Raw genomic sequence first — 72089 nt, forward strand, 5'->3', positions numbered from 1 at the left:
GTCTAAGGTAACAATAAGGTGGGGGGGGGTTTGATTGAATTGGTCTATAGCTAATGAGCGGTAAAATAAAGTAAACTAAGCAAATAGATGAAATCAAATATAAAGGGAGGTACTAGGATGGTCGGTTCGTTATAGCTTCGGCGGCAGCATACTAAACAGGTCTAAATCGAACACAAGTGAGGCGGGAAACAAGAGGTCCTCTCGGTCCACTCTTAATAGATAGCATCTTTCGATCTCGCTATAGGTCCCTAATATCACTAATACTGACTCTCGTCCTGAAAAGTGACTAACGGTCTAAACTCTACTTATCTTTCGATCTCAGCATAGTTTAGTCATCTTAATTGGTGATCTAACAACTTCCCCTATCTTTCGATCTAATGGGTCAGTCATAAATTAAGCATCTAACTGGTCGCATGCATTCGATTCGTTAAATACATCATTAAAATCAATTAAAACGAAAGGTAACCTCACGTGGTCGGGCGATCGATCGGTAAGGCAACGATCGATCGACACGCGATTCACCCAATTTAATACTACGCCGCCTACGCCATAATTCCCCTACATCCTAGCACAAACTATTTAGCTACTCATGCTGAAGGTGATAACAACAATAATACTAGGGCATAAAAGTACTGAATTCATAATTAAAGCGGTAGGACAAACAATTAACATGCAACAATAATATAGTTCGGGAATCTAACTAGCAATTCTATACTAATAACGAAATTGAAGTAAATTGAAATAGGGCAGAAGAATACCGAGAATAGCAGAAGAACGATTAAGAACAAGAGTGAAAATTCCAATGCTAAACAATATTCCAAACCCTAATAAAACTTAATGTTACTGTAAAAGCTTGATAAAAATCGGATCCCTAAAATCGTGTTCTTAGTTACGTTATATAGCAAACATACGTAACTTTTATTTCCAAAACCTAAACTCAATGGGCTTGCGCTTCCTTGGTCTTTTAATTCTCGTCTGGGATAGCAGATTGGTCGATCGACCGAGCATGGCGGTCGATCGATCGATCTTCAAGAAATGAGCTTCGAACTCGCGCAGTTGGTCGATCGATCGATGGGAGTGGTCGATCGACCGCTTGAGCTGCTACTTGACTTCTATAATCTCGTGGATTTGTCTTTTGGGCCTTGAATTGCGCACCAAGCTCGTTCCTTAGCGAATACTTCACGTCAAATGCAATGCAGATACTCGGGGACGGATTTAGCTTGATTTCCGCTGGATTCTTCACATTTCTGCAATAATGTACAAAAATACGGAAGTATACGGAAATAGGGAGAAATGTAGCATAAACTACATGAATGAGCTCTGAAATGCGTGTAAAATGAGGTGTAAAACATCATATAAAAGACACGCATCAACACTCACGCATGACATGGTATGACCGGATAACGTGTTTAAGTCGGTTAAGTACACATCTTTAACACGTCTTCCTTCGAGAATAATTTCATGAGTTGTGGCATTAATTATTCGACACAAGTTAGCACTAAATTCCACAATATTACCTTTATCACATAGTCTAGAAATTCTAAGGAGATTATGTTTCAAACCTTTGACAAGCCGCACATTGTCGACACAAAATAACGATGACTTACCAATCTTCCCCATGCCTATTATTTCGCCTTTCTTGTCGTCGCCAAACGTTACCTTGCCACCATCATAAGCTTCTAGTGAGAGGAATTGGCTTCTATCTCCCATCATATGACGATAACATCCACTATCTAAGTACCAATTGCGGCCGCCTCTTACCAAGCCCTACACAAAATTAGATTTTGAGTTTAGGAACCCAAATAAATTTGGGTCCCTTCTTATCCTTCACATTTCTCAACATATCTTTTCTAATCCATATTTGCTTTACAACTTTAATGTTCTTGTTAATGTCATTATGTCTCTTCTTGCAAGCATTGAAGACATGACCGGTTTTACCACAATAGTTGCAAATGATGTACTCGGGAAGACCAAAATATTTCCTTCTTCGAAAGTCGGTTTGAGTTGGATCCGGTTTTTGAAAGCAACAGTCTGACTGACTGTTCCATTTAAAACCGAGACCGGCAACTTTATCACATCTCTCTGATTTATTGGTGAGGAAATTTAAGACATTTTGACTTCCTTCCCAATTATTTGAAACATTCTTAGCCTCAACAAGTTCCTTGTTTAGTTCCTCGACTTTAAAGGTGAGATACTTGTTCTTTTATTTAGAATTTTCTAACTCCTTCATTATGACATACTTAGATTTTAGCTCCATAAAAGTTTCAGATTTTTGTTGAACATTAAGCTTAAGACTCGAGATGCATCTATCTAAGTGAACAATCTTGGATCTAGAAGAACTACATTCGGGAGATTCATTTTGAAGTTTGACATACTTTTCGTGAAGCATTCTAATCTCCCTTTTGTAGGCATCTATGTTGACCTTAAGACACTCATTCTCCTTTGATAGGTTGGTGACTAGTTCATTGAAGCTTCTTTGGTACTGTCAGAAGCAATAGTCTGAGACACTGTTGTTTTAAGTTCTTCTACCTCATCAACTAAGTCATCAACACTAGTAGGAGAAAAGGCTATAGCGACGCTCTTTTTTTGCCTTTGGCGGCGCTATTTAGCGCCGCAAAGGGTTTTACTGACGCTATAAAAACCGCCGGCTTGCCTGTGCCGCTAACACTTTTAGTAGCGCTTATTAAGTGCGTCGGTAAAAAAGATAAAAGCGCCGCCTAATTTGACGCGCTATTTATAGTGAATCTGAGGCGCTTTTTAGCGCCGTTAGATGCTAGCAACAATTTTAGTTATGCTGAGACGTCTTATGATATGAAATATACTTCAAGCCTCACATGAGATATTTGAGCATTAACGAAACTTCATATAAAACAACAAAGATACCAATTTTGTGCTAAAATACACACATTTTCATAATTTCCTCTCGATATAAAAATATACATATATAGTGTCAAATACATATACCAATCTAGCTATACAGTATAAAATTAGAGTATATGTTGGAGCACAAACACAAAGAATGATAGCATATGAACTAAGAAGTTCTATACATTAAATCCCCCAAGATAACTCCAAATAAAGTGGTTAGTTGAATAACATGTTTCCTTCAATAACATCTTTTTCAATTTTGATATTGTCTTGCAAACTTCTATCTGCAAATATGCAGTACCAAGTAAAGAAAAAATTAGGACATTGAAACTTCACAAATCCGTTTTTTTTTTTCAAAAATACACAAAACATCAAAATCCGAGAAGTCGACAACATTTCTATTGTTCTCGTAACAAACTAAGACACTTCAAATTTGGTAAGGGTTCTTATATGAAACTTAATAAGAAGAGAAGTAACAGCTGTTAAAATGGCTTTATCAATGAAGGACGGAAATTTGAAGCAAATATCTCAAGATCATGATGTATGTTCCTGTTTGATCAGCTGCAATAGGAAAACCCCAACTTAGTTACTACTTGTCCTTTGCTAACGAAACTAACTAACAACATTTGCAAGCATGTCACCTAGCAAAAAAACGATGGCTTAATTTCTCATTCAATGATACAAAGTAACAATGGCTAGTAATCAGATGTTTACCAAACTTGATCAATGCAAACAAACCATTACAACATTTACGTATAATACTATAAGAGATACCATGCCAATACATCTTAATCCAATGGTATAATGTTTAACAAATCAAGACCTTACACATTACTTTATAAGCCATTAAAGTTGTCATGACTTTTATCTATTAGAAAAAGAGGAATGGCAGAACAAATATCAACTACATCAAGTACACCCTATGTCCCGGTCATTTGTTGTCATTTTCCATCTTGAGATGTCTCAGTCAATTGTTGTCATTTTTATATTAGGATTATATTTGATAAACAATTTGATCTATCACACTCAATTTGTTCAACTTGTCATCTAATAATTGGCCTCTTACTCTTTCCTTGGTCTTTGTGCCAAAACCAAATGATAACAATTGATCGGGACGGAGGGAGTAATATTATACATAACATATGTGATTCAAACAAGTTAAGAAGGAGCTAATTCATACAGAGTAAGAATAAATACAAAAGAGTAATAGTTTACCAGTCAATTGGAGCACACATAAAAAACTCTCTGTAAGTTTTTGTTCCATTAACTTTAGTTCCAAATGTAAGGGGACCTAAATCAAAACAAGGAAGGTTAAGGTGAACACAAACTTTACTCAAAATAGTTTCCTACATCAACTGTTGAAGAAATAAAACAAAGCAATTACCAAAGAAACAAAGAATTTAATTAAAGATAGAGAAATCATATGTACCAACTAGCAGACAAATCTTACATAGAAAATGAAGTAATCCTACACAAGCTTTGGATTCAATAATCAGATCTCTTTACGATTTGCACATCTAGGTTGCTATATGCCCTGAACCATAACTCCTTAATAAGAAAAATTAGCATCACTTAAGATTATTAGACAAGAGTATAATTTAGAATCAAAATCAAACTTGTCACCTGACAACAGACAGTATTCTTTTAATTGAAATGAAGGCCGTCCCAATTTCCCTGCAAATAGAAAGTCGTCACAATTTCCCCCTGCATGTTTAATTGTTCTTTACAAAAATTAGTGTCTATTTGAGATGCACAAATACATAAAAATTTATTTTTTTCAACCCCAATTACATTATGAACTTCAATCTAAGAAAATAAATGCACTTTGTCAAAAATCATCAAAAATAAAGAAACCCCTAATTTTAATTGAAATAATGATAATTAAAAAACAGAAATACTTGTTAAACTTCAAGTTCATTGATATACAAAGAGAAAAGAAAACGAATCATACCTTGCCTGGATATGGTTTTCGTATTAGGGTTGCGTCTTTAATTGTTGTTTTCTCTCTCTAATTAATGGAGAGGAATACTAGTGGAGTTTTTGGCGGTGAATAAAAGGAAGCGCCAGAGTTTTGGGTTCAATTTTTTCAATCCCGCGTTATATTCTCAAATGTGAAGCGCTATTTTGGAACGCTGATAAAGCGCCTCATTTTTAAGCGCTAATAGTCCAAACTCAGTAGTTTTTATAAGAGCGCCACAACTTAAGCGTCGCTAAAGGTCGTTTTTGTAGTAGTGTAAGATCACCTTTGGACATGGATTGTTCTTTTAAAAGCTCATCACGTTCTTTGGTTATCATGGACATTTGCATAATTAGAGTAGTATTGACATTCTCAAGATCAGAAACATCATTGGGGTTTGATTTAAGAAACTTTAGTTCCTTGGACAATTCTTTGTTCAACTTGTTTACTCTTTTTACCTCATTATATGCCTCGGAAGTAACAGTCACATTGTCTGTTGCTTTAAGTTCATTTTTAAGGTGAAAGTTTTCTTGAGCAATTTTTTCTATCTCGTCTTACATGACATCTAACTTTTCAGTTTGTGAACGACACTTATCAAAGAGTTTGTCAAGAAGCTTACATACTTTTTCTTTGGAGTAAGTCCTAACCTTGGCTTTTAGATGTTTTACCTCATTGTCAGAATCCGAGCCGGAATCATCGAGATGAGCCATAAGACATATAACATGTTCCGTTTTTGAGGGTTTGGAGACTTTGTCTTTGAGATGATGTGTAAGACACATTTTTGCCTCTAGTTCCTCCTCGATGATTTCATCGTCCTAGGAGTCGGACATTCCCCAAATGGCGGACATGACCTTGTGCTTGTATTACTTTTTAGCCTTATCTCGCTTATCCTTAGACTTAATCTCATCCCACTTTAGACATTCTTTAATTTGATGTGATTTGTCACCACACTTGAAAGCATCCAATGGTGGTAGTAGGTCTTTTCTTAGGAAAGGGTTTTTTCGTGTAATTGTTGTTGAACCTTTTATGTCCTTGGCCATTTACCATGCCTACTAAGTTCCTAGAGAACAAAGCAAAATCATCTTCCTCTTCATCCTTATCATCAATTGACGAGGATGTTAAAGCAAGACTCTTTCCCTTTGAAGATTCACTAGAATGCTTGTCGAGATTGAACTCGTGAGCCATTAGTGATCCCATTAGTTCAGGAAGAGATAGAGTGGATAAATCTTTGGCTCTTCTATGGCGGTTACCTTAGATTGTCATTTAGTGGTAAAACTACGAAGAATTTTTTGAATGATGTCCTCGGACTCGAAATTTCTCCCTAGACTTTTTAGTTCATTGATAATACACGAAAAACGAGATGAAAAGCTATTTATGGACTCGTCCTTTGACATATGAAACATCTCATATAGTTGCATGAGAAGGTCAATACGGTGTTTTCTAACTTAAGACGTCCCTTCATAGGCAAGAACAAGGGAGTCCCAAATTAGTTTGGCCGTAGGACATCCAGAAATCCGACTCACTTCCGCGTCACCTACACACCATTGAAGAATCGACATTGCTTTCGAGTTTTTCTCGGCCAATTTGAAATCATTTTCATTGTAATCTTTCTCGGTCTTGACCTTAGTAAAACCCGTAAGAATGTCGGTTTCCTCAATAGAAAGAGGTCCGTCCTCAATGATTTTCCAATATTGATAATCGATAATTTTGATATAGTGCTCCATTTTGAGCTTCCACCATCCAAAGTTCTCACCGGTAAAGACCGGGATCTTGGAGTGTTTTGAGGAATCCCTATCCCAAGAATCAAACTCTAAGGTGGTTAGCCTCGATCAAGAACACGAGGCTCTGATACCAATTGAAGAGTTTAGGATTCCAAGTACCTAAGAGGGGGAGGGGGTGAATTAGGTACTATTTACAAAATTTCAACTTAATCTTTTTTTGAATTAAAGCAAGTTGATTAATGATACGAGGAACAAATGGATACATCAAATAAATCGAGTAATTAGAAGTATATCACGTTTGTTGAAGAAGATTGCTGAAATGAAAAACAACGGTTGTTCTGACTATTGCTTGTTTGTCTTAACAAATAAGATTAAGGCTACAGACCAAAGCAACAGTATTCAGGACCGTTGTTAAAGAAAAACGCAAATGAAATACGAGTAAAATAAAAGCAGCGGAATTGAAAGTAACGAGAGATCAACACAATGTTTTTGAATTGGTTCGGCCAACGTTCTAAGGACCTACGTCCAATCTTCTTTTTTATTGATTAGTTAAGTGATCTACTCCGACTACTTAAAAACCTTACAATAAAAAGGACCAACAACCTACTCCGGTTGCGACAAGAGTTCAAAGACTACTCCGCCTAAGAACTCGACACTCTACCTTAAAATGTTTACACGATCAAGTTTCCTCAAACTGATTCAAGAAGAATTTATAAGGACAACTTATTGATCAAAAGATTCTAGGTAAGAGAATATGATACTTAAAATAACGGTAGTAAAGACTGTTGCACTTGAAGACTTAGAATATTTTGCAAACAAGATAAATGCTTTTAAGCTTTTAACACACTTTGCAAAACACTTTGAAATTCTCATAAAAAGTCTTAAGAAATGAATGAGAAGAGTGTTCCTTTTATAGAGAGGTCAACTAGGGTTTCAAGGTCAAGACAATTGATAGAAAACAAATATATTTGACCTTTCCAAGTTTGCACAAGAAAGAGTATTCTTCCAAAGGTGAAAGATGAAAAGAGGTTTTGTAACCATCCAAAAGGGTCCTTGTAAATCAGTCAAAACAAAGATGACAATCAAAACAAGACATTTCTAGAAAACCAGTTTTGGAAAGAAACAAGTTAAACTTTCTAAAAGTCATGATAAAAGAATTTGCCAATTTGAGTAAAGCCCTTTTGAAAGATGCCTTTGAAATATTCTTTTCTTCATAAAACCCTTTCTTTATATTTAAAATATCAAGGATGTAAACTTCTCAGATAAAAGAGAATACTTTGAAAGTATGAGTATTTTGAAATCAAAGACTTCTTATTTCTTCAAGTGACACGGACTTGAGCAACAGTCTTGCTTACTGTTGCTTGATTAGTAGATCGTTGTTGAACAACGGTCTTGCTTACTGTTGCACCAACAAACAGACCGTTGCTTATGATTGTTGCTTAGTACCATACTCTCTCACCCTTACATTAGTAACTCTATTACAACACAAGTCTTGGGTTGATTCATCAACACTTTGCCTTGAACATTGATTAATTCTTGATTAGGGAGATGAACTTAATCCTGAAATGGAACGCTTAAAACATAATTAAAATGGGCATGTCATCATCAACAATTAGGTTCTAACACATGTCATTCATATCATAGTCATGTTTCATATTCACACACTCGAGTCGTGTCACACTTTATTTATTGAAACTGATGTTTGTTGTGTCTGTGTAATTGTCACCTATTTTCGGGGTGACCTGTGTCGGTCCATCTGATATTTCCGATCATATGGAGGCAGGTTAAGTACAGGTTGTTTGGATAGCACGTGGTAGACGGGACGAGCTTGATGAGTCACGAGAAGAGTATAGTTGGTTAGAGAAGTATAGATGTCATGAGTTGTACTTTTATTCATTTGTTTACGTTTATGTAATTCATTAACATTACATTAATAAAATGTTCTGTGATTGAAGTTTTGAAACACTACCTCGGGAAACTGAGATGGTAATGCTTCAATTATCTTGGCCGGATAATTGGGGTGTTAGATAAACCCTCCCCCTTCTGTCTCTTCCATCACGTTCATAGCCCGTCCAATAACCCCCGCCGGGTCTACCTCCTTCGAATAAAAAATGACTTTGTTCCGGTGTTCCCACAAAGCCCAACAACCCATCATAAACAAAGCATGCTCTATACACCCAAACTCCCGCCACCTTGATTCAACCCAATCACGTAAACTTCCTCCTCCATCACACTCATCCTCCACAAGACCGGTCCCTTCCCAAACCCGATTAGAAAAGGTACAATCACGAAACAAGTGGATACTAGATTCAAAACAAATAGTACATAAAGGACAGAAAGAGCACTCACCTTGAACTTGAGCTGCAATATTCGCACTTGTAGTCAAAGCCTCACTGCACAGTTGCCAGAAGAAGAGCTTGACTCGGAGCCATACCGGAACTTTCCAAAGCCTATTCCACAACCATTTTTCTTTCTCCCACTCCGACGCCCCTCCCACTTCTAAAGCCTCCCTCATACCCGCTATCCTCCTATACGCCGATCTCACCGTTAACACCCCGTCTTTCACTGCCACCCAATACCAAACATCCCTAGGCCTACACAAACTGATTCGAATGCTTCGAATTCGTTCTCCTTTAAACGGCAAGAAGAGCGAATTTAGATGATCATTCCTCCAACCCTCACCATGCTCCTCCAACAAATCAGCCACCATCAAATCTTCCTGTCCCGCCACCCATGGAGATAAGATACGCCCCGTCTGAGTCGCAGGTAACCACGCGTCATACCACACTCTAGTCAACAACCCGTCCCCAATATGCCTTCTCCATCCACACCCCAAGGCATCCCTAGCCTCCATAATTCCCCTCCAAGTGTAACTCAGATAGCTTCCCAAGTCCGCTGACAAAACATCACCATTTGGGTAATATTTAGCTTGCATCAACCGAGCCCAAAACCCCTCCGTCTCCATCACCAGCTGCCACACCAGTTTCCCTAGTAAAGTGATATAGGATTCATTTGCACCATCTTCCTCCTCTATTTTCATACTTTACAACTCAATTTAAGTCGGTTCTAAACGTCTTTCCTTGCATTTTGCACCCCGATTCCCTAGTCTATGACATTATGCCCCTATTGCAGGTTTTGAAGCGGGGATGGAGGAATTGGAGCAAGGAGACGATTTGATAAACTAAGTGTGGAAGAATGAGGAAGAAGTGCTAAGATGAGCTCCTAGCCGGTAGGCCGGCAGCCGGTCAGCCGGCTGGGGCTACCACAACATACTTAGCAAAAAATTGAGAAATAAGTTACAGAGAACTCCCAGCTGGGCCAGCCACCAGCAGCCAGCCACCCGACTGGGAGAACAAGAGAAAAGGAAGAAAACCAAGGAAGTTACAGGAGACTCCCAGCCGGGCCAGCCACCGGCAGCCGGCCATTCGGCTGGGAATGCAAGGCGAAGCTCAGAAGTCAACAAGAGGAAAGAAGAAGTCAATGTACTCCCAGCCGGTCAGTCACCGGCAGCCGGCCCCCCGACTGAGGACACCTGATAACTTTAAAATCACAATTTTTCTTCCACCGAACTCCCAGCCGGGTCAAGAACCGGCAGCTGGGCCACCGGCTGGGAGCACTCCTCCGCATTTTGAAGCCCATTTGTAATTTCACCCTAATTGTGGTGCAACCTATAAATACCCCCTCTCTTAATCATTTGTACACAATACCCTAGATCTGAAATTATTTCCTTAACCTTATGCAAACCCTTAATCAAAACTTTAATCTTTCCTTAATCAATCATTAATTACTTGTTATATTAGATTAGAATTAGTATTGTTCAATAGTTTACATTTAGTATTGGGTTATTAATTGGAGATTGGTGAAGATTATTCTTCTATTTAATCAAAGGTTGCAACTTTGTTCTCATTATTGGTATAATCTCTTCTCTATTGTGGTTCATCTTTCATTTGTTTACATTTTGAATTGTTTAACTAGTAGAAATTGCAAGCATGTTTTCCCTTCCTTGTTTTGTGCCAAATTCTTCATCTTTTGCTTATGTAACCATGAGCATGTGTGAGTAGTGCCTTATTAGGATGGAGGGGGATCTCATATAGCATCATAAGGGTAGATTATAACATTGAAAGATTACAATTTTTGGGCTTGAGCCTCTCAACTTTATTGTGCATGCTAGGTGTTTGTGTTAATGCTTAAATGAGGGTTTAAGTGTTTTCACTATCTATCTTTGCTTGTTGAATGAGAACTTGGCTAATAAATAGGATTAGCATGATAAAATTATAGTTGAGTTGATTAGGTGAGGACTTAATTGATCTTAGCTTAGGGATTAGTCTCATATCGAGAGATAGAGTCTTTCCAATGCTTTTGCTTTCAAATTTATCACCCTATGCATGTCTCCCCTTAACTATATGAGTGAACCCAATATCCTAGTCTCTTAATTATTGTTATTCACCATCTTGAGCATTCGTCTAATTTTCTTTGTTTAGTGATTCCCTCTAGTTAGTTAAACCTTCCCAACCCTATTTCGTTGAACTAAACTAGTAGCTAAATAACCAATCCTAGAGCCATAAACGCCGTCCTTTGGGTTCTACCCTCGTAAGTACAACAATATCGTACACTTGCGAGTAATTACAAATAAAATTCACATCATAAAGCAATATTAAACATATGGAAATCCCGAAAACCTATACCTCCTAAACTCTTCGGCTGACACAACCGTCTCTACGACACCTAACTTATCTCTATCTTCCCCTTTTCATGCCCCCACCAGAAACGCGATATCATAGATCTAAGCTCGTCACAAAAATTAACGAGAATTTTAAAAATACTTATCACATAGGTAGAGAGTGAATTGGCCACTGCCTTTATAAGAACCTCCTCACTCGCCTTAGACAAAATTTTCCCGTGCCATCCACTTAGCCTTTTGCTGAGCTTATCTCTCAAAATATTCGTCAGCACCTTTTTGGATCGACCTAAAACCGTAGGAACACCCAAATATCGTAGCTAAATTACTCCTCTTCTGTCTCGGTATCCCCTTGCTAAAAGAAACAGTGGTCTTATCTAAGCTTACCAATTGACAAGAAGCACTCTCATAGCGGCATAAGATATCCGAAACAACATCAGCTTCTTCCGTATTCGCTCTCATGAAAAAGATACTATCATCGGCAAACAAAGATGCGAAATAGGAGGCGCACTATTCGAAATACGAACCCCATGGAGGCTGCCCATCTCCACGACCCTCCTCATCAAATTGGACAACACCTCCGCACAAAGTATAAATAAATAAGGTGAAAGGGGGTCACCTTGTCGCAGAACCCGGGATGGTCTAAAAGCATTAGAAGGCTGGCCATTAATAAGCACCGAAAAGGAACCCGTTGAGACACACTCTATAACTCGGTCAATTCATCTCCTCTCAAAACCCATCGTAATAAGGACCCTCTCCAAAAACACCCACTCCACCCTGTCATATGCCTTCGCCATGTTGAGCTTCATAGCCATATACCCCTCGGTATTCTTCAAAGATTTCATGTAGTAGAAGATCTCAAAAGCATTTGTACAATGAGCGATGACTCTGCCTTTCTCTTCCCTCATTTCTTAAACCCCAAAAAACAACCAAATTTCTTCATCACATTTGACAAGTGACAAACCCATTGGAACTAGTCAAACACTCACGGCGACAGGCGGCCACCCCTCCACCACAGGCGACGATGACAACCGACATTACACCGCGAACGACGACTACCACCAACCTGTGACGACGTTTAAGTAGGATATTGGATTTTTGAGGGTTCTATACTTGATTCTTTCCAATTTATTAGATCTTCTATTTGTCTTTCTCAATCACTTTGTGCAATAAATTAGACTTATTAGTAAAGAATATAGAGGAATTATACTTAATAGTATTAATACTGATAGTATATCATTTTCTTTTGTACCTTTTCAATATTATGCACCATTTACTCACTATTGAAGCTGATGAAGATTGGACCCATGGGTAGACCCAACCCGACCCATACCCATTGGGTCTGAGTATGGGTCTGCTAATTTTAGACTCTTGCAGGTCTAGGTCGGGTCTGCGTCCAAGGTAGATATTACAGGTCTGGTTCGGATCTGAGTAGACCCGACTCAGACCCGACCTGTTGCCAACCCTACCGGCCCAACACTTTAACAAAACGTGCATAACATGCGAGCCATGTGAGTATTTATTAGAATTTTTTTCTTAAATAGGGTTCAAACCCAAAATAATTACAAAAATAGGGTTCATTTCAAAGTATTTACAAGAAATGGGTCCACGTCATTAATCTTTATTTTATTTCATAAAATTGAACTTCTCGCTGGCTCACACAACGAGTAGTCATCACTCATCTTGTTCCTAAGGTCGTCGTCTCCGTTTTCCTTGCTCCGACCACCAAACAACGAACTATCACCACCATTCTCTTCTTCTTACTTTGCTCATCATATACAAATATTTGTTTAAGTTCTTAGTGTTGTAGTTAGGACAGAAAATGGCCCGCAATATCATCGCTCACACACTTGCTTCTACGATTTCTGGTTTTCTAAGCAGCCAATTTTCATTTTCACCTAATCTATTTGGTTCAAATATTGAAGATTGGTTTTCTAAGATGCAACCTATTCTACTCAAAAATCCATCATAACGAATGCTTGTGCATCTACAGTCTTTGTTTTGGTAGCTGTAAATAGAATAGGGTCAAGTCAGGGACAAAGTGCAGAGGTGGTAGGTCAAGGTCAAGGTTTAGCTGGGCAAGGTGGTACTGGACTGGGAGGATGGTTGAATGAGAGTGGTATTCATACTTCTACTGGTAATATTGAAGGTAATATTAATCTGGGGGGGGGGGGGGAATGTTTCTACTGGTCCTCAGGCTGCTGCTGTTGTGCATAATAATAACAACAACACTTCTGATGAGTATCATAGTGCTGCCGAGGAGCTTGAAAACCAAGGGGATCCTTTGATAGGTCAGGCCAGTTTTCTTCACCAAGTTCAAGCTGTTGATCCTTATATTATTTTTACTGGGACTAGTAGCTCAAGGGGTTATCTAGATCATGACTTGAGAATTAAAGAGGCTATTCTTAACAGGGTGGAAGGGGATGTAGAATTGGCTAGGATGGAGGATGATCACCGTGGGCTTAATCAGACTTTTGATCTTCCTCCTATGGGACTGCCTATCATGTATCATTATCCCGAGGGGGTTGACCCTCAGCCAGAAAATGGGGAGGAGGGGTCAGCTGAAATGGACATGGGTACTCCTATTGAAGAGTCTTCTATTAAGATCATCATTATTAGTGATGATTCTGTTCCTGCTAGGGATCCACTTCCTCCATGCTCCTGGGTCATTAATCCTGCAATGTTGGGGCATTCTTCTGATGATTCTTCTGATTTTCACCATAGTAGTGCTATTAATCTCATCTCCACTTCTGAGGAGGCTAATGAGGGTAATAATGAGGTTAGTAGTGAGCCACAACAGCCTGGTGCTATCACTGAGGGGACTGGACTGAATGCTGGGGCTACTTATTCTTTGTCATCAACTATTATTGAACATATAAGGGAGGAACTTCAGGCTCGTACTGCTGCTTTGAAAGCTAGGGTTGCTGCTTTACAGTCCCTTGAAGATCAGAATCATGCTGCTGTGGTGGGTTTGAATGGTAAGGAAGGTGGGACTGCTATGTTTGACAAAGTGACTTGGTTTGTTATTGATTCAAGGTGTGCTCCTTCATCAAAGTTAATTGCCAAAATGGATGAAGGAAGAAAGGTGAGGAGTTGTTTGTCTGATGGTTTCATGGGAGTGGCTGATCTGTACCATAAGTCTAAAATGTTAGAAAATAATAAGGAAGCCATTGTTGGAGCTAGGAAAAGGAAATATTGTACTGAGATGTCGGAGGATCTGGTTCCAGAGGCTGTTGTTGCTACAGTTGAAAGTGCAAAAGAGTACATTCTTCACTTATCTAAAAGAGCATGCATGGGAAGGGGTATTCATGAAATGAAAGGTGCTGGTTCTGGTGGTGGGTTTCGCATGAACGTGACTGATCTGGTTTTGAATGAGTCTTCTGACTCGTCTATTAATGATGCTGCTGCTACTAATGGTTTTGCGGAGGTTAGGCCATCACAACCTCCTCGTTCACCATGATGGGCTTGGATTGGAATTGTAGGGGGCTTAGTAATGCGCTCTCCCCTACAATTCCTAAACTTAGAGCGTTAATAAGTAACAAATATTATGACTTTATTTTTATTATGGAATCAAAATGTAATGCTAGTAGTATTAGCCCTATTTTTCGACCTTTTGGTTTTGATAAGTCGGTTGGAATGGATGCAATAGGCTCATCGGGTGGGTTATGGGTCGGATGGCATAAGGAGGCTAAAATGAGCCATGTTTACTCTTGTATAAACTTCGTTGTCCTTCTTGTCGAGAAATATAATGGGCTTTTGTGGTATTTGGTCTTTTTTTATGGAGCTCCTAGAACCTCCATGTGAGCAACCATCTTGAATGATTTGGAAAGTTGCATAGTGTCATTTCAATACCCTTATTTAATAATTGGTGACTTTAATCAAGTGGAGTTTTCATGTGATAAATGGAGTTTGACAACTTCATTGATCAATGGTGCCTTTGTTTTCAATAAGTGGCGTGTTAGAAATGAGTTAGTCGATATCCCGTTTAAAGGACCTCAATTCACATAGTGTAACAATCGAAAGGGGCAAGCCCGTGTGTATGAACGGTTGGACAAGGCCATGGGGTCTAAATATTGGTTTACGTTCTTTCTGAATACTGGGTTAAAACATTATCCAATCCAGATCTCTGATCATGCTCCAATTGAGTTGGACCTTAACCTTATAAGGAATGTGACTAAGAAACCATACAAATTGGATTCATGGGTTCTTGAACATAAGGAGTGTGTTATGGAAATACAAAAGGCTTGGTCTGTGAATATTAGGGGCTCTCCTACTTTCCGGATTACTAGGAAAATAGCTTTGGTTAGACAAAGGGTGAAAACATGGGCGCTTGATAAAAGACAGGAATGGAAACAAAAGTGAGAGGATTTTGATAATCGTCTTGAGAGGGGGATGAAGTTAGCAATATAAGAGGGTAAAGAGGAGGAACATTCTAAGGTGGATGAGGAAGTACGAGCCTTTGCCAGAGCTGCGGCTAGTTTTTGGAAACAGAGACCTAAACTCTGTTGGACTATTGATGGTGATACTTGCACTAAACACTTCTTTAACTGGGTCAAAGGCAGAGCAGGGAGAAATTTCATTTATGGAATCAAAGGAGATGATGAAAATTGGCTGTATGATCCTAGTACAGTGAGTAGGGCCTTCCAACAATACTTTATGGAATTATATGGGGCTAACTCGTCATTGGTAGAAACCGAGTGCTTGGATGTCGAGGACGAGATATTCCAGGGAGTAACAAATCGTATTACGAATGATGATGTGGATTGGCTACGGAAACCATTTACTGCTAAGGAAGTGAGGACTGCGGTATTCCAAATGGGGCCCCTAAAATCACCGGGTCCAGATGGTATCCCAGCAGTTTTCTTTCAGAAATGTTTGGGTTTTATAAAAAGGGACTTCATTAAGGCTGCGCTCTCTGTGCTTAACTCGGGGAGAGTTCTCCGAGAAACTAATCGAACTTTTATTGCACTCATCCCTAAGGGTGGGAATCCAGAGGTTGTGCAAGATTATCATCATATTAGCCTATGTAACGTCTTTATGAGAATTATTACCAAATGTATCGCCAACAGGTTATCCAAGGTGATGGGTAAATTGGCAGGAGAGTTTCAAAATGCATTTATTCCGGGAAGGCTTATTAGCGACAACATTCTTTTGGCACATGAGGCCATATATGCTATAAATGGACATAAACGTGGGAAATATGGTAGGTTTGCGTTTACAGCAGATATGAGCAAGGCTTATGATAGAGTTCGATGCAATTTCCTTGAGAAGGTCATGGTTAAGTGGTTTCCCCGAGAGCTTCATTCAGTTAGTCATGAGTTGTGTCACGACGGTGTCTTATGAGGTGTTGTTTAATGGATCACCCTTTAATTCTTTTATGCCAAAATGCGGACTTCGTCAGGGGGATCCTTTATCGCCTTATTTATTTATTTTTTGCATGGAAGTGTTGTCTGGGAAGGTGCTACAAGCTCAGAATCGAGGGCTGTTACAAGGTATTAGGTTATGTAGACAGGTTCCGCCTTTGACACATCTCTTCTTTGCGGATGATGCGGTTTTCTTCCTTCAGGACACAGGAAACTCGGCTCAACACTTAAAGGCCATCTTGGATGCTTATTGCAAAGCTTCTGGGAAACGGATTAATGACGCTAAGTCTAGGATTCTTTTTAGCCCAAGAACGAGGTTGAATCAGGCTAGAATGTGTCTATAGGTGTTTAATATTCGGCATAACAAAGGGATTGGTAAATATCTTGGAATCCCAACGGAATTTCAGGGTTCAAAGAGGGATTTATTTATGACACTTATTGATAGCGTCATGAAGAGGGTCTCTTCCCGGAATGGGATTTTTCTATCACCAGCAGGTAGACTTACCTTAATTTCATCCATTCTATCAAATCTTTCAAATTATTTTCTATCAGTTTTTAAAATTCCGGTAAGTGTGACTAGCAAGATTAATTCTTTGTTATCACATTTTTGGTGGGCTGGATGTAAGTCTGGGAAGAGTATCCATTGGTGTAGTAGAAATTTTCTGAGTTTGTCTAAGAGTTCTGGTGGGCTTGGAATGCGTAATATAGAATGCCTGAATCAAGCCCTGCTGGCTAAGCAGGCTTGGCGGATTCTGTCGGGTCAGGAATCTATCTTTTGTAAGGTGTTTAGAGCTAAACTTTTTGGAAGGCAAGGGATGTGTGCAGGTTTGGTATATAACAAGTCAAGTAATGTGTCTTGGGGGGTGAGAAGCCTTCGTTATAGATTAGATCTTCTCTCTCATAATATTGCTTGGAAGCCAGGATTAGAGTCTAGTCTTAATCTTGGGAATTCTTATTGGGTGAATAGTGAGACCCCTGAACCGAGTGCTAAAGCTCTACTGCCGGAAAATGCCGATTTAAAAAATCTGACTATCAAGGAACTCCGCCTGGCGGATGGAAGTTGGGACGAGAGGCGAATTAGGTATCTAATTTACAAGGATATTGTGGATCATGTCCTAGCCATCCCTGCTTGTGTCTCGCAGGTTCGCGACTGCATTTACTGGAAGCATACAAGAGATGGAGTGTATTCGGTGAAGAGTGGATATGGGATTGCTTTTAGTAGATTTATGACGATGCATGGGAGTTTAAAAGACAAAACACGGATTGGTGGATTAGGAATCAATTTTTGTAAGGGGAACCTTTGGAAGTTACCAGGACCGCAAACATGGAAAGTGTTTTTGTGGCGACTTTTAACTGATTCGCTTCCCCTGGGGTATGGTTTCGCTAAAAGGAACATACCGGTGGATCCAACTTGTAAACTCTGTACTATAAGTGAGGAGATTCTGGAAACAAGAGCACATCTGTTTCGGGACTGCAGTATTGTTCAGCGCATCTGGGCCTGCTTGGATTTGGGTATTCGCATTAATTGTGCTCCCTCCATGGATATTGGGAAGTGGGTAATTAATTGGTTAACGTATCTTGGAAAAACGGAGGATGCAGAATCTAAAATGATTAAATTCATAGGTACTTTGTGGTGTTTGTGGATGGTTCGTAATAGGGTTGTTTTACATGGTGACCGTTTTCATCCTCAGATGTTTTATGGCATTTGGAGAAGCACGATGGATACAACATTGCGGGCGATGGATATGGGAGATAGGGAAAGTGTGGAAAGCAAGGTTATAAGGAGGGGTTGTGATCCTCAGGATTTACAAGAGGTACGTGACGGACGACCCTTTTATGTGATCGGTGGAGCAGTATCTTGCAATTCTGTTAAGGTGATGGTAGACGCGGAGTAGAAATCTATTAGGAATGCTGCTGTTGGGTGGGTTGCTTATGCTCACAATGGTGCTACTCTATTCACTAGAAGTGTTAAAATTAATATGCAATCTGCGCTGCAAGCCCAAGCTCTAGGTCTCAGGGATGTATTGAGTTGGGCTCGTGAACAGGGGATTCTTCATTTGGAGGTTTTCTCGACTGTTTGCAACTGTTGCTCCAACTGGCAGGGGCTGAGATGGCTCATCATCTCACTAGAGGGCTCCTGGATGATATGGGATTTTGTTTCCCTTTCTTTCATTGTTTATGTTTTTCATTTATTCCTAGGCGTTTAAAATAGATTGCTCATGGCCTCGCTCAGAGGGCTATGAGTGATTAGTGCATTTACAGTCAACCTTCATAAACTTCAGTACATAGATTTTGCTTCTTGGTTCAATGTTTGATTGACGATGAGTATTTCAGATATCATATACAGGTTTCGAGACTTGCCCCTTAATATAAAGTATGTGCCCCATGAGTCCATGAATAAGTAAATTACTCACGTTGCAATTGAAGAAGAAGAAGAAGAAGAAGAAGAAGAAGAAGAAGAAGAAGAAGAAGAAGAAGAAGAAGAAGAAGAAGAAGAAGAAGAAGAGAGTTGTGGTAGTAGTTTCGTTGAAAGTATGTGCACCGAAATCGTAAAAGAAAGTTTGTGAGCGGCTATATTGCGGATCATTTTCTGTCCTAACTAGTACAAAGCTACTAACCCAAAAATATATTTTTATAGTATTATATCCAAGTAAAAAAAATATAATGGTGGTGGTAGTTTGCTGTTTGGTGGTCGGAGCAAGGAGAACGGAGACGGCGAAGTTAGAGTGTCGAGGGAATTTTTTAAATGGAAAACTAATGTCTACTCGCTGTGTGAGGCAGCGAGAAGTTCAATTTAATGAAAAAAAATAAAATTAATGACATAGACCCATTTCTTGTAAATACTTTGAAATGAACCCCATTTTTGTAACTTTGGATCATAACCCCATTTAAGTTCAATTTAGGCCCGGCGATGCTCGGGCTCCACCGTCTTTAAGTTTTCCGAAACAGCCGTCTTTGCTAAAACATTGTTAGTATACATTGTTAGTATATATTTACTCCGCATATTAAAAAGGTGTCACATATATACGTACACATGTATTTCTGCATGTCCTTATTACAACAGTTTGTGTGGGGACAAAAGTATTCCGATAGCATCGGTACTTCCAGACGCCTGATCTGTGCATACCCGAGATGCTGAAATGATATTTGCAAAAACAAAAAAAAAACTTGTGCAGCCATGCTAGATCTATGCAATCCCGAGACGATGTTCAACAAAATAATTGTGTCGCTGCCTAATGTAGGCACTGAGATGATGGTAAACCAAAAACGTGATGACACGATAAATTGACCATTGTGTTGCTTGGAGAGCCTAAGAAGAAATTAATATGCCTTCGAAATACCTTTTGTTTTCATCATACTTTGTTCCTGTTTGGACCTGAGTACAATTTGAGTCGTTAGTTTTGCCAAAATATTATCAGTTATCTAGAAGAAAATGAACTCAGAGCAAATCTAAAGATTGTATTTGTAATAATTTATAAGGTTCTTTCAATTGTTTTCTCTTCTAGTAAGAATCTCTTTGTTCTTACGTAATTTTCATTTCTCCTATGTAAAGAGTTGTGTTTCTGTCGGGGTCGACATGTGACAACTAATAAAACAGTCAAAAGTATAAGCTAAAACTAATGATGTTCATTCAGCATTATATTATACTTCGCTAAAGTAACACTAAGTTTTTGGTTGTGTAGCAGAACAACAACATATATATACACACTAATAAAAAAAATAAACTGTTCAGCCAAAGCAAAAACCTGTAATTCGGTTTCAGCAACCGCAATTCTGTTGCAGCAGACGATAGCATCACCAAGCTCCAGTTTCCAGAGTTTTCTTTAATCTGAGTACAGGAACTAATGGATACACCACAAACCTGTTGCCACGAAGATCTAAAAGGAAGATCACAAACAAAATAAATTGTAAAAAATTTGCGATCAGACTGAAGTAAACTGGAGTCTAACTTACGTAAAACAAAAGAATTGGAAAAAATAAAATAAAGAAGAAACTGTACAGTAAAAGCAGAAAGTTAGGTAATCTGGCTATGAACCTGCGGGACAGGGAAGTTGTGTAGAGGGTAAGCAAAAGTAAAAGCTGTAGTAAGAAATTTTGAAAGTTCTTGTACTGAATTAACGCCTTTAGAAGATAAGCGACCACATTTTGCGAACAATGAAGCAAAGTAAATAAATATGCTCTAAAGCTTATTGATACTTTCATCAGCGCAAGACGAGAAAAGAAAAAATGAATGGTCACATTTAAGGTAGAAGAAATTTGTAACTGCACTATAGTAATTGGAGACATCGAAGGAATCGAAGGCGGAATTCATATAAGGTGGTGCACGATGTAAGCGGTTGTATTCTAAAATAAATATTTGGGGTCAAACACTAAGCCATTTTCTAACAATTCTTCTGTAATAATTGTCTTACATAAATTTTTTGTGGTACACAAAATATATACTACTTTCAGTTCTTTGGAATCAAAGCATTTTCTAAAATATGCGAGGGGGATTGGGCACAAATGGGGGAATTCCAAAGACTCAAAGGGAGTAACTCTTAACCAATTGCATACCTACCAAGTAATGAAGATAGTATGTGAATGTCATTCTCTACAATTGTTGAGCACCGGTAGAGAGATTGGGGTCTGATGCTGAAGTAAGAGTTCCATATATAATTTCCTCTTGAATGCCCACCTTGCCCATTATTAGGCTTCCCGTAGCTAAACCCACCAAAAAAAATTGCAAATATATTTAAAAATCATCACTAAATATTAGTGCAAATCAGCAAAATATATTGTAATCAAAAACTGAAATGAAATATGCAAGCTGATAATATATTAATGCATAGAAATTAAGGAAATAAGTGATTATGGGAAGAAGCATACTTCATTGGAGACTTGTAGTAGTAAATCAGTAAGAGTACCTGCGACTTGAAGGAGGGAGCGTTAGACGAAAGAGAAGAGGCTTAAGTTATGATAGAGCAGCGTGAAAGGTTAGCTGACGAAGACGCCACCAGCTGAGAAAAGGCTAGAGCTGAACAAGTATTAAAAAAGAGCAAAAGCAAAACTACTAAATTGATAGCAAACTGCAAAAAAAAAATAGCAATCTAAACAACATGGCATAAACAAACGACACATAAATGTAAGGAAACGTTAATTACAATTAACAAGCACAAATAGAATGTAAAGGCTATATTTAAGCTATATGTGTTGGAATATGTGTCCTCCGACAATAATGCGATCACGACTGTTGATCATGATGATCACATGTTTAAGTCTCATTATAAAGAATACAATTGGGAAGTAATATTTTATCACAACGATCAACATATATCGGTAATGATTGGCTGACTAGAGTTTGACATTACTGTCGTGCGACGGTGGTGATCAGTTGATCCCCTAGGTCATACCTATAGGGCAACACTCTTAATTGATCATTTAATTAATCGTATAACGTTACGAGTTAATTAAATTACTTGAAAATTGACGGACGATTTTGGAAGTAAAATTTACGTATCACATTGAAATTGATTAAAATGAGATACGGTCTAAGTATTTGAATTGTATCATTACTCAGATGAAATTATTGTTTAAAGAAACAATTAAAATTGAATGAATTATTATAAATACAATTTATTGTGATTTGTAAATTGGTAAAATATTTTGGTACAAGTAATTATGAATTACTAAGTCGATTTTTGTATATGACGTATTTTTATTAATACGTTGATTTTTAATATGTTAAAAATACATAACTAATTTATGTAACATATGACATGTGACATAAGACAAAATTGACAAAAATAAAATGGATTCCATTTTATGTATGTACCGAAATTAAGGGGAGGTTTTGGCTAAAATTGTGTTGTTTAAATTAGTGGAAAACATAATCATTCACTAATAGCCTAGCCATGCAACCCTAGTTTGCATTGTGAAGGCAAACAAGAGCATGGATTGAGTCTCCTTTCTTCCCTCCTCTTCCCTCCTCTTCCCTCCTACCCGGTTTTACCAAAGAAAAGGCAAAGGGTTTTTGTCTTATATTTTTTTGATATACACTACATGCATGAGTGTGCATTATTCATTCATTCTAACTTATCAAAAATTAAGATTTTAGAAAGAGAAAATACTTCCTCTCCTATTCTCTCCCAACTGGTTTTTGGGAGATTAAAAACCAAATTGTTTTGGGTCATTTTTCTACAAGATTAATATTGTACTAGTATCTATAATATTAATTTTAATTAAGAGAAAGCTTTGGGTATAAATCCTTGGGAGAGATCCTACACTTGGGTCTTAGTTCATCAAAAGGGGAAAGCTCAAGAACAAGAGAGAAAGGTGATCTCTCTTGTGCCCATTAAACCGAAAATCACAATGTAAGAACAATGTTTCTTCCTTATTTTGTTTTAATGTTTGCATGCATAAGATCAATCATTAATTTTATGACAAATTAAATTATAACATATATGAATATGTAAGTATATAGATCTACTTTTCCTTCAATCGGTATCATGAGCCAAGGTTGTTTACATGCAAATCGGTTAAAAGTTTTTCCGAGTTATAAAGATTAACATATAAAACTTGTAAAATTTGTGTTATTATGATATATCACGAAATTAATTCATGCATGTTAAAATTTCTGGTCCTAAAATATTTTAGGATATTTTGGCTAATTTACGGATTTTTGTTGTTCATATTATACAATAATGGCATTTAAATATGATTTTATGAGTAAAAATGTCATTTTCGGTCTAAAATTAGCTATACTTTGAATTTTCCAGTGATTTTTGGATATGTTGTCAAATATATTATTTTGAGATAACCTGTAAATTTGCATAATTTTTGGACTTGTTATGCTCGAAAAATGGATTTTTCATTATTAAATTCGGATTTAGGTGAAAAATAGGTTAATATGAGATAAATTTTGAATCTGGTCATAGAAATTTAGTATGTTGTCACATGAAATTTTACAAGATGTGTGTAAAATAATGGGCTATAGTGAAGTCTTTTTGCATGATTTATGGATTTTTGAAGAAAAATGGCATGAATAGTGACTTAATTAATGAAAAAAAAAATTAATAAAACATACTCTATGACTAAAGAAAAACATCATATGTTGCATTTTATTATCTTTTTCAGATCTAAAATTGAAAAGTTAATGTATATAATTTTTCACATGTTTTTATGATTATTTTGGTTAAAACCGATAAACCGCAACATTGTTTTTCCGGATAAATTTCGAAATTTTTAACCTAAGTTTTTTGAACATTAAGAGTGTCATGGTATTTTTCCAGAATGTTCATGAGTTTAAATTTCAAATTTTGAATTTATTTGAAATTTTGTGATTTATTTGAAGTTTATAGCTTATTTTTGAAATTTTTAGTCCATTAATGAACAAATTTAGAAATATGAGTTAATTATGGTCAAATTATTAGTGAAGACTAAATTTTGAGTCCTAAGGGGTTAGGGTAATTAACTTATGCATAAATATGAATTTATGTAATTTTTGTGATTATAAAATGTTGAAATCACGCAAATCCGTAAAAACCGAGTAATATACGATATTGGCTAATTAAAGGCGATTTAGCATAAAATTGGGCATGTTTATACATATTATAATGCTGCATTTTTCCTTTATGATTGTCATAATTTTATTTATGTAATTTTGAATTATGTAATTTTACTTAGTATGGCCTTAGTTTTAATTGGTATTTCCCGAAATGTATGGGAATATCGATTCGGTTGTAATTTTATTGTGATCTCGTATCACCGTTTTGTAATTTAATAGATTTATTTTATTTATTTTAGTTACAAATGTATAATAGGAAATTATGTAATTTGTAATGTAATTTAATTTATCTCGGAGTTCCCAAAGACGGATTTCTTCAAGATGGCGATACATAAAGACGATGTTACCTCGAGATGCGTGCCACAACCGAAGTTTAAGGGACCAATGGAGTTGGTTTCCGAATATGTAATAGTTAAATAGTTTTTCTATTTTAGGAAAGGCCATACTAGGATTTATTTATTTTATGCTTGCATTTTATTTATATGTCACATGCATCGCTAAATCGCCATAACTAAAACATGCATCTTCTTTCATCGAGTTTAATCGACCGTGTCAATTAGATTTATCGTAGTTCACCGCTTTAGTTCACTTAAAACGTGATAGATAATAAATTGACATGACCTCTCGCTAAAACAATTAATTGAGACATAGCCTTACCAAATAGTAGAAACCATGAAAACCTATTTCGCAAGGGAGTGCACTCGGCCCTACCGGGGTACAAAACTTGTTACGTAGGGGAAGTGGGTGATAAATGTCTATCCACCGAATTCATGTTGATAAGGGATGAATCGGCCCTACCGTGCCCGAGTTGATGTGGATTTGGATCATGGACACATTTATTCGAAATTTGGATTGAACTCAACAAAAGTTTTTCGATAAGGGTTTCATCGGCCATACCCTTCCCTTGTCGGATGTGTTTTGGGCTATAGATAATTATTAGAGTAATTTTATCGACCAAGAGTTCTTAAAGTAGAATCGATTAAACGTTAATCCACCGAGTTATATTGATAAAGGATGAATCGGCCCTACCGTGCCTAAGTCGATATGAATTTGGGTCTTGGAATCATTTATCTAGTTGGGTAGAGGTCACTAGAAAAATGTACAAAACTTTTTTAAATTAAAATTTTTACGAGTATTATTATTAAAACGACATTTGTTTTACTCCTTTGTTTTGTAGACCACTTTTTCCTCATAACAAATGGCAACACCAACCCCTATTGCAACGCCTCTCGCTAGTTCATCATGGCTCCGATCCTTCATGGATCGAGGTAAACTTGAAAAGAATGGGTCAAATTTCTCCGATTGGGATGCCCAACTCAAACTAGCCGCCCAAGGTGACGACAAGCTTCGTTACCTTACCGAGGCATCTCCACCCGAACCTACTACTAGGTCGACCGCCGCCACTAGGGAAGCATATGAGGCTTACCAAAAGGAGTCCGCCACAATGAAAAATGTCTTGATATTTGCGATGGAGGCGGACCTCCAAAGGAGAGCCTTTAAAATGGGCAATGCTAATGAGATTTACTCCAAGCTTGTGACAATGTTTTCACAAACTCCGCGGATCGTCCAATATGAGGCGGCCGCGGCATTCTTTGATCTCGACTTCAAAGAGGGCCAAAAGGTTAGCCCTCATGTGCTCAAACTCATGGAGCTTGTCGAGACCTTGAAAATTCTAAAGGTTGAAATCCCCAAAGAACTCATTGTAGATAGGATTCTACACTCCTTGTCCAAAGTCAAAGCGTATGTTCAATTCCGGGTGAATTTTAATATGCAAGACAAGGATGTGTCTCTTGAAGAATTGCACAAGTTACTTGTGCAAGCCGAGAGGGACATGGGGTTAAATGTGAATCCTCCAAAAGATGTGCTTAACATAAGCACTAAGAGTAAGGGGAAGTTCAAGAAGAATGGGAGGAAGGGTAAGAAGCAAACTCCCACATTCACCAAAGCTAAGACTTGTGAAGCTAGCACTTCAAAAATCAAGAAGGGTCCTCTTGATAAATGCCATTATTGTAATGGTATGGGACATTGGAAAAGAAATTGTTCCAAATACCTTGGTGATATTAAGGCTGGAAAGATTACTCCAGTAGGTAAATGACTATCCTTCTTTTATGTTTCTAATTCAGCTATGGTATTATGATGCAAAGTTGTGATAATGTATCTCCCTTTTTATTGTAAATAGGGCCTCCACCAAGCAAAGACAAGGGAAAGGAAAAGCAAGCATGAGAAACCATCAAGAAGCTAGGGATAGCTTTCATGAAGCTTTGCTTTTCATTGTCTTATTTTAAATTATGTTTTGGATTTTAGAACCTTAAGTTTCCGTGTTCGACATGGAAAGGTATTTTGGATAATGGGTTGTATTTTGGATAATGGTGACTTGGTTTGCAACCCAAGTCACCCGTTTTATCATTTTATCCTTTTGTTCTAAAATTCATGTTTAAATGCTTGTTCTTAGAAACATATAACTTAAAGTGATCTAATAGACAAGTATAATGACGGGTTTCATTATATGTCCACATGCTTAAGGCTTGTGTATGATCATTTATAAAGCGATTTTGAGTCTATGAACTCTCTTAAAGGAATGTCAATCACCAAGTACACTTACGAAATCTATAACTATTAGTCAATCTATGAGATAGTTCATTCTCCTTATACTTCAAATCATTATTTGTGTCTCATATGCTATCTTTGAATCTATAGTGTATTTATTCTAAAGATAGAGTGGGAGAAAAATGAGGACACAACACACGAGACAAGATAAAAAGTAGATCTATTGTGTAAATGAAGATCTACGCAAGAAAGAATGATTTAAATGAAGGTATATCTATTTACATAGTATACCAAATAGATGAGATCTATGGTCTCAAGTAAGTTCTATATGACAAAAGAGACCAAGTGAAGTAATCGAAAGAACATATTCTTATGATAACTACACGAGGAGACCAAAAGAAAGTTTTGGAACAAAATGACTAATGTAAAGTCTTAACAAGTTTTTGACTAAGTTTATGATAAATTTTGACCAATAGTTTCAACCTTGAGATTTACTTAAGAGCCTAAATGAATCAATGTAACATCCTAGTAATAAGCGATATTTATCACTAGAAGTTGCAAGGATTGATATACCGATATCTCCAATAGCCAAAGTTTTAAACCACGCAGATGTCATTACTTAACCTCATTATGAAAATGGATTGGTTAAACATCCTTCTAAAAGGGATATTTTGAAGGATGTGTATTAGATATTACTTATATTTAATAAATGACATTGCCACACATCATTATGACATGAGTGTGTTAGAGATTTAAAATCTCTTTCCGTAAGGTTAAAATGAGACCTCTTCGAAATAGGTATTTTGAAGGGATATGATGGGAACATATATGGTTTTATCTTAATAACTTGGCAATGCAATTTATATTTCAATTCTTGAAAAGTTTCGATTGAGAAGTCAATTTCGAAATATGTGGAATTGAGTGGGAGTTAGGAAATTATCATGTGAAGACATGGAATTTAGTGTGAGCTATCATCCTTTGAATGTTTACAACTCACCACTCATTAAAGAATGACGAGCTAACACCTTTCTTCATAGAGGAAGTTTTGAGTTTTCAATTCTGGATGAAAATGGACTATGATGAATCCAATTACATCAAGGGATGTTGGATAAGTATTGGGAGATACACATCGGATCAACAAAAACATAGGTTATTCATCTAAATGAAATGGAGTTGCCATTAGCAGTCATGGTCGTTCCTTGAACCTAAATATAGTTGATGACATGATTATAAGTTACTAATGTTTCCGCCATTAGAATGATCATGCACATGTCCAATGGTGAATCATATGCATAAGAGCATGATGATTCATTGGTAAGCCACAATAGAAACGTCATGAATTCTCAAGTAGAATCCGATGAGCGATTTCGGTGTTTGTCAGAATGCTCTTATATGTGTCAAGAGGTTGCGCATATTAATGAAAATCCGAGCACATGTAAGGATTTATGAGAATCCTAAATCTTTCAAGCCTAGAAAGAGAAATAAGAAGTTTTGGAAAGATACTTAGTTGAATAAGAAGTTACTCAAAACTAATCTTTCCTAACTATGCTAGGACTTGTGAGAAGTGCTAGGCTAATCATCTTGTCAAATTGTTGCAAGATTCTGCAAAACATATACCTAGTGCATTGTGTGTGGATGGAGTACTTGATCAGTACAAGTTATATCATTCACCACAAATTCGTTCGTTATGTGATAATCGATAAGGAAGTTCTTTCAAGATAAAGAACAAAAACCGAGGTCGGGAACCTTGATGTGTACTTGGTAAGATTCATGCTATGAGAGAGAACATGAATGTAAAGGAAAATGCGATTATAAGAAGTTTGAACACATGGACACATGGCATGTTAAACTTCTATTGCAATCAATAAGTGTTTACACTTACGATTTGCATCACAAGGTTGTAATATGGTATTGACTACCCGAGTGTGATGTGGACATTTGTCGTTTGAGCTATTATTAACTCACCTTGTACATTGTTATAACCAAACGGGTTGTGGAGACAATTGAACCCCGTTAAAGTGAACATGGATTAACATTGTATTTGCCCATAGTTACTTACATGAGGTGACGTCTCGAAGTGACTAGAGTGTGATGCGATTGATGGCAAGTTCAAGTGCCATAGAGTCATGTGAGATGACTGGTCGATCACATAGGCAGACTGTTAGGAACATTTTGTCGGGCCTAATGACCGCTTATAGAGTTCTGGCAAATTTATATAGCCTGATCGTGGCGAGAGCTACTATAGTATTCGAATGAGTCGATTCTTTTGACTAAAGACTATTCGCCTAAGATGGCACGATTTGATTAACTTTGATTTGTGTTACTACGACCTTCGTAAATGGGGTCAAATGGGCATATTTTGGGTTATGATGGTTGTGGCTAGTCGAAGGGAATGAGTGCGATAGGAATTGTCCATCCCTAGTCAGAGTTATAACAATATCTCAGGGCCACTCGAGGAGTAATGAACTGGAAATGCGTGGCCACGCTCGGAAAGTATCTATGTTAGATAAATCCGGTCAATCAGTTATTCTCCAGATCGAGGAAACCACTCTCGATATGATCACTTGCAAGTACGACCTGAAAGACACCTTGCATTGAGTGGGAGATAGTAATAGGACAAGAGAATTGGTGACGCACACTTGTCGAGGACAAGTGGGAGATTGTTGGAATATGTGTCCTCCGACAATAATGCGATCACGACTGTTGATCATGATGATCACATGTTTAAGTCTCATTATAAAGAATACAATTGGGAAGTAATATTTTACTGTCAACTGATCAACATATATCGGTAATGATTGGCTGACTAGAGTTTGACATTACCGTCGTGCGGCGGTGGTGATCAATTGATCCCCTAGGTCATACCTATAGGGCAACACTCTTAATTGATCATTTAATTAATCGTATAACGTTACGAGTTAATTAAATTACTTGAAAATTGACGGACGATTTTGGAAGTAAAATTTACGTATCACATTGAAATGTGATTAAATGAGATACGGTCTGAGTATTTGAATTGTATCATTACTCAGATGAAATTATTGTTTAAAGAAACAATTAAAATTGAATGAATTATTATAAATACAATTTATTGTAATTTGTAAATTGGTAAAATATTTTGGTACAAGTAATTATGAATTACTAAGTCGATTTTTGTATATGACGTATTTTTATTAATACGTTGATTTTTAATATGTTAAAAATACATAACTAATTTATGTAACATATGACATGTGACGTAAGACAAAATTGACAAAAATAAAATGGATTCCATTTTATGTATGTACCGAAATTAAGGGGAGGTTTTGGCTAAAATTGTATTGTTTAAATTAGTGGAAAATATAATCATTCACTAATAGCCTAGCCATGCAACCCTAGTTTGCATTGTGAAGGCAAACAAGAGCATGCGTTGGGTCTCCTTTCTTCCCTCCTCTTCCCTCCTACCCGGTTTTACCAAAGAAAAGGCAAAGGGTTTTTGTCTTATATTTTTTTGATATACACTACATGCATGAGTGTGCATTATTCATTCATTCTAACTTATCAAAAATTAAGATTTTAGAAAGAGAAAATACTTCCTCTCCTATTCTCTCCCAACCGGTTTTTGGGAGATTAAAAACCAAATTGTTTTGGGTCATTTTTCTACAAGTTTAATATTGCACTAGTATCTATAATATTAATTTTAATTAAGAGAAAGCTTGGGTATAAATCCTTGGGAGAGATCCTACACTTGGGTCTTAGTTCATCCAAAAGGGAAAGCTTAAGAACAAGAGAGAAAGGTGATCTCTCTTGTGCCCATTAAACCGAAAATCACAATGTAAGAACAATGTTTCTTCCTTATTTTGTTTTAATGTTTGCATGCATAAGATCAATCATTAATTTTATGACAAATTAAATTATAACATATATGAATATGTAAGTATATAGATCTACTTTTCCTTCAATATGAAGTGACCTAACTGAAACACTCACCCTCGACCTTTCATCAAACACTTAGTGTGCGATCTACAAGTAGCAATGATAAACTATGGAACAACAAGGACAAACGTAGCTTATCATCGAAATTGATATCATTGTCTAACAAAAGAATAAGATTACAGCTATTACTTAAAACCAAGCAACTAAAAAACAATCCAACCATTGTGAAAAACAGGGGGAAAAAAAGCCAAAACAAACGAACAGAGAAAAGCAATATTACCTGGAACAATTTGTAATGGGTTATTTGGGGAATAGGCCTGATCTAAGTCTATTAAATCACAAATACACAGACAATTGAGCGACAAAGACCGGACTGACTAATTAGCTTATAAAAAAAAGATCGAACTAGAGATAAATTTGGATGGAGCAATGAAGTATAAAAAGGTAATTAAAAACGGTGTATTAGATACTCCGTAGATATTAAGAGAAGATAAGAAGAGAAGAAATAAAGTGTCAGTTAGGAGGAACAGATGGCAGATGTGTGTAACTGGCAAATTTAAACTGTATAGCTGTCCTAAAAAAGAATAGATGACAAAGCAACAGGGTGACGGTGTGGCGGCACTATGGTAGGCAATAATAAACAGGCGCAAATTAGTAAGATTTGGGAAGGGTAAAGTTGGGATTAGGAGGAAATTATGCAGAGGCATGTTGCCTCTTTTTAGGTACTAGTTGTTGTATCGTGCGCGTTGCGCGCAATACCCCAAGATATAAAAATCGATTTAGGTTTTTTTTTTCTCCTTTTTTAGATTTTATTTATTGGTAAGTGAACTATCTTTGTAGCAGTAACTCATGTGAATGTGAATCTATTAGTGCCGCTAGCAATTTTTTTAGTTTTGAAGTTCCATAATCTCCCCGTTCGTAGTATTCTGTAAGAGACAATAAAATTAATATGTTACTCCATACTTGAATCTGATGCGAATTAGAGCAAACCCGGTTATCGACCTTTGACGTAGCCATGAGATAAATGGCCTTAGGACTAAAGCACAGACTGCGACCGAATCTGTTTTGAAATCATACATTGAAGTAATTATAGGCCATGCGAAATGAAGTATGCGTACAGATATCAATTCAAGAATAAACTGCAACTCAACAGTCGACAGAAGTAAATATACATAAAAGAAGTCATAGTTTTTGACATGAAAAATAGATAAAATAACATTGACCATCTGTTCATTTCATTTCCAAACCTTTGTTCGATATCTATAAGAAGTATTTTAATAAGACGTACGAAAAAGAATTCAAAAGTCGGAGTAATAGCTACATGACATGAAATATAATTTTAATATTGTGTAGTTCATACATGTGCATGCATTGACGCATTGCTAGCCATTTTTGCATCTTTAAATCCTTCCTTTGCTTCGAGGTCCCAATCCCAAAAGTGCAAATTCTCCTCAGTACATTCTATGTAAAAGGCAGAGATTTAAATCCAAGTCAATATATATGCATTTCGCTAGGTCATCTCTCCGACCATTAAGTAGGTTCCCTTTCCAAAAGGCATATGGCTCCCCATCTGATCTTGTTATTTGCATCCTTGAGCTCTTCTATTACAGAATCCCAAGGCCTTATATATGTCTCAGTCCTGTAAAACACAATTCATACCGCCTTAAACATCACATTCTCCTTCGGAAACTATTCTTCTACGCCTATAAAACTTGTATCGAATTTCAACAAAAGAATTTAACAACCCTAGAAGGTCCAGTCAGAAAAGACGATATCAAACGACGAATCATCCCCGCAATAATGAAAAACAGGTGGTGGAATCGGAGCAATGCTACCGAAAATTACTTGGTAATCTTTTTATCTACAACATAGCCCCAGCCACATATTATTAACATAATGACATCGAGCCCTTAGTATTTAAAGAGCTTTGCGAAGACTCTTTCTATCGCTTCAATTATTCTTCCTCGCCTCAGCCACGCGAAGGATTGAGAATCCACAAACAAATTATTCATTCAGAACCACAGTCACAAATAAAACAGTGGCCCCTACATTGCTATTCAGATCAGTTTGGAGACTCCCTCCTTCCAATTTGTCGACGATTCGAAGTAATTTGTCGACGCAAATAACATTTGGGATTAATATTTCAGATCAGATTCCAGACAACAAGGCCTTGATTGTAAGCCAATTGGTTGTTTTCTTAACCAACAATATATTGTCAACCCACCAAAATCAGTTTCCAAAGAAGAACAAACTACCAAAATGACTTAAATCTTGTTGTAAGCTGATTCTACCCAAGACTTGCTAAAAAAATGCAGCTAGGAAGGGAGTACCTTTGGACACTATCATATTATTTAAAACCGGTAAGGTGTTCCACAGATAACTCATGTCATTGTTGTTTACTAATGGAATTAATCTGTCAAACTGGAAGTAACCATACGAAATTAACATAAATTAAGCTTCGAGACAAATAAACCAGCTTAAGTTGAATCAAAAATCTCATTCAAAACACATCTGAACAATATAGTCGCCACATAAGTTCGTTTGCTAGAAAGCGAATTTTTCCATCTCATCAAATAAATACTGAATTCTATGACAATGATAATCGGTAGAACTTAAAAAGCAAATAAATATTGTCTGTGTACTGTTTGTGTTTTTCAAAACCTGTATAAATAGAGGGCAGACAAAATCAAACAATCTCATTTGAAAAAAACGAAAGCCTAACTTACTCCATTTTCATCTCGTTCCCCTTCCTTTTTCTTCTTAATAATGTATAACAAGCTCTTAAAATTGATAGTCTTAGATAGTTTCGCTCCAAGAGACCAAAACCACCCCAAAAAAAACTTGGAAAAATAAAATAAAAAACACAATATTTTTCACGCTATATATGTATTGTACCCATAACACATAACTGATCCTGCAGACTTCTTTCACCAAAATTGAATCTAGGAAGCTCAAAATCAGTTGCCTTAATTGTAATTTTTAATACCTTGTGCGAAAGACGCCCGTAAATTTGGAATGCGTGCTCTCTCTTTCTATCTCTCTCTAGAGTTCCAAGGGGCTCTCTCTCTCCCTCCCTCCCTCCCCTGTTTTACTTTAATTTTTAATATCTTGTGCCAAAGACGCCCTTAAATTTGGAATGCGTGGTAGCTGGCTTGGTCTGGTTATTGAAGTGTATACCTAATCTCTCTTTGATCAACATGACATCCTGTTTTTCTCCAGCTCACTCGTTTTTCATTAAGCTCCCCCTTGTAGTTTCTTTCTCTTTCCCTTCATACCTCTCCCTCTCCCTCTCCCTCATCCTTCAACATGTCATGCCCCCTCCCATTCCTCTGAGTCCAACTGGTGGTTATACACTGGTTCAACACTGAGCTCTCCCCACACCCTCTCATTCCTCTCACTCTCCTTCTCCATACTTCTTATCCCTTCTTTAATCAAATGTCATCCTCTCTTTCGTTATCTAACATGTCGCCTGTCAACCACTGAGCTCCCCCTTGTGGCTCTCATCCCTTCCCCTCTCCCCCCTTTCTCTTCTTCTTCAACAATATGGCACGTCCTCTTATAGCGAACCTAGTCTATATTTTCTCAAACCATATTCCTCCTTAAAGCTCCCCTTTGTGGCTCCCCTCTCCTTCTCTGTATCCACTGCGCAACCAAAATTTTAGTTGTACAGTACTCCTCACGAGTATAGATTATCCAATTTAATGAAATTACTACTTATTAGAGTATTACTCAAGATGTTAACAATAACGGAGTTCTATTTAATAACTGGTCTTATCCTCATCAATCTTCTGATTAGGTGGGTTAGCAGAAAAGACAGGCCAAGTATTATGCTAGATGTTTGCGTCAACATGTATTTATAAAACTAAGTCACTATCCCCCACCCTTCCTTTTTTTTACTTCATCATCGATCCATCCCGACATCATCCCCACACTATTTGTGCCCTCTCGATCTTTCTTCACCTAACTGTTTTATATTTGCCACAAACAATTTAAGGATAACTACCCCTAATCCCTCCTCAAAATAGACCAGTGACCCTGGCAAATGGCGCTACTCTTTTGATTTGAGGTGATAGACTGATAGCATGAGTCATTCTATTTTGCAAGTAGAATGTTTTTATTTAAATTTTGTACGAGTAATTAGTATCTGACAGTCCAAGTACTCCAACTATGATAAGTTCTTCTTCAGACATTTTAAGAATCAAAATACTTTTAAAATAGATCCTTACACTCTCCATCAATTACAGAACTATCCATCACTTAATATACGACAACTGATGAACAGAAAAAGAAATCACGAATGAGAGCGACACACAATCACAAGGGTAGGAATGTAGGATGCCAACTACATATGAATATCAAATTACGAACAATATATTCAAATGCAATAAATAAACATAGTAAAGGAGGAACAAAATATGAATAGCACCTGAATTAGTAATAGACTCATAAAAGAAATAGCACTGCACAAGTTTGCTGCATTTACTAATATTTTCGAGGACTTACCATTTTACGTGATGTACATGGGCGTATTGTTGTACCTTTCCTTCACATAGATAACTATTTTCTCCATTCCTTGTGGGTGGCTGTAGAGCCAATCCATAGCCATCTTTAAGTAAATTGGATAAGAAATGAAAATTAGAAACTTGAACGGAAAAAAAAATACTAAGTTATTCCCCTTCGTCGGTCTGTCGCACATATATCCCAATGTAGATCTTAGAGCCCCATGTAAAGTCAAGCGAGGTATATAATTGTGACAGGCGGGGTAGTTTAAGACGATGTTATTTTGTTTTCCGAGGATACTTACTGGTTCACCGATAGGAATGTCATTTTTCCATGGAGTTCTTCAGAAGGATTCTTCTGTCCAAGAAACTCCGCTTCCATCTGCGCAACTCGAAAACATGCAGTCCTGAACATAAAAACTGGTGTATTGGTTATGCCTATGAACTCCAATGCTTTATTTAGTGTCTTCTTCTCTTTGCTTGAAAATCTCAATAAATTCGTTCCTTGTTAATGTTTTCAAGATTTATGAAAGAATGGTGATCAAAATCTCAAGCTAACCATTTCATGAAAAAGGACTGAGTTATTTCGGCTGCAAGCACATCGACGGTCGAGTTGCTGATATGCTCAAACCATAGACAGTGCAGCACAATCCCAATAAGACCTCATTGTTTTTCCTGGTTGTTAGTCAAATGTTAGGTCCATATTATTAAAGTTCGTGTTAATTTCCTAACCATATTCCTGTATAAAACATGAATAGTGTGACAACAAAATAAAAAATGGGGACAATTTATATGAGCTGGAGGTAGGATAAAAGAGAAGAGCTCAGTTCAAGGGTATTATAGCAGGACACTCGCGAGTAAATTTAATGAAGCGGTAATCAGAAGGAATTTCATTAGTAGTAAAATTATCAATAAAGCTTAGGTGTTGATAAGAAGTCTCACGTCTGCATCATATTTGCAAGGAGACTGGCTGCGGGGATCAGCCGAACGCTCACGAAAACCCCTCTTCGGGACAGGAGGTCACTCCTTACGGCCACATCTAGCAAGACTTCCATTTCTTGGAGATCTCCTAGGTGAAGGACTTCTCCTTGGACTGGGACTGGATCTAGGCGAAGCACTGCCATTAAAAAATAGCAAAGTTTCTATTAGCTCTAGATGAGAAAAAGAAAACACAGGTAGAATTTTAAGACAGTGAAAAAACAAACATACCTTCCACGAGAACGACTTCGACTACGTACAGCAAATAAATTATCTACGCAAGAAAATAAAAGCAATCACATGGGCGATATGCAAAACCAATGACAACCTAGGACGAGGACTCCTTGATCTTCCTTTTGCAACGGGCTAAAGTATAGAACTGATACATGGCCAAAAAAATGGCACCAATCACAAACCTTCTTGAGAAGTAAAACCATTGCGTACACCACAGGTCTGGTAATCTGCACAGTGCAAGAACCTAGCTTGGGAGTACCTAGATGGCTAGATAACAAAGTAGTCCAAGATAAAATATTTCGTTCAGGCATTTTATCAAACCCTTTGCATGCACTACCCATGTGACCAATTTTCACACAGAATATGATCATTTTGGTATTTAAAGTCAGGTCTAAGGGCAACCCATTAAATGACATTGAACAAATAGATAATGTTAATCCACCATTTTTTTACGTGTTGCAACAATAATACTTAAGATTTCAAGCGGCCAGATGTTTGATTACCCAAAAGTTCATTTCTTTTGGTATTTAAAAGTAATTTGGAGTGATCAGGTTGTTGATTGTAATTGGAAAGGTGGGCTCTAGTCGCGATGCTTATAATCATCAATAAATGAATTCCCGAGAAAAGCGCAAAGACAACCAATACAGGCTCTAGTGTGAGAAAATAACATACCAAAATAAATCAAAACCACATATAACAATAAACCCATAAGTCTTGCCAAGCTCCGTCAAAAAGCCAGAAAAACAACAATGAACTGAAACAAAAAGCCAGTATCACCTGAAAAGTCTTGCCAAGCTCCATCTCATCAGCGATTAGACACGGACCACCCCTTTGCAGCCCCAATTTTAGTCCCTCAAGCTAAAACCATAGAAATGTTTTAGAAATAACTCACAAAATAAAATTCAAAATTAAACCTTTCAAGGGCGTTTTATAATGACGATGTGACCATTAAAGCGGTATTTTTATAATGACGATGTGACCATTAAAGCGGTTAATACCGACTTGTATTAGAGTGATAGTGAGAAGACAAAGGAAGAAAGTGGCTTGAAGCTCATATGATTTTTATTATTTTTCTATGAAAAGAGCAATTATCAAACAAAAGACAACAAATATTACGGCTCACAAAACATGAAACATTCATAAAATCATCGAATAAAAACGCAACACCGACATACCTGGAGAGTGTGGAGCTTGCACTTGCAGCATTAGGTTTAATACCGAACTAATTGCTCCGGCACTGACCTTGGCGGCATATTCCCAGAGGTCTCGATGGTGTCGTTGTTGATTTACAAAACCCAAGATCTAACAAGAAACCCATAAAATTCGATACCTAACTTAAAAGATGAAGATCAAACAACAAATCCATAAATAAAATTGACAAACATGGATGGAAATTCGAAAACCATTTTGTGGATATGGATTAGTGGATAGTACCAGTTGAAGGCAGAGCGGTCTGCTAGGTTTATCGATGGCGATTTTGTGGAACGAGGAAAGAAGGAAGAAGAGAGAGAAAAGGGTAGGAGAGACTTAGATAGAAAGAGGAAAGTGAGAAGGTGACTTGCGCGTGAGTTTTAGAATAGAAAGATAAAAAGTAAAAGGGGAACTAATCAAAACGACACCAAAGGATGCGTTTGAAACTGTTCAAATGAACAGTGCAATGCCTTCGTGACTTTTATGTTAAGGTCTAAAGATTAGGAAACATTCTATTTATTACTCCATATTTTTCAAGTAACGAAGCTTACAGTTACAATTTCTCAATTCTTACGCAGGAGAAAGCTCAAAACCTTTCGACAATGGCGGTCAGATTTCTCTCTCGACTACGCCATTTCCGTACCTCTACCACGCAATCTCTCCCCTCACTTTCGTCATCTCTACTTCGCCGCTTTTTCGACGTTTCTCAAATTGCCCCGCCTTTATTCGGCGATGTTCCGGTGATTTCCGATACTTCTAATACTGTCGTTAACAATGGAGCTAGGGTTTCGAGCAAGTCCTCTGTCGACGCCGCAGAACATGCTAAGTTTTCCGCTGTTGCTGAAACCTGGTAAGTTATTGATTATTTTTGTCTAATTACCCTACAATTATATTCATCTTCTTATTAATCTTTCGTTGTTAGTAGCTATTGTTTAATTTATTCGGTTATAGTAATATTAGCTGACGAATTGAGAAATTTGTTGGTTTGATGTGAGATGAAATGACGATTAGTTGAGGCAGGTGTTTTGTTTGCGATTCAATAGGACCAATTTGATTGCAAATAAGAAATAACGATTAGTTACTATATATGCGTTGGCCATGATTCAATTTCGACAAATTTGGTTGCGAATAGGTTGAATTACCGTCCCAATCATTTATTTACGTTTTGATTAAAATACTCCTCATAAAGAACAAAAAAGATAAACAAATGATTGAGACGGAGGGAGTATATTTTTGGCATTTACTGCTATTCACCCATTTCCCGGTTGAAATATTAGTATTCCTTCAGTCCCAAATGGAGGGTGTATTTGTTTAAGCAATGGTTGGGCATGATGTTTGATGTTTGTTATCTCGAAGTTCAAACACATGAACTGGTTTTTGCATGGGTATGTATTGGGTTGTGATGCTTTCGTTTAACTTATATCATCCAATGTACCTATAACATCTGCGATACTAATGTATTCCACTCATTTACTCCATCTTTGTGTATAATGTATGACTGTTATCACATTGGTTTATGTATCTGTCTAGACTAAGGCTGTTTTGTTGCTCTAGCCAACTTATTTTTCCTAAGATTTTATCACCATGAGCTCTTACCATGGTGGTTTTATGTTCTAATTAGGTGGGACGCTGAAGGACCATTCAAACCATTGCATGCTTTAAATCCAACAAGGCTTGCTTTCATACGGTATACGCTTTGCCATCACTTCAGGTTGAAATTTTCTTCTTTTACAAGCATTTTTTTTTCCTTTCTTTTGCACTGCCTTCTCCCTGTACTCATCAATCTTATAAAACAAGTATGTAGTTTGATAGAAGAAAGAGACTATTCTGTGAACTATGGCTTGGGCGACCCCAGTTGGGTTTAAGTCCACCTTGAATTGCACAAAGAAGTGACAGTTGAATAAGGGCGGTCTCCATGGAACACACAAGATATGAACTTTGAATATTGAATACCTTAACTTATATGAGAGGGACGGCTCAAAGAGCGATGTTGTTCCCATATCACTTGAGGTTGACTCCAAATTTTCATTTAGTTACGAAACAGGGTTCGGGTAAAATCCCCAAATTCGATATATTCTGTAGCCTGCCCAGTTTGCGTCCCCTATTTGATCCTCATTGGCAAACACACACGTTCTAATGACCATATGATTTAGCAACCCAAAAAAACGTTTTGACTATAGTCGGTTTCTTAAGACTCAGCAATTGGTGCAGCTACTAGTAATTTACCCATATATAATTTGTGCTTATGCATTCATAATTTGGGAATGAGAGCTAATGTTCTTAATGTCTTTTTCTTCCGTTTACTTGTTTCAGAAAAGATCCGAACAGCATTAAACCTTTTGAAGGACTGAAATTTGTTGATGTTGGTTGTGGAGGAGGGATATTATCAGAGGTATACTGTTACTCAATACAGCAGTCTAGGGTATCTGCATGTGACAAGTTTTCCACACTTCCATTTACTTTATGATATATGTATTCATTTGTTTATCTTTTTTTGTTCTTTGTGAGGGTATTTTATTCAAAGGTAAATAAATGATTGAGACGGAGGAATACTCTGTAGTAGCTAGTGCTACTACATAGTGATCGTCCCCAACATTATCCCGTAATTCAACCAATTCGCAGCCAAATTGGTCGAAATTGAATCATGCCCAACACATAAATCGTAACTAATCATCATTTCTTATTTGCAATCAAATTACTACTGAATCGCAAAAAAAAAAACACTGGCCTCAACTAATCGTCATTTCATCTCACATCAGAGCCTACTTAACTGAGAAGTGGGAGTTAAAGCATTGTTTTTTGTGCCGCAATAATGGGTAACATCGAATTCTTACTGGTACTGTAACTTAGTGTTGAATTTCCTACTAGCAAGCATCTCATTACTCTGTTATTCTGAATATCTCAGTGCTATCCTCCAAAAAGGTAAATGAGATGCTTGAGTGTAACTTGAAGTTACTGATCACATCAGTGCATTTCTGTTGCACTTTTGTTGCATCTGAGACCCTTTTAATTGAGCACATGAGTATATTCGATTGTCGTCTGGTTTGTGATTTAGATGAGGGTATTGACAACTAAGGTGTCATGAGCCCATAATGGGTTTTCAAGTACTCAGGAGTACAGTCTTCATTTCCTAATCTTGAGTTTGTTATCAAAAAGTAATTTTTTTACATCATCATTCGTAGTCCATCACTGTACTAGTATATTCACACGTGTTTAATCAATATGTATTGTAGTCTTAAACGACTTCTTTTTTTAAATCATTTCTTCATGCAATCTTTGCTCTTTATATAGCCTACACTGCTTAATCTCTCTATCTTATGTAGCCCTTGGCTCGTATGGGAGCTACGGTGACAGGTGTTGATGTGGTGGATAAAAATATCAAAATTGCACGTCTTCATGCTGTAAGTTTACTACTTGATGGTCCTTAAGAGGAGTTTGGGTGACATTAATCCATTAACTGTTAGCCGTGTGACTCTCTTTCTGTGACGATGATTGCTTAGTGTTCAGTTATTCGTCACTGTTTCTCCTGAAAGAGACATGTTAAAATGGGGGCTGAGACAATTGACTCCTTTCTAGGCTTTTAGCTCCAGCATTTTTATAAGGGATTTTGCATGTCACTGTTTGCCATCAATTTATGAATGATTCACACTTGGATAATTCATAAATTCATAATTGTTCTATTGCATTTTCAATTTTGGAAGTAATGCTACCCAAACTCTTTAGTTTAATACTGCACATGTTTGTAGATATATAATACATGTTTGTATACATCATCATCATCATCATCATCATCATCCTCATCGTCGTCCTCATAATCGTTATCATCATCATCATCGTCATCATTGTCATTTTTATAAATTTATATATAACACATTTGCTTGGATACTGTATTGATTTCTTGCAATGTGGTGTTAACAGGAGAGAGATCCACTGACTTCATCCATTGAATATATATGTACTACAGCAGGTATTTTTCGATCTTTGTACTTCAGCTGACCATTAGCTATTTGGATATGTGAGATTCATATCCGTCTTATGTATGTAGTGTTAGTTTTTGGTTTATGTTTGTCCTATTTAAGTAGTGTTAGTTGTTTTGTACTTGTATCTTCTTTGGTCCCATTTGGGGCAATTGTTACTGTGAGGAATGTGTTATTGAATCTAATGGCCACTCTTTGATAGAATCTTAGAAGTTTAAAATGTGATCCGTTAATGGATGCTTTCACTGATCCTGAGCATAATTGTTGTTGTGAATGTCCTGAACTGCTCAGAAATGTGATTATGTTTACTTTTTACTTTTCAGGATAAACTTGTCATGGCTTTATGTATATTTTCAGTGGATGTAATATTATAGAGAAGCATTTCAATCAGTCATACTTTAGTTTAAATACTTTTTAGTGAAAATATCTTGTAATGTTCTTGATGGATCACGTACCTGTACTTGCACAAAGTTTCTAGTTTTCAGAAAGACTGATCTACTTTAATTTAGTCTATTCACTGTATACTACTTAATTCTTTTTAGCTTCATTGGTCATCGATATCTAATTATGTAACATTCACAAAAGTTTTATTTGACAGAAAAACTGGTGGAAGAACACAGACTATTTGATGCGGTGATTGCTTTGGAGGTATACTCATGCTAGCTTTGTGAGCTTGTCCTAGATCACTTTTACTTTCTGAATATGTTCTAAATTTTATGTTTTTATATTTTGATACTTAGTTCCCATTTCTAATGGAGCTAAGACTCATTAATCTTCTTTTGAATTATGATGTAATAGAGCAAAATCAATCAATCAATCAATATCAATATCTATCTATATTATTAAAGGAAGCTTTTTTCGAGCGATTACAGAGTCTCCAAGTTTTGCAAAATACCTAAAATAAATCTAATACGTTTTAATTATTTTTAAATATAATGGTAGAATAAGAGTTCGTATAAACAACTATCTATAACATATTTAAGTAAAACATAATTGTCTATTTGATCTTAATCACGTTAGATCTATTTAATTGATGATAAAATTTGATTGTGAATAAAACTAGAAACTGTCAATTAGTTTGCCCTATTGTAAATATACTCGAACTTTGAAGTTGGGCATGAGAAAACTATATAAATACACATACATGCATATGACATACATGTTAAATTCAAATTTATTATTTCTTCTTAATTCTTATTTCTTAATTGCAAGCTTAATTAGACGACTCTCTTTTTCTTCTTCTTTATAAACTGTGTATATGTGCATATTAATATTGTATAGCATATGCATGTAGCATGTTACGTAGAAATATAGTATACGGTGTACCTATTTTTTATGTTTCAGCAAATTATTTCTTAACAATTACTTGTATATAAAGTTATTATCTTCTGTACTAATAATTTGTTGAAATTTCAGGTACAACGTAACATATGAGATGGTCAAATTCATGGATGAAAGTTTTTAAATAATTTATTCTTAAAGGTATGGTTTACTTTGATATGTTATTTTGATACTGATATATACAAATAATCTCTAAAGCACCTTTTCAAATCGTAAAGACATGCGGAGTATATTTTTGATACGTTTTCTTTACACAACCATAAAAATGTAATTTCTAAATATCGCTTTCGAAAAGTTTCGCTTTATATCCTCAGTATTGATTGAATCAAAATTATGAATGAATGCTGATCTAATCTCTTTTGTCTTTTATGGCAGGATATTAATAGAGCGCATGCACCTAATAAGGGTAATTCAAACTCTTTGTATACATATACATGATTCTAGCAAATCAAAACAACAAACATGAAATTCTTTTGCTGTTTTTTCGTTTCCATCCTGCTTCCCGATTCTTTTGTAAGGGAAAAAGCTACAAAGAGCTAGATTGTACTACATATACTACATATATCATGAATGTTAGCGGACCTTTACATGTTTCGATCGAAATCGACAACTACATTAAAGTTATAACATTTACCACAAAATAGTTGGACTAAAACTCAAATTTGGGGAGACTTATTCTTCAAAGACTACTACGTAAATAATCATGCGAGTAATTACAAATAGATTACTTCCTACCGTAAAAGCGAAACCGACAACTACATTAAAGCTATAACATATACCACAAAATAGTTGGACTAAAACTCAAATTTGGGGAGACTTATTCTTTAAAGACTATTACGTAATTAATGCGATTAATTACAAATAGATTACTTCCTACCGTAAAAGCACTCCGTAAGCAATAAAGGTTTATGGTTTGTAGGAGTCAAGGGTGGTTTAAAAGCCATATACTAAGGATGGAGTCGTGTGGTTTACTCTGAGAACAAAGAATTCTCATTAAAATTAAATTCATATGAACTTGCAATTTGTGTGAATTGAACAAATGTTGTTTGGTTGAATATAAACTTTAAATTGTATGGGAAAATCTACTTAGTAAGGGAGGCTATGTTTTGTAAACTGTGTAGAAATTGAGTTCTTCTCATGAATTTGGAACCAAACAAGTGGTTAGACATTGACTTATACTTAACAAACTTTTTTAGCGAACACATACAATATACAAGTATATAATTGTACACGTAAATACTCCGTATAATTATAACACTTAGTTTTGTGTACAACGAACTTACTTAAACCCATAACTTAAGTCATTAACGTAGATATGACCGTAAAACATACTGCGTAAATAAATAAAGCAATATTTTATGCATCTTTTGTATATCACTTTTAGACATCTACCCCTTCTCCTCCTGTTTTATACGATTTTTAACATTTTTATATTACTACATATACGGAATACATGATAGAAAACTACAAATAGGCCCGTGCATCGCACGGGCATTAAATCTAGTATATAACTAAAGGAGGCTTTTTTTTCTAATTATACTATCAGCATTAGAATTAGGAGATAATTAATTATTTACAATTTTTCTATTATAATTAGGAATATAATTTTCCTATTAGAAATGTGAATTAACTAATTATTTTACAATTTTCCTATTAGAAATAGGAAATAAATTAACAATTTATTAAGGCTTTTTTTTCCAAATTATACTATTAGAATTAGGAGATAATAATTATTTAAAAATTTTCTATTATAATTAGGAATATGATTTTCCTATTAGAAATGAGAATTATTTAATTATTTTACAATTTTATTATTAGAAACAGGAAATAAATTAATTATCTACAATTTATTAATATTAAAAAATTATTCATTAGTATTTGTTCACTTTTTATTAAATTAGAAGGAAAAAAAACCTTTGATATATTTGTAATATCCAATTTTATAACAACTTCCGATTAAAAGAAAGTGAGGTATTATGAGGCTAAAAGGCCCTAGGCCGAACTGGGTTGTGACAAATGTGCATGCATAATACGTACTACATGGAATATACTCATGTAAAGAGTAAAATGAACGCTGAAATATGCCCCTATGTCTTTTGTTATTGCTAATGTCATATTCAATTATACATAATACGAAGTTTGTTTTTCAAATGTCATAAGTATTTCTCCTACTAATTTTAAAGTTATTTCACTCACAATACACTTCAACTTTTATTGATAATTTATTATTATATTATTTACATTCATTTGTCATTATATAAAAGTATATTAATCAAAATTTAAATAAGATATTCACAAATTATTGATAAGTACAAAGTTTGATATCTATTTTTCAAGGAGTATTAAAAGATAAAGAAAGTTGTTGCTAATTTGCAAATCGAAATATCATATTATGACAAATAAGTAAATGTTTTGAAAAACTTTATTGTGCGATTGTTTTACAATTTAAAGTAAAAATGGTACTACGAGTAATAAAATAGATTTGAATGAGGCTTGAAGGTAAATTAGATACACTTATTATAGAAATATGTATAAGGTTAAAATTCAATTCAAGCAACGATCAACATTAAAAAAAAGTCATGAAAAACACATAAAAGGGTAAGAGTAGTCTTTCCCTAACATAGTGAAGACCGTCTCTCTCAAGCTTTTCTTCCGACAAATTTACGTGCATAAAAAACGGTACTATTCAATTATATGGAGCAAACTAATTATTGTTGATGCTATATTTTTTTTTTTTTTTTTGTAAATTGAGCACATAATCACTATAATTTAGGGAGAGATACGAATTGGGGAAGGGTGAGACATATTCGTCATGCATAATGCGATACTTTAACCACCTTTAGCAAAAATATAAAAATAAATGAAAAAAATTTAAACCTAAAAGGGGGTCACGTACTTACCAACTCTTCTATAGTTCTCTACCGCATTAATATTCTCATGAAGTTTATGACATTTATTTCATATTAATAAAAAAAATGATTATACTACTTTGTACAATTTGTGATTTATAACTTTTAGCTAACTTATTTGAACTTGCTTAAATTTATATATTTTAAGTGAAGAATATTAATTATAAATATGATAAAGATAAAGTTTGATCTTTAATTTCCTCAGAGATAAAAAAAACTCAATTTTTATTTTCTTATAATATACTAATTAAAGGTTATAATGTAAAACATGAAATTACACCACAATCTACTATTTCAATATGTCGATGATCAACACTCAAAATAGCACATTTGTTATTTAAATAGTGTAAAAACTCTCAAAATGCTAAAAAAAATGTTCAATCTGTCGTTATCAAACAAAACCTAAGTTTCTGCATTTTTTTTTGTCATGTTCAACTTAATCTTTACGGGATGTAAAAATGATGAAGTTCAGAAAGTAGCGGTTAGTTTTCTGCTAGTTAGATGGACTTTTCAAGAGAGAGATGAAAGCTTTGCATTTTAGACCGTTTTATGTGTGAACCGAAGGGATTAAGTAGTGGGCTAAAGGTTGTTTTGAGTGGGAATGAGGTTGATTGCGATGAGTTGGTTGACTAAAGTTTTTCCTTACTAGATCTATAAAGGGAATAATATGAGATAATAAAATTTGAAGAAAAAAGGACAATAAAAATGAGATGGAGGTAGTAAGATTTATTTATGCAAAATGAAATAAATAGCAAATTTCGTGTATATATATATAATATTCAAACTTATTCAGTTTACAAATATAGTACCCAAGCACTTTGTTTGAGTATCTGGAATGAAGGTATGAGAGGGTGATGAGTTTAACGAGGATAGTGATAATAAATAAAGTTATTTATCAGCAAAATATCATTGCATTAAAACATATAGGTAACATGAATAATAACAAGAAACCTCAAAATATCATACTAATAAACTTAATCTTAACCCCATCAATCCAAATTAAAGTAAAATCTTAATTCTAACAATATTGTCGAGAGCAAGGGTTAGTTTCCATTAGATTGTGAATTTTTCTAGAAGTAGGGGTTTAGTTTTTCACTTGGTTGGATAAATTTGAGAGAAGTTTCGAAGATAAGGATCGACCTTTCAAGGGATGGGATTGTTTTAGATCATGTGTGTGAATAGGGAAGAAAAATAGGGGTCTGTGTGAAGGATTTTGTTTCAAATGAGAAGATGGGGGCAAGACTATTGTTATAGGGGGGTGTCATAAGCAGCCCCAACCAGTATTGCGTTGGAATTTGGTTCACATTCAAAGGTACGTCTATAGTTTGACCGTGAGATATAACATTTAACTACCTGTAAATGTTTTTACGTAACTACCATTTGACCCAACAATGATTAAATTATGATTGTTATTCTAAAGAAGGAGATTTGTTGCAACATTGAGTTGATTATGCAAAGTAGATATTATTGTTTTCTTTGACCAATTGAAAAATAAATAGGTATTAATGAACAAAATCTAAAAACTCTAAGTCCCAAGTATTATATATATAAACTTCATATTGGTTTTATTTTCCTAAAAAAACAACATTGTCGAGAGCAAGGGTTAGTTTCCATTGGATGGTGGATTTTTCTAGAAGTAGGGGTTTAATTTTTCACTTGGTTGGATAAATTTGAGATAAGTTTCGGAGACAAGAATCGATCTTTCAAGGGATGAGATTGTTTTAAATCATGTGTGTGAATAGGGAAAAAAATAGGGGTCTACGCTGCGTGAAAGATTTTGTTTCAAATGAGAAGATGGGGCCCAAGACTATTGCTATAGATAGGGGGATGGGGGTCATAAGCAGCTCTAGCCATGTAGTATTGTGTCGGAATTTGGTTCATATTCAAACGTACTTCTATAGTTTGATCGGGAGATATAACACTCTAACTACCTCTAAATGTTTTTACATAATTACAATTTGATCCAGCAATGATTAAATTATGGTTGTTATTCGAAAGAAGGAGATTTGTTTCATCATTGAGTTGATTATGCAGAGTAGATATTATTGTTTTCCTTGACCAATTGAAAAACAAACAGGTATTAATAAACAAATTCTAAAAACTATTAGTCCAAGTATCATATATATTAAATTACATATTGGTGTTATTTTCCTAAAAAAAAACACTCTTTTATTCTTAAGTCAATATTATGTTAACGAGAATTATTTGTTGGTCATGCAGCATACATAAAGTCTTAGACATGAACGATGTACTATATGTCTATATTCCATTTTATTGTGAAATTTACCACACATTATTTTAATATCCATGCAACACACGGGCAAGAAAACTAGTGACTCACTAAACTAGGTTTTATTTGTTAGGTGGTTTATGTCTATTCAAGATGTTTAATCTCTTGCGATATACTGATACCACAAGTGTGTTTTATTCGTCTATGAAGGAAATTGGAGCATAAAAACTTTTTACGATAATGCGGCACTAGATTTCCTTCACTTTTAGGGTGTATTTGGATTGAGGGAATTAGAGGAAAAAGGAGGGGAGGGAAAAGGAAGGGTTCAATTTCCTTTGTTTGGTTACAATATATGGAAGGAGGGAAATGGAATGGGAGGGAAATGGGAGGATTTAATTTCCCTTATTGAGACCAAACTAAAATCTTCCCATCATTGGCAAGATTTGGAAGGAAAACCTTCTTTTGACTCTCATTGCATGAACATCCTCCATCCATTCTATCATCCCTCTCTCTTTTCTCCCTTTCCATCTCTCTCTCATCATTTTTGTTATCCAAACAACCATAATTTATTTTCCCCCCTACCCCCCCCCCTTCCTCCTAAAATGTATATCAATAAATATTAGGACCGAGATGAATATTGAGCCTAATAGAGTCCTTATGTCATGAGATGATAAATGACAAGCTTGGTTACACGTCCAAGTAATCACTTAACGCCTAAAACTGAGTTTAATTGACGGAAAATAAAGTTTAGGGGTACACTTAGTGATAATGACAACAATTAGGGGTACCATGTATGTTTTAAAAAGTGTAGGGGTACCATGTAGAAAGTCGAAAAATTGAGGGGTACCATGTAGAATATCCCTTTATTAATTTACTAGTTGGTTGCAAGGCGTGCGCCGTCCCCCAAGTTATTTTAATCGTTTACGTTTCATATGCATAGTAGCGAATCTTGACTTGGTTTGGTTCTTCTATACATTTTGAATGGCGGTCACAATGAAATTCTTGTCGTTATAATTTTTTGATGTTCGAATCGATTGCAAACAAGATCACATTCATAAATATTTCGTATCTAACTTTGTTGGGAACATGAATATACGCATTTTGCCTGGATAGGTCACTCGATTTACGCTTGGAAGTTGGTTGGTATTTATATCGTGTCTTGAGAGAAAAAGGATTACGCCTCAGATGTATTACCTCATACCCTTCTAGTTCTTGAGTTTATATGTATTTTTTTAGCATTTAAAATTTACATGTTCTATAATAATTTTTTGACAAACTCAAAATTAATTGAATTTATAAGTATAGTTTTTGAGCGATGAAGGTTCATGCGCATGCTAGTGTACATCTTTTACATATTGATTGTTACTATTGTTAAATCGTTTTTAAACCAAATTACCGAGTTTCCTTGATTGTTCCCGTTTCATGCTTAAATTAACATTGGTTCTTTTCCGGGGAAAATTTAAGGTCAAAGTTATATGTTGTTCCTGAAAAACTTGTACATTTCCGTTCTTATAGCAAAGACCAAGACACTCAGCAACGAACATTCGAATAGTACAAATAAACCCCAATTCACATCAAGATTACACCCTCGTACAAGTTATCTATTTTTCCGTCCACTATTCTACATTTCCACTCCATACAACATTCTAATTTTATTTATTACAAAAACATAGCAACTTAGAACAGATGAGTAACCTGATGTACTTTCCGTCAAAAATTGGATCCCACTTGACGTAAAAGAAAGATCTTCTACAGAAATCTAATCCCGTACATTTGAGATTCCAAGGCTTAACCAACCCATTCATATAAGACTAAACCTTGAATACAACTTATTAAGCGGACTTGCACAAGTAATAAACAAAACAAAATGAAAATCTAGGGCCCAAATCGCAAGGGTAACTTTTATCCCAATTGACCTATTGTACAATGTGTACATTCTTATAAAATATGGGAGCCAAAATGTGATAAGATTGAATCGCCACCATCCGCCACAGAAGGAATACTTGTATGTGGAATAAAATGTCTTGCCTGAATGTGACATACTTAGTTCAAACACCTTCTTCACCGCCATTTTTCGTCATCATCATCAATATACTCTTCCCTGATTTCTACAAGATCCTCCCCATGTTTTGTAAGGGGAAACTAAAGAAGCATGAGATATTTGACATGGAAAAACAATGACTAAGAACTACTCCCTCCGTCCCGGTCAATTGTTGTCCTTTCGTTTTGGCACAAAGACCAAGGAAAGAGGAGAGGGCCAATAACTAAATGACAAGTGGAACAAATTGAATGAGAATGATCAAATTACTCATCAAGTTCATTCTTAAAATAGAAAGGACAACAAATGACTGAGACACCCCAAAATGGAAAAGGATAACAAATGACCGGGTCAGAGGGAGTAAGAAGTAATTCAAGAGCATGGATGCCTTACTGCAGCTTCCTCGACGACTATTTTGTCAAACAATGATGCCTTGGTTTTGTGACCTGCAGTCACAGATTTAAGTGAATCAATTTCAGAATCCCAATATATTGCCTCTTCTCTTAAGAATGTCGACAGTTTGTTCGGCTGTTCTTTCAGCAGAATAGCCCTCACGACCTCACTTAAGAGAACCTAAGATCCATTAAATTATCATTCTATCAGAACCGCCGTAGTTGTGAAGGCCATTACACGAATACAAGAATAATATTATGGTCATTGATAAGTTAAAACAAAGATCAGCTCATATTTGCCTCACAAGTCACTACTATTCTAAACGACAACTTAAAGTTGATACACCACATATCAATAGGTCATTTGAAATACACTTCATCTTACAAAGACCACGAAATCTGTTCTTAAGTCGAGGTTCGTTTGTGGAAATTACCATTCAATTGGGTTCCGTTTGTGGCATCCTTGTATGCATATTTACAGACCAAGGAAATACTCTTAGAGTCTCAGATGAGTATGAGTACCTGCACAGGAAATAGTCAGGGAAAGTGGCATCTAGACTTCACAAATCGGTCTTAACGCAAATGCCCGACCCAATACCCAACCCTTCAAGAAACAGACCCATACCCGAAATGACCTGAACCATAACAAGCTGGGGAAAGGAGTCGATTCAAAATGATTAAATATGAAAAAAATTCTGAATAGCCACGACCTGACCTAGAAGAGACCTGGATGACTCGAAAATGACCCTTACTCGGAATGACACAATTGACAGTGTATCCTGAAAATAACCTGAACTCATAATGACCCGACCAGCCAAGTGACCTACATGCCTTGTCTAAGACAAACTGAGTGATGGCATGCTTCCAAGGAATTGCTCTCATTTAATCGGTCACCTGAATTTAGTTAAGCAAGAATCGTTAGCAAAGACAAGCTATATATGCCAATATGCCATGCATCTCAGTATAGAAGGCAAGAAGTTTACTGTTACATTACACTGATTGCTTCTATCAGGTACGTCAAATTTGAACCGTAGTATCCTATCCAAGGCTGTGTCAATGATTTCATCATCCCATACCTATCAAGTACAGTATTACAGATTAATTTAGTCTGGCATTCACTAATACATTAAAAAAATACATGATTATATGAATAGATGCATCTTTTAACATTTTTTACACAACGGAAAACTTGGTTCATCTATGAAACAGAAACAGCTACATTATACAACAATGCCTACATTTGATCATGGTATAGTCTATTTGGAGGTTGGAAGAGTGATCGTCATGGATATTTCCGTGTCTGTTGCTCAATCCCGTAAACATCAAACTTCCCTTGTGGGCTTGTGGCCCCATTTATTGCACCAGAGAGCAAAAATGATAGCAAGTGAAAGAGTACACAAAGAAATGAAACATACACGATGCAAACAGGCCGTCTTATAGAACCAGCTGATAATAATTCGGTTTCCACCCAAGTCTTCCATGTACCCAAGATGTAAAGGCTGCAGCAAAGGCATCATTTAAAAATTTAACCACAGAAATATCCAAGTTCATGACTTAAGAGGTCTCTAAGCATGAAGATGGGTATATGTGTGAAACGTATATGTAAAGACACCTTATTTCTGACATTCATTTCGTTGTTCCAATCTTACATTTAATGAATACTATGTCCAAATCTAACTTTCATATCCAATGGTACCGAAAATTTAATAGTCTTCGACATTAATGTATGATGGAATCAAGCAAAATGATTTACTAAACTCTATGTTCATCTTATGTTCTGAAGTAGCAGACACTGGACAAAATTTCAGCGCAGGAGTGAAATCGATACTAATGGAATAATTGGAGAATGAAAAAATGTTACTGTCTGATTCTGCCTGCCTAAGTCATTGCTTATGAAATCAGCTTTCCGCGCTTCATGCACCAAATTTCAGTACGAAATTATTGAATTGTTATCATGTCAAATGAAACCTTAATATAGTCCCAACAAGGAGTAGAAAATGAAAAGACCTAAAACTAAGTAACACTTGTAGCTGAATTGAATCTTAACCTTATACATATTTCTATAATAAGTGTATCTAATTTACCTTCAAGCCTCATTCAAATCTATTTTATTACTCGTGGTACCATTTTTACATTAAATTGTGAAACAATCACACAATAAAAATTTTCAAAACATTTACTCATTTGTCATAATATGATACTTCGATTCGCAAATTAGCAGCAACTTTCTTTATCTTTGAACACTCCTTGAAAAAGAGATATCAAACTTTGTACTTATCAATAATTTGTGAATATCTTATTTAAATTTTGATTAATATACTTTTATATAATGACAAATGAATGAAAATAATATAATAATAAATTATCAATAGAATTTGAAGTGTATTGTGAGGGAAATAACTTTAAAATTAGTAGGAGAAATACATATGACATTTGAAAAATAAACTTCGTAATATGTATAATTAAATATGACATTAGCAATAACAAAAGACGTAGGGGCATATTTCAACGTTCATTTTACTCTTTACATGAGTAAATTCCATGTAGTACGTATTATACATGCACATTTGTCACAACCCAGTTCGGCCTATGGCCTTTTAGCCTCATATTACCTCATTTTTTTTTTAATCAGAAGTTGTTATAAAATTGGATATTATAAATATATCAAAGGTTTTTTTCCTTCTAATTTAATAAAATGTGAATAAATACTAATGAATAATTTTTTAGTATTAATAAATTGTAGATAATTAATTTATTTCCTACTTCTAATAATAAAATTGTAAAATAATTAATTAATTCTCATTTGTAATAGGAAAATCATATTCCTAATTATAATAGAAAATTTTTAAATAATTGTTATCCCCTGATTCTAATAGAATAATTAGGTAAAAAAGCCTTAATAAATTGTTAATTTATTTCCTATTTCTAATAGGAAAATGGTAAAATAATTAATTAATTATCATTTTAATAGGAAAATTATATAATTAATTAATTAATTCTCATTTCTAATAGGACAATTATATTCCTAATTATAATAGAAAAATTGTAAATAATTAATTATCTCCTAATTCTAATGCTAATAGTATAGTTAGAAAAAAAGCCTCCTTTAGTTATATACTAGATTTAATGCCCGTGCGATGCACGGGCCAAGTTGTAATATTCTGTGTTATGAACCACCGTTGAACGTCACGTTATGGAATAACTAAAATAGTCAATGCACGGGCTATTTTTTAAATTTCATATTATATATAATCCAATAGGGGCGACCAATAAACTTAAAAGAGATTTAAATTAGTTACTTTTGTTATATGACCTTGGCGAGTTTTGACATCATGAAAATAAGTAATTAATTCAATTCGGTTGATTTTATGCATTTTGCCAATAATAATTATTAAAATTCATCGTTACATTTAAATTATTCACTTCACAAGCCCAACCTGATTGTAAGTGGTTGAACCAATTGACATAAGTTAACCTAAAAACTTGAGTTCGATTTTATAGGACAATAAGAACATTAAAGTTTAAAATGTAGAGCTCTTTTACACCCTTATTCATAAAGTCATAGCGCAACCCTGCTGAAATACATAATAGTTAAAGGTAATCTATAACTTATGAGCCTCAACGGCTATAGCTCAAGTAACACAAATAAGCTCAAATAACACAAATAAACTATAAATATACTACTTAAGTACTTATCACATATTTGGAAAAAGTATAGTTAAAATAACATTTTCATATTATACGGAGTACTTGAAACTAATTTTGTTGACCTTTACCGATATGTTGTGTTGGATAATATAGTATGTAGCATAAACTAAATGGTTTGTGATATAGGGAACCAATAACCAATAACTGGTGTAATAATAGCAAATACTTATAAATTATTTCTTGTTGTAATGGTGACAGAACGAGCGATTGAATAATACAACTCGAATATAGACTATAGTATATTCGCCATAAACCTATATCATTTGACGTAAAATCTCCTTCAAAATAATTTATTGATATTGGACCATCTCAAAAAGGGCCAAATTTTTCTTGATTTAATTTGGGGGCATGTCCCTTAGATGTAGAAAACAAAAGACGACCTAATTCATGTATTTAAACAATAATATATATTCTGTATAGTTTAAAGTTGACAATAGAAATGATTATATTGTCAAATTACAACTGTTTTCATACATAAGTTAAGTAGAATCACTTGGATGGTAAGATTGTTCTCATGAGTCTTAATACCAGTGCTTTCTAGGGCTTAATTGAGTTAGAACAACAACCTCTTTTATAATCTGAGTGCTCATAAAATTATGGGTACATATGAAACATTAACATGATAAAACGTATACCTGCATATACTCCATCGTAAAGGATGTATTAGGACTCCTAATTAAACTTCATTAATTAACTGCTCCTTTTTTTTTTTTTAAGAAACCTGCTCAACTTAAGGACAAACACACAAATTTGTTTATAAAAAGAAGCAGCAGCCCTCCAGATCTCATCGTAATTACATTTCTAAAGTATTACGGAGTACAAATTACAATTACAGTTATTAATGTTCAAATTTGTAAATAATCGTCTTATATTATAATTTGTGTACAAAGTTATTATACAATACCTACCTTTATACCAAATAGATTTAATTCCCGTGTGATGCACAGGCCATTTGTAAAATCGTTCTTAATAAAAACATTTTGACATTTCGTTCTTTGTCCACTTCACAACTCAGGGAAGGCCTATAATAGAAGCCAAACGAAAAGGCCCAAAATAACTTCTCGTGAGACTAATAGTTTGTGTAGCTTAATTATGCTTTAATCTCATCAAATTTTATTATCTTAAAGACATCCGCTGTGCTTAGCAATTAGCATAAACAAATTTTAAACATCAAGTAAGTTAGCAGGATGCACTTAATAAATTTTTATATCATGTTTGCCGAAGAGCTAATACTCACTTTTTTAACAATCTTGAATATCAATGTAAACTATTTATAAATTGGTACTTTTTAAAATTTGAACTTTTAATTACTGAATAACTCATTCATCGAATCAAATACGATCCTTGTTCAGATCACCTGCAAAAGCAAGAAAATCATTAGTATACATTTGCATTCAGTGGTGGAGCGGGGGAAGGGGAGAGGGCAAGTAGGGCAGTCGTCTTCGCTGACATTTTTAAAAATTAGAAATTTTTAGTTAAAATTTTGGAATTTTTTCGAAACCCCCTTATAATATTACCTTTTTGCGCCTTCTGGAAACGTTTGTCCCTGCTAACTTAACATCCGGGCTCTTGTAATTTCATTACTATTTGCTAACTTTAGTATTGGTTGTGTACTCATTAAACTTTTGGCCTATGTTAAATTACATATAGTATACATATCAATTCAAAAACACTTTATTTAGAAGTAAAACATTTATGAGAATAATTATGAATGACTTGTGAAAAACTCTCTCTCTACAAATTACCTTTATTATCAAGAAAAATAGTTTTTATATATACAGAATTTAGTTTACCTACACAATTCTAAACTATATTTTTATATTTTGATATTGTTTTCAATGTTGGACTTTTAGACATACCCGACTTTATCGTATGAGCAAAGTAATACTCCGTATATAGAGTATAATCATGTCACCAACTCAGCATCTTCTTGATTTAAAATTCATTGAAAGTAACTTTGTAATTGCAAAGACATGAGTAGTTAAGCTAAATATTTAGATGTTAAATCCTTAAATAACTTTGTATTATATTCTAAAATCATCAATATCAATATATATACTTAAAAGAGGAACTTTTGAAGCGATTTCATTGGCTATTGTTTTGGAGCGATTTCATTGGCTATTACATTTTTTTAAAATAAATTGAAATTTTCAAATATGCATAAAATATTTATCTCAAATATACATAAATAAATAAAAGATAAATTTTGGTTGGATTAATAGAATATAAGACTAATCAACAACTACTATTATAAATTGTCAATAACAATGTTAGTCATCCCCGTTATATTGCTCCCTTATTTTATTATCACCTATGCGTCATGTCAATATCTTTCCATCAGACCTTAAAGGTCAAGCAAAGAATCGGATTCAGCATCTTCAATCAATGTTCAATGAGTTTCAGCTAACGGGGATCTGGCTAAGCTTGAAGAGCAAGTTATCGAAGTACTTCGTGAATGGAAATTCGAGCTTGATGAACCCACCCCTGCTTCTTCATTCCGTGTTTGTAACTTCGCCTTCCTTTTAGTTACTTTGTTTAGCTTTTGTTATCAGGGTGGAGGGACTGGAGACTAATGCTTGATATGGTACACATGAAGAAAGTCTTGGATCATTTGACAGAAGAGTTTTCTATAAATTCAAACAAGTCTTTTACTTTACGTATTCATATACTTAGTCTATATTATGTTTTTAATCAATAATTCTATTATTAATTCTTAAGGTAATAACCGGTTTAATTTTAGTTTCATAGGTCAGTTGCTTGAATTATACGTTACGTCAATATGTACGATCGTGAAGAGCAGTTTTATTTACAAAAGGGTCGGCTAGCCAAGGGTAGAGAGGAGCGTTCATAGACGAGTACAGAGACGTCATGTATTTTTGTTTGGCAGTAGTGAAAGCAAAGGTGGAGCCATGGATGAATAAGAAGGGTGTGCGAAGAGTAATAACGATATACCCCGTATTAGATTTATAATCATACACTGATATTCCCTACTTTTGATATTGCTAACAGTTGGTTTGTGTAATGCGATGTTAATACAAGTAATGTTCTAAGTATTTAATCTTTATGTGTTCTACGTACATTGTCTATTCAGAGAGTTATGGTATAATATTAATCTTCGGTTACCGTTCTTATACGAAGAAAGAAGTCTAAAATTCCGATTTTGTTAAGAGTATAAAATTGATCTTTAATACAATTGTAAACATTATGAAAGACTCTAATAAATACTCTACTATATACTATTCTACAAATACTATGTATAAAACAAAGAAATAAAAAAATTCCATAAACATAGTTAATACAAATACTATGTACAAAACAAAGAAATAAAAAAATTTCACAAACATAGTTAACTAGATGTAGTTAACAATTTAACTACAAATGCTAAATTAATAACCTAGCCTTAAACTAACTAATGGGAGTTAATTATAGTTTGTCACGTGTCACGATTTCATTGGCTGTGTATAGAAAAAATCATACACATTACTCCATCCGTCCGGTCATTTGTGACACTAATTCATAATACAATAGGCAAATGAACGTAATGTAAACAAAAAGGCAGATAATTACTACTTATATATGATTGAAGCTGAACAAAACTAAACGGAATATAGCTGAGCTAAATTATAATTAAGCAAATTGATATTAAGCCAGAAAAAACAGACTCTTAAGGAGTTGTGTTCATGCCACTTTTTTAGGGCGATTTAACTGAAAAGTTTCGTTCCAAACTTATGATAAACTTATGAATAGATCCGTTCATGTGTTTGAATTTGATTAAAATAGACAAATAACAAAGGGACAAAGGGAGTATATATTTAAGCAAAAAACGTTTTTCTTATATTTACACAATGTCCAAACATTTTGTAAAATGGTCTACCTAAAAGAACAATGAACACCATGGAGTTCTTTTAAGGGTAACAATTCCCACACAAATTGACCATATTATAGGTAGATCGATATTGCTTCAAAAGCAACAATTCAGAATAAATATCAGAAATTATTTTTTGATATTACCCGGCCAACGGTCGGGCATGAAATTTAGTTATTAAACTAAAGACTTATTATTATCTGAATTTCCTCATAAGTTTAGAAATTGTTCAAACTTTTTTTATGGCGGTAAAAAAAAAGTGTTTAACGAACCGAATTTGAGAGTCATTTCTAACTATACCAAACCGAATTAGGAAGTCATCTTAAAAACTGAAATTAAGAGAAATTACGTCTTAAAACATAGAAATCTATAAAAATTTGTCTCAAACCGTAATTATGTGCTTGTATTCCATATATAAAATTGGTTTGATATTTGCATCGTGTTGTTTTCCTAATAAGACCTGGACAATTATTATGGAAGGGTAGGGCATAAATTAGCAACAAAGAAATAAAAATTATGATAAACGAAAATAGATCAACGCTCATACAACATGAAAATCATATACACATAGACACATAGTGACATAGAGATCTCAATAGAAAAATGTCTCAAACCCGTCATTATGTGCTCCTACTCCATATACAACCTCGATTTGATATTGGTATCGTGTGCCGTTTTTCGATAATACCTGAATAATAATTATAGAAAGTTAGGGCGACATCAATTTAGCAACAACGAAATAAGAACAAATAAACATAAACAAAATACAATAGCCAATGGTCCTAAATAACACTAATCAATCATGTACGGGAAATATATAGACTCCTATTATATATATTTATATCAGTTAGTCTTGCTGAATACGGGTCGGAGCAAGTGACGGGTAATACCACTCACAAAACGGATAGGGGGGACAAGGTGGGGGCACCCCCATGTGCTTCCCTTTCTCCTCTATTTGGGTCATTTGTGAGAGGAAATGGTATCCGTCACTCCAAAGTGACGGATACGTGTCGTCTTCAATGAGATTTTGCCTATTTATATAGGATATGTACTAAGAAGAGTCCTACGTTAAAATCTAATCTTACCAATTTCTATCTTGTACGAAGTAGTTGTAATTTATTTATTTGTTCTTTATTTTCCAGTAGCATAATTAATCTGCAATTCAATAGCTACACAAAGTCTCTTTCAGTGGCATAACTAATCTGCAATTCAACAGCTACACAAAGTGTAGTGTGGATTCCTAGCTCTAATATTTGTTCGTGAATTGTATATGTAATTCATATTTATTTTAGCATTATTTATTTTATTTAAGTGTTTTGTAAAGGTTGGAGACTCTAATATAGCTCGAAAAAAAGCTTCCTTTATTAATATAAATAGATATTGATTGGAAGTTCCTAAGAAGTGCGAAAATGAGTCTTATTTGGTTACCCAATTCATGGGAAGTTCGAATTCCTATGGAACTCCAATTCCTAAATAATGTGGGAAGTCACTTACCTAGCCCCCTTTGGTAAGTGGAACTTCCCACATGAATTGAGTTCTCATATCCCAACCAAACAACTTTTTTGCAATTCACATGAATTGCAAAATCATATGAATTTTATTTCTTGGGAACTCCATCTTCCGATTGTCAACCAAACAACCCCTAACTTCTAAAGCCGGCTATCATGATCTAATTTTGGTTATTCCACGTATATGCGCCCGATGCTACCTCAAAATATGAAATGATCTCCTATTAATTTAATACTCCCTCCTATTCACTATATTCTTCATAAGAAAGTTAATTTGGACCACACAAAACATACTACCCCACATGTAATTGAATTTGGACCACACAAATCAACCCAAAAAAAGGAAATAGGGAAGAAAACCTGAATAATCTGAAAAAAGAAATAGTGAAGAATATAGTGAATAGGAGGGAGTACAATACAAGACCAGTCAAATCCAACTAAACTCCCCATCCAATTACCCATTAACACTATATACAATCCTATCATGGAACAATTGGTCTCCCTTGTGACGGGTTACCATTTGTGGCGGATATTTTGTGAGATAAAATGGTAACAAAATGGGTTTGTGGAGAAAGGGGACCACATGAATAGTGTAGCAGAGAGAGAAAAAGTGGGTACTTTGTGAGGTAAAATGGTATCCGTCACTCAAGAGTGACGGATATATACCGTCACAAACAAGAATTTGTGATCATGGAACCACCTCATGAAAATTTTTGACCTTCAAAACCTTTCTTAATCTGTCATGATCCGGTGTTGCAAAATCCTAAAGCGGGATTAGGAATACCAAATAATACAAAGAATGTACAGAGCAGTCGTTGTACTCTCACTAAAAGCATGTTACCAACCAGCGAACTCCGTCATTAGCTGCCATTTCGATGTAATATGAATTCCAAAAAAAAAAAAAAAAAAACACCGTGAATCGTAGTGAATTGACGGAATAAATACCGATACTTCCCCATAGAAATTGTTAAGATTTCAATAGCAATGAGGAAGAATGCCATAATAATTATTAAGTATTTTAATAAACATCTTAATTGCAAGCATTGTAATTACCTCTCATCTGATTTTGACAAGGCCTAGACCGATTCAGGTCAACGAAGCTGTCAAAAGCACTGCTCTTAACTTTCGGGAGAACATTGTTTTTTGTCATAGGTTGAAACGACCTCTATCTCCTTCACTTTGCCTTTGCCTTTCTTATTTTCCTCCTGCAACCCGAAGAAACAAACTAAAATTCTGAAAATTTGTGCAGGAAATTTGCAGGAACACAAAAGCTTACTGCTATCAGTTAAGAGAACTCACTACAAAAGATGACTGTCTGATCTTTTTCTGCTGCTCTGAGAGTTCGCTGATTTCTTCTTTCCCATGATCATGAACCGCGGCAGAACCAACATTTTGTTGCCTCGAAATGTGTTTCCCATCTTTTTGCTTGATCATTTTGGGTGCATTGGACAACTTTTCCTGGTTGCAAGACCTTATTTCATCTCTCAATTTTATATCTTTCTTCTCCAAAAATTCCGTAAGAACACAAAGTTTGAAGTTTTGAACCCATAAACTTAATTCATGAATTTAACCCATTAACCTTAGGGGGGGGTTTGGTTCGTCAAAGGGAAAGAGAATGAAATTAGGAAAGGGATATGAGGGGAAAAGAATGAAATAACCCAAAATTTTCATCCTTGTTTGGTTAGAATAGGAGAGAATAGACTAATTAATAACCTACCACCCATCTTTTCAATCACCACCGTGAACCATCTAATATCAATACCACTTAGCACCATTAAGAGCCGCCGCCGACGACGACATACATCCGTTGATGACACCTTGCCGGACCTCTCCTCCCACCCTTCGAAAACCCATCACCACCATTATAACAACCTCCCCAACCACCCGAAATCTCTTACCCCACACTCGAAAACACCATATGACATGGCTCTTGGGGTGTTTAGGAGGTTTTTATGGATCTTGGGGTGGTTGTTATAATGGTGTTGATTGGTTTTCGAAGGCTGGGAGGAGAGGTCCGGCGGGAAGAGAATGGTGTAGGCACGGAAAATTTATTAAAGTGCCAAATAAATAAAATGAATTAATTATTTTTGAGTTAATACCAAATTTTAACTTAATTTAATTAATTTGTCCCGATTAAATAAAATATGGGCCGATCGGATTACAAAAGGAGTTGTTCGGATCACTAAACCCGAAAAAATTAAATTTGGGCCAAGGTTACTTATAAACCCACAAATGGGCCCGTGACCATCAAAGTCCAACAAGTGGGATTTGAAACTCTATAAATAGAGCCTCTCTCATTCATTCAAAGGGTTGGAAATTCATAATTGCAAAGGAGCTAGAGAGAACAAGGTACAAATTCCTACAAATCCTCTCTCACAAAATCATTGCAAGCGATCAACAAGCACATCAAATCGTGCGCTGCGTTGAAGATTCAATCACAAGTTCAAACCTTCAAGAGAGATTCAAGTCATCGCGACCCTCTCAAGAAATCAAATTTACATCGCGCGTAGAGCAATTAAATTTGTCTACACGCGCACCCCTCACGTGTACCCCGTACACGTACCCCTTTACAAAGATATTAGAATCGAGAGGATACATTAGAGATTGTACACGTACTTTTGATATTTATTAATAAAATATAATTGTTTCCTTGTTTTGTATTTCGATTATCGTTATACAAAATTTGTTTGTTACAAATTTTGGTGAACCCGACGTGAAGATCTCTACCTCTCATCTCTACTTTGCTTTTTTTATTCAAGTCTACCAAAACAAGAAGATGTCTACCAAGCAAAGCACCTCCTCCACCCATCCAAAAAGACCTACGCAGATATTCTCGGGGTACCCCCATGGCTCCTACCTCCCCTCGCTACGCGATCGGTTGGCATCTCCACAAGAAGAATGGCGAAGAAGGTCAGTCAATGTCAATCTTTGCCAGTCTATGCTCGCACACGTCCCAACTAGGCCGCGCAAGTTCTCTCGTCGCCTCCATAGGCCGCTGCCGCTAAAGACTCTTGGCGCCTCATCTCCTTCACGCGAGGAGGGTAGAAGTGTTAAGGCTGACAAAAAGGCTTCCCCTGCAAATCCAAGGCGTCGCCAAAGAAGAAAGAAACATCAACTCCTAGCGTCGCCGGTCCATGGTGATAAGTGGTGATACCCTTGAGGATCGAATGCAAAAAATGAATGAACTCCTTGAGAAGATGATGAAGGAGAATGAAGAAAAGAACAAAAAAATTGATGAGCTCCAAAAAGAGGTGGTGGAACTCCGTGACAGGAAGGCCGAGAGCGAGCATGGTGACACCGATAGGGATGTTGATAGCGATAGAGAAGTTGGCGAAGATAGGGAAAAGCCAAAGAATGAGATCAAAGAACTTCACCAAGAGAAGTCTGCAGGAGTTAATAGCCAAGACGATCAAGTGTCGCTTGGATGATAGCTCGACAAGTAGTGGACGCTACATCAAACCTTACACTAAGAGGATTGACATCTGCAAGATGCCATCTCGGCTATCGGCCTCCAAAATTTCAACAATTCGACGGGAAGGGGAACCCAAAGCAACACATCGCCCACTTCGTCGAGACATGCAACAATGCTTTGAACGAGAAGGTGATCGTTTGGTGAAGCGATTCGTTCGTTCGCTCAAAGGGATCGCATTCGACCGGTACACGATCTGGACTCGAAATCAATTGACACCGGGGTCACATGGAAGATGAATTCCTCAACGATTCTACAAAGACCAGGCGTGTCGTCAGCATGAGCGAATTGACAAAGACAACTCAATGGCAAGATGAGCCTTGCGTCGATTACATCAACAAAAAGGCGTGCGCCGAGTTTGGAATGCAAGGATCGCTTAAGTGAAGCGTCGGCCGCTTGAAATGTGCGTCAACGGGATGAAATGGGACATTCTTTACATCCTGAAAAGGATCATGCCAAAGAGCTTCCAAGACCTGGCTACCCGCGCCCATGACATGGAGATCACAATCAAAGAACATGGTAGTGCTCGACCAAGTTCTTCAAAGGTGCCAAGTGAAAAGAAGGAGTTCAAGAAAACTGATAAGAACTCCAAATCGTCGACAAAGGAAACAATGGTCGTCGAAACCAAAGAGCGTGCACTGTGAAAATATCGTCAAAGCCTAAGTATGAAAAGAAGAAAGAGTCATTTTCTTACAACTACCAACGAGACAAGCCTACATTGAAAGACTTGCAGGCTAAGAAATACCCATTCCCAGATTCGACTTTGTCCGGAATGCTCGATGACCTCTTAGAGAAGAAGGTTATACAATTGCCCGAGTCGAAGCGCCCGAGCAAGCAAACAAGACAAACGATCCCAATTCATCGTTATCACAGGATGGTGAGTCACCCTATTGAAAAGTGTATAACACTCAAGGAGAAGATCATGCAGCTCTCCAAGGAGGGGAAGATCATTCTTGACTTGGATGACACAAGAACTACAAATCAAACTACTGTAGTCTTGGAGCAACTTTGACGAGCCAATTATACAACAAGGACAATGTGTGTATATGTTGCGGTTCGGGAGTTTTGAGCTCGTGGCATTACGATCCAAGGGTCATTGTCGTCACTACCTCCAACGTCATTGGAAGAAATACTACCTCCTCAGGATAAGAACGAGGAAAAGAAGCATGAAGATGACGATGAGGGTTGGACTTTGGTTACGCGCAAGAAGTCAAAGAAACAAACAAGACAGATAACGCAACCTTTCACCGTCAAGAAAACAATCAAAGAAGACGAAACCTCGCAAGACGAAGGGAAAGAAAAAGTCCAAAATAGTTGTCAAACCACATGTCTTGCCAATTGATTTGCTGGAGCAAGAACCACCAAGTCCCGTCACCTTAGAAGAATTCTTCCCGCGAGATTTCATGAACAAGGTTATCAAGTGCACCATCTCGGCTGCATCAAGGTGGCGACGATGAAAAGAAGAATGAGGAAAGGGGCCTAGATGATGCGGTATCACCACAACAGTCTCATTCTGAAAAAGAGAACGAAATAGTGGCTGCTCTCGATGCCCTTCCTACAAACATGGGGTGGAAACAAATCTTTCATCTACCTAAAGATAAGCGTAAGCTGATAATTCAAGGACTTGAGAAGCCAGAATTGTACGCAGGCAAGTTGAAGAAAAAATGCGAGCCTCCTGAGCAATCAACTGGATGTGTCTCCTGCAATGCAGCTTTGAGTTTCTCAGATGAGGATTTACTTCTTGGATCCAAGCCTCACAACAGGCCACTTTATGTGTCGGGGTACATTCGGGGGCAAAAGGTCAAGCGCATCTTAATAGATGGAGGCTCAGGAGTCAATCTCATGCCAAAATCCACCATGAATGAATTAGGGATCACAATGGATGAACTCTCGAGTAGTCGAACAATGATTCATGGTTTCAACTTGAATGGGGAGCGTGCGGTTGGCATGATCCGTGTGAACCTTACCATGGGTGATCTTTCTTCCGACACATTATTCCATGTCATGGATGGCAAGACATCGTTCAAACTATTGCTGGGACGACCTTGGAAGCACGAAAATGGAGTTGTCGCCTCAACCCTCCATCAATGCTTGAAATATTACCGTGGTGGTGAAAGGAAGATAGACGGAGACGCCAAACCCTTCTCTAAGGTCGACTCTTTCTTCGCTGACGCAAAATTCTTTGAAGAGAATGGTACTTCCAGTGAGTTCATGCCAACCACCATCTCTTCAACAGGAAAAGGAGGTAAGCGGGAAAAGAACATCATCAAAGAGGATGAAGCTGCAAGTCCTGCTAAAGAAAATGATGTTAAGAAAGATGTAGACAAGGCCAAGAAAAACAGATACTCCCGTTGCATCACCCAAGAAGCAAGAGACGCCGCAAAAAACTACACCACCAAAGATTACGATACATCCCAAAATCTCGCCGCAAAGATGGAGAGAGTCCTTTTGCAGAGTGTCTAACACCAAAGATAGAGCCTAAGGATAAAAAATCAAGTCTGGTGTTCAAGCAGGAATGGGTGGCCAAAGTCGTTACACCTCTACCAAGTTCATCTCAAATGAAGATTGTGAGACCTCCTCCGAATGGTTTCGTCTGTTCATCCAGTCAATCATCAGGTGAGGAAAATAAGGGGATATTTGATTCCAATGCTTACAAGCTACTTGCGAAGGCTGGATATGACTTTACAAATCCGACTCCTCTTGGCAAAGTTATAAAAGTTGAGCCGTACGGTCTTAACAAAGCGCAACATGAAGTATTCAAGCAAGATGGGAGCTTCATGGTGACCAGGGCCGGGCTCGGATATGAGTCTCCTGCGCTCGTGAAGATTGGTGCTCGTAGAAAAGGGGCTACTGCATCTTCTCAGCACATCACAGTAGAAGAGGTCAAAGAAAATGAAGAAGGAGAGGAAAAGATGCATCCATCTTCAGTCTTCGATCGAATAAGTCCACCTTCAGAGAAGTGCCGTCCTTCTATATTTACAAGGTTAGGGAGACCAAATGCTTCAACCAAACACATTTCTGTCTTTGCTAGGCTTGGCAATCAAGGAGAAAGTAAGGTCAAAGTGTCAACACCTTCGTTGCGCATAAACAAGAAGGGCGCAATACATGAACGCTTGGGTGGTCCATCAAAAACAGTCTTCAGTCGACTAGGGGCTCTCAAGAGGAATAGTGGTGAGGGTCGTCCTCTCTCAACTTTTGCAACACAAAATGAAGAAGAAGTAAGAGTAAGCGATGATTTGAGAAGCGCAATACCATCTCGCATGAATCGTATGCAAGTAGTGGATATCATCCAATATGAGCCACTCAAAGCAAGGAGGCGCGTACTAGTTCTCACAGGCCGCCAAAAAAATGTTGAGCCTATTCCTTCCTCTTCACGTCCCTCTGATGTAAAGAAGCCAAGAGATTTAGAAGTTACAACGTCGTCATATCATATCACAAAGAGAAGAGATACCCCGACGAGAATGAAGAAGTTGAGGCCGATGAGGCCCCTGAAACACTTGAAGACGGGGGGCAATCGACTGTGGATGAACTCAAGGAACTCAATTTGGGAACTACTGAAGATCCTCGCCCCATTTATGTCAGTGCTTTGCTGACTAAGGAAGAAGAAGAGGAGTACTACAAGTTATTGGTCGAGTACAAAGATGTCTTCGCTTGGAGCTATAAAGAGATGCCTGGACTCAGCCCAAAAATTGCAGTTCATCGTCTAGCAATCAAGAAAGGCACCAATCCCAAAAAGCAACCTCAACGTCGTTTCAAAGGAGCTTGTACCTGAAATTGAAAAGGAAGTCAATAAACTCATTGAAGCAGGTTTCATTCGAGAAGTCAAATATTCTACTTGGATAGCAAACATTGTCCCAAATCGAAAGAAGAATGGACAATGGCGCATATGTGTCGACTTCAGAGACCTTAATGATGCATGCCCGAAGGATGACTTCCCTTTGCCGATTCTGAGTTGATGATTGACGCAACCACTGGTCATGAAGCCCTCTCATTCATGGATTGTACTGCTGGTTACAATCAAATACATATGGCACCTGAAGATCAAGAAGCAACGAGTTTTCGAACCCCAAAAGGGATCTTCTGCTACACGGTCATGCCGTTTGGATTGAAGAATGTTGGCGCTACGTACCAACGCGCAATGCAAAAGATCTTTGATGACATGCTGCATAAAATAATAGAGTGTTATGTTGATGACGTGGTTGTCAAATCAAAGAAAAGAGAAGACCATATCAAAGACCTTCGAACCGTCTTTGAAAGACTTAGAAAATGTCAACTCAAGATGAATCCACTCAAGTGTGCGTTCGGTGTCACATCTGAGAAGTTCTTGGGGTTTGTGGTTAGGCATAGAGGCATTGAAATTGACCAAACAAAAATTAAAGCCATCAACGAAATGCCGGAACCAAAGACGTTAAAAGAGTTGCGCGGATTGCAAGGACGTTTGGCATACATTCGAAGGTTCATATCTAACCTAGCTGGACGTTGCCAACCATTCAGCCATCTCATGAAAAAGGATGCTCCATTCCAATGGGATGAAAAATGCAAAAATGCTTTTGATAGCATCAAGAAGTACTTGGCCAGTGCACCGAAGTCTTTGGGGCACCAATTCCAGGAAAGCCACTTGTCCTCTACATCGCAAAGACAAGAACGCTCACCGGGGGCAATGTGTGCTCAAGAAATTGAAGACCGTAAAGAGAGAGCACTCTATTACTTGAGTCGTACCTTGGTTGGAGCCGAGTTGAATTACTTGCCCATAGAGAAGATATGTCTTGCTTTGGTGTTCGCCATCCGAAGTTGAGACACTACATGCAGGGCGCATACCATACACGTGGTCTCAAAAGCTGATCCAATCAAGTACATACTCTCAGGACCAGTCTTGTCCGGAAGACTTGCGAAATGGGCAATGTTACTTAAGCAAAGATGACTTGGTGTTCGTGCCTCAAAAGGTCATCAAAGGCCAAGCTATCGCCGACTTCTTTGCGATCATCCAATTGCAGAGTGGGAAATTTCAGATGACCTCCCAGGAGAAGAAATTTTCTATGTGGACGTCCTACCTCCATGGCAAATGTACTTTGACGGTGCTGCAAGGAAGGACGGAGCTGGAGCCGGAGTTGTATTCGTAACTCCACAAAATCATCTCATGCCATACTCCTTTACGCTCACTCGGTTGTGCTCAAATAATATGGCAGAATACCAAGCTCTCATACTCGGCCTCCAAATGGCGATCGAAATAGGTGTTAGAGATATGGACATCTACGGCGACTCGAAGTCGGGTGGTCAACCAAGTCCTTGGTGAATATGAAGTAAAAAAGGAAGACTTGATTCCCTACCATCAACGGGCATTACAACCGCTGAATCAACTTGACGACATCCATGTTGGTCATGTACCAAGGAGTGCCAATAAGTTGGGTGACGCGCTTGCTAATCTTGCGACCACTTTGGCACTCAAAGGGGCGAAGAGTCTATGCAAGTCCCAGTCTGCAATCGTTGGGTAGTATCATTGCTTGAAGAAGAGGAAAATGTAGATACAACCAACATGATATGCGTCTACACACGCTTGATGAAGATGACAAGGCGTCAACCTATCATTGATTTTTGGACCACCAAAAACTACCCGATGATCCCAGCACACAAGGTAGAAATACGTCGACGTGCTCCAAAGTTCATTCACTATAAAGGGACACTCTACAGACGTTCTTTCTCGGCCAATGGTTGAGGTGTCTAAGCAAGGACGAAGCTATCAAGCAATGCATGAAGCTCATTCTGGCATTTGTGGTGCTCATCAATCTGGGCCTAAACTTCATGATCGCGTAAAGAGAATGGGATATTACTGGCCAACCATGGTGCAAGATTGTATGGACTTTGCAAAAAAATGTGAACCCTGTCAGTTCTACGCAAACTTCATACACCAACCGCCGGAGCCGTTGCATCCTCATTGTTTCTTCATGGCCCTTTGAAGCTTGGGGACTTGATGTTGTGGGACCTCTTACTCCAAAGGCCTCAAATGGACACGAGTATATCCTCGCTGCCACTGACTACTTCTCAAAATGGGCAGAAGCCATCACACTACGGGAAGTGAAGAAAGAAAATGTTGTGGACTTCATTAGAACCCAAATCATCTACAGATATGGTGTACCTCAACGTATCACAACTGATAATGGGAAACAATTTTTCAACCATCTGATGACAAGTCTGGGAGAAAAATTCAAGTTCAAACAATACAAGTCATCCATGTACAATGCCTCTGCAAATGGTTTGGCTGAAGCCTTTAATAAAACTCTTTGCAACTTGTTGAGAAAAGTAGTAGCAAAGTCAAAGCGAGATTGGCATGAAAGAATTGGTGAGGCGTTGTGGGCATATCGTACCACATACAAAACACCTACTCAGGCAACCCCGTATGCGTTGGTGTATGGAGTGGAGGCCGTGTTGCCTTTGGAGTTGCAAATTCCTTCCTTACGCATTGCTATAAAGGAGGGACTCACAGATGATGAGAATGACAAATTGCGATTAGCAGAGTTGGAAGCTCTCGATGAAAAGAGATTAGAGGCTCAACAAAAGCTCCAGTGCTATCAAGCAAGGTTGTCACGCGCATTCAACAAAAAGGTGCGCCCTCGTCCTTTCCAAGTAGGAGACCTCGTCCTTGCAGTACGAAGACCAATCATCACCTCTCACAAGCCAGTTGGCAAGTTCACCTCTAAGTGGGATGGTCCATACGTGGTACAGGAGGTCTATACAAATGGTGCTTACAAAATCGTGGATGAAGACGGCGTTCGAGTAGGCCCAATCAATGGGAAGTTTTTGAAGCGTTACTATTCTTAAATCCCAACAGTGAAGGCTCCTAAGCAAGAGTGTAAACTGCAAGTCGAAGCTCCTAAGCAAGAGGCTAAACTGCATACAAAAAAAAAAAAAACAAAAAAAAAATCTCCAAAAAAAAAAAAAAAAAAAAAATACTCCTTTCTTCCTTTATGAACTACGTCGGCTTGATCTTGTGAAATACACTTTGTGCTTCACAAGTACGTAGGCAACTTGGGTGAACATGTAGCTCAAGTGCAGCCACACCTCCAAACAAAAAAAAATTCCATTTCTTGAACTACGTTGGCTTGATCTTGCAAGTTGTCATCTTGGTAGCTTTGCGAGTACGTAGGCAGTTTGAGCAAACACTTTGTTCAAGTGCAGCCACACCAAAAAAAAAACCAAAAAAAATTACAGCAAAATAATTACTCCTGGCCCGCAAGAGTCTAAACTGTGTACGGCTAAAATTACAGTCAATCATCAAGCAAGGTTGTAAAAGCAAGGCCATGGTAATCGATGATGAGTTCCGCTTGAGCTGGGTCTTTACACTATTTGCTTCACGGTTAGCCTTGGATAGATCTTTAAAAAAAGAGGGTCACATCGCATACAGGTGATGAAATGATGTAGCAATCTGGCACATAAAGGCTTGGAACTTCCTTACAATCGACGAGCGAGTTCATTGCATGGTAACTCCAAAGGGAACCCAAGATGACCCATCCAGGAGTGACTCGTACTCTCTTGGAGTCGACGAGTCAGGTCCATTGCGAGTTGCATCCCTGCAAAAAAAAAAAAAAAAAAAAAAAAAAAAAAAAAAAAAAAAAAAAAAAAGGAAACATACAAGTATAGAGAATATGTGGAAGTCTTTTACAAGTAGGGGGGACATCAAATCAAGAATTGTATTCATCCGGCAGGTCTCCAAGGGAGAGGGTAAGTTGAAGGTGTGATGAAATAATAGTCTGATCTTCAGAAAGAGGTTCATTGCATCATTCTTCAAAACTGTGTCGCGATGACCCGAATGGGTTCACCCTGACACAACCTGTCGCGATGACCCAAAAATGGGTTCACCCTAACAAGCAATAAGTCTTCAAAACTGTGTCGCGATGACCCGAATGGGTTCACCCTGACACAACCTGTCGCGATGACCCAAAAATGGGTTCACCCTAACAAGCAATAAGTCTTCAAAACTGTGTCGCGATGACCCGAATGGGTTCACCCTGACACAACCTGTCGCGATGACCCAAAAATGGGTTCACTCTGACAAGTAATAAGTCTTCATCTTGTCGCGATGACCCAAAAATGGGTTCACCCTGACAAGTAATAAATCTTCAGCCTGTCGCGATGACCCAAAAATGGGTTCACCCTAACACTGTCGCGATGATGACCCAAGCGGGTTCACCCTGACAGATAATAAGTCTTCAAGCGCCATGTCACGATGACCCAAAATGGGTTCACCCTGACAACTTGACCGGAGATTGAAATAACTTGTTTGAAATAATAAATCTTCAGTGGTGCCAAATAAGGTGGCCTTGCGTGAAAATACTGATAAATTGAAATGGCTTGGCCAAAAAGAGACGGAACATGAACCTGCACACAATGCTTCCAACAAACAAATATACGAGAAAAGACGAGGCATGAATATGCAGATACCATACAATCACAAGTTGAGGGTACGCTATTAATAAAAATACATATTTAGATGGCGGTACCACCGGAGAGTAGATAGTTTAAGGGGTCCAATCAGACGGAATGTAAGTATTCAAACAAGCTAGTACTCCCAAATAATGACCTGCAAAAGAAACAAAAGAAGGTGGAGTTAAGACAATTAATTAATAAAAAGCCATGACAAATGCAACAACAAGGCTCATAATCTCCGCTCTCCAACGCTAATAAGATCGTCATTGCCGTGGAAGAATACAAAAGCTACAATGTTGATCTCGTTATTGTAACGTGATGTGCGTGGTTCTTATTGTTCCTGTAGCAGCTCCGGACGAAAAAAATCGGACCAACTTTGAATCTGCAATGAAGTTCAAAGTTTCCGGGTGAAAAATTCGCTTAGAAAAAAAAAATCGTAACTAAATTATCTTCAGAAATCCGAACAGAAATTCAAGCCAAAGTTTCAACATTCTAAGACCAACAAAGAGTAAGAGGAATCCAAAATCAAGCCAAAGTCCTTTAGCTACATCAAGATGAGCTCCTCGTGTCGTACTCGTACATAAAGCGATCAGCAAGTATAGGCGGCCCAAAAGTTTCCTAAACAAGGCAAAAATCCTTAATAGTCATGTCATGATAATGAGAATTGAAGAAAAATGGGAGGATTTCATACCTGATGCATGTTCTAGCTTTGGTCGGCCACAAAGTTCGGAAGCAAG

General features: G+C 36.5%; 3 protein-coding genes and 3 long non-coding RNA genes across 17 annotated transcripts; 1 reads left to right on the forward strand and 5 right to left on the reverse strand.

The window, feature by feature from the left end:
- Positions 1 to 3002: 3002 nt before the first annotated feature.
- On the reverse strand, positions 3003 to 5021 carry LOC141626512 (uncharacterized). Its single transcript, XR_012536092.1, has 5 exons — positions 4820 to 5021; positions 4492 to 4572; positions 4319 to 4402; positions 4084 to 4159; positions 3003 to 3429 (listed from the first exon to the last, which is right to left on the reverse strand). It is a non-coding gene; the product is annotated as an uncharacterized LOC141626512 (long non-coding RNA).
- A 3548-nt stretch (positions 5022 to 8569) lies between these two features.
- Positions 8570 to 9586, reverse strand: LOC141627817 (uncharacterized). Its single transcript, XM_074441033.1, has one exon. The coding sequence runs from the start codon at positions 9584 to 9586 to the stop codon at positions 8570 to 8572; it is 1017 nt and encodes a 338-aa protein (XP_074297134.1).
- Positions 9587 to 19553: 9967 nt separating this feature from the next.
- Positions 19554 to 21469, reverse strand: LOC141627070 (uncharacterized). The gene is made up of 2 exons (XR_012536630.1): positions 20334 to 21469; positions 19554 to 19963 (listed from the first exon to the last, which is right to left on the reverse strand). It is a non-coding gene; the product is annotated as an uncharacterized LOC141627070 (long non-coding RNA).
- A 10327-nt stretch (positions 21470 to 31796) lies between these two features.
- LOC141633961 (uncharacterized) lies at positions 31797 to 37865 on the reverse strand. Of its 10 annotated transcripts, none has more exons than XM_074446308.1 (8): positions 37738 to 37865; positions 37479 to 37605; positions 37081 to 37161; positions 36301 to 36343; positions 36034 to 36208; positions 35397 to 35498; positions 35096 to 35198; positions 31797 to 32231 (listed from the first exon to the last, which is right to left on the reverse strand). In XM_074446308.1, the coding sequence occupies exons 3-7, from the start codon at positions 37102 to 37104 to the stop codon at positions 35150 to 35152; spliced, it is 393 nt and encodes a 130-aa protein (XP_074302409.1). In that variant the 5' UTR covers positions 37105 to 37161; positions 37479 to 37605; positions 37738 to 37865; the 3' UTR covers positions 31797 to 32231; positions 35096 to 35149. The 10 variants fall into 10 exon arrangements, with proteins under 10 accessions (XP_074302409.1, XP_074302408.1, XP_074302407.1 ...); XM_074446307.1 differs by having other exon boundaries at positions 37479 to 37633; positions 37738 to 37863; XM_074446306.1 differs by lacking the exon at positions 37738 to 37865 and adding an exon at positions 36486 to 36570 and having other exon boundaries at positions 37479 to 37588.
- Positions 37866 to 37900: 35 nt separating this feature from the next.
- On the forward strand, positions 37901 to 43415 carry LOC141633960 (ubiquinone biosynthesis O-methyltransferase, mitochondrial-like). Of its 3 annotated transcripts, XM_074446298.1 has the most exons (9): positions 37901 to 37985; positions 38073 to 38344; positions 39116 to 39205; positions 39808 to 39886; positions 40818 to 40895; positions 41413 to 41461; positions 42070 to 42119; positions 42888 to 42953; positions 43188 to 43415. In XM_074446298.1, the coding sequence occupies exons 2-8, from the start codon at positions 38097 to 38099 to the stop codon at positions 42903 to 42905; spliced, it is 612 nt and encodes a 203-aa protein (XP_074302399.1). In that variant the 5' UTR covers positions 37901 to 37985; positions 38073 to 38096; the 3' UTR covers positions 42906 to 42953; positions 43188 to 43415. The 3 variants fall into 3 exon arrangements, 2 of the variants coding, with proteins under 2 accessions (XP_074302399.1, XP_074302400.1); XR_012538725.1 differs by lacking the exon at positions 37901 to 37985 and having other exon boundaries at positions 38000 to 38344; positions 42057 to 42119; XM_074446299.1 differs by lacking the exon at positions 37901 to 37985 and having other exon boundaries at positions 38000 to 38344; positions 39116 to 39181.
- A 14945-nt stretch (positions 43416 to 58360) lies between these two features.
- On the reverse strand, positions 58361 to 61482 carry LOC141626392 (uncharacterized). Its single transcript, XR_012535974.1, has 3 exons — positions 60762 to 61482; positions 60516 to 60667; positions 58361 to 58642 (listed from the first exon to the last, which is right to left on the reverse strand). It is a non-coding gene; the product is annotated as an uncharacterized LOC141626392 (long non-coding RNA).
- Positions 61483 to 72089: the final 10607 nt, after the last annotated feature.

Source organism: Silene latifolia, chromosome Y (genome assembly GCF_048544455.1).
Source record: "Silene latifolia isolate original U9 population chromosome Y, ASM4854445v1, whole genome shotgun sequence".
In the NCBI taxonomy this organism is placed as follows: Eukaryota; Viridiplantae; Streptophyta; class Magnoliopsida; order Caryophyllales; family Caryophyllaceae; genus Silene; species Silene latifolia.

Excerpts from the sequence above, each read along its gene's own strand:
- LOC141627817 (XM_074441033.1), bottom strand. The coding sequence starts at position 9,586 with ATGAAAATAGAGGAGGAAGATGGTGCAAATGAATCCTATATCACTTTA.
- LOC141633961 (XM_074446300.1), bottom strand. The coding sequence starts at position 36,719 with ATGTCATTTAATGGGTTGCCCTTAGACCTGACTTTAAATACCAAAATG. Across the intron at positions 36,209-36,300 it reads CGAAGTCGTTCTCGTGGAAG|TGCTTCGCCTAGATCCAGTC; the intron begins GTATGTTTGTTT and ends TTTTAATGGCAG. Across the intron at positions 35,199-35,396 it reads ACATTCCTATCGGTGAACCA|ATGGCTATGGATTGGCTCTA; the intron begins GTAAGTATCCTC and ends ATTTACTTAAAG.
- LOC141633960 (XM_074446298.1), top strand. The coding sequence starts at position 38,097 with ATGGCGGTCAGATTTCTCTCTCGACTACGCCATTTCCGTACCTCTACC. Across the intron at positions 38,345-39,115 it reads TCCGCTGTTGCTGAAACCTG|GTGGGACGCTGAAGGACCAT; the intron begins GTAAGTTATTGA and ends TGTTCTAATTAG. Across the intron at positions 40,896-41,412 it reads AAATTGCACGTCTTCATGCT|GAGAGAGATCCACTGACTTC; the intron begins GTAAGTTTACTA and ends TGGTGTTAACAG.